Raw genomic sequence first — 72089 nt, 5'->3', positions numbered from 1 at the left:
TTATCCTGTAATATTGGCCAATGGACGTTGCTAACTTCAACTACCAATTTTGTAAAAATCTTGAACTTCATCCAAATTATGTATTATTTTCAAGGCAGCTAAATTCAAGTGCAACATATACATTGAGCTGCAAAAGTTTCTTATCATCTACATCCGATTTCACCTGGATAGATGCACGCTTGATAAAGCTAGTTAGTCTAGCGAAATATTGCGTTTATTTTCATCATTTTGTAAATATTTTAAACATTCTTATATTTACATACTAAATAGTGTGTTAAAATTACATTGTTAGGCAATCTCTCTCTATATATATATATATATATATATATATATAAATATAAAAAGTAGAAATTAAAAGTTAAATAAAGAATTGTAAAGTTTATAAACGAAAGAAAAAATGTAATTAACTTTAAAGCAATCTCACTCAGGCATGCGCCGGAAAGTAATGATAGCAATCTTCAAAATGTTGAGGATTTTCTGTACCTAAAGAAGAAGAATTCGAACTTTTATGCGTATCAGCCCAGATTATGTGTGTAAGTTTATAAGACAGCTCAACGATACACGTTCTAAACAGGTTCAATTCAATTTACAAATTTACAAATTCAGATCTACTGGCACTTAACTTCCAGTTACTTACTTGTTGTATATTGCTAACTTTGATTGTATATTGCCAATCCCTCAACATCGTCAGGTGTTGTCTATGTTTGATACGGGGTGGCGGCTTCGAAGCGGAGACAAAAATATTCAGGTAAATGAAAGTGTAGAATTTTGCATTTGAAAATTTTAAGTACTAAATTCCTATAGTTGTACTTAACTCCGTTCTACGGGTAATACGATTGTTTTTATGAAAGTTAGAATAAAGCGTCCTGAAACAATTGTGACTAGTAATTATCACATTATAAGTATTCGAATATATAATGAGTAAAGGACATAAAAACACTTAACAAGGAATAACTTCAGTATTGGTAATCTAATCTTGTAGTCTCAGTTAATAAAAATTTGTGAATTAACTATAAAATAGTTTTGAAAGCATAATTTTTCTATGTTCTCTCATAATACACAGTAAATAAATTAATTTACTGTGCGTATTGCTTTGTGTTTCTTTATTCTACATTGGCTAGAGGTATAGGGGGAGGGTTGAGATCTCACAAAACATGTTTAACCCCGCCGCATTTTTGCGCTTGTCCCAAGTCAGGGAACTCTGGCCTTTGTTAGTCTTGTATTTTTTTTAATTTTAGTTCATTTATATGTTTTGGAGTTTAGTGTGATGTCCATTTTCACTGAACTAGTACACAATTTTAGTTAGGGGCCAGCTGAGGATTACCTCCGGGTGCGGGATATTTCTCGCTGCGTTGAAGACCCATTGGTGGCCTTCGGCTGTTGTCTGTTCTTTGGTCGAGTTGTTGTCTCTTTGACATATTCCCCATTTCCATTCTCAATTTTAATGTCACAAAAAGTAAATATATGATTTAATCAGTAAATTGTATTACATTTAGTATCAGCAGACCAAAATAGTGTAAACTGCCCGAGGTAAAAAATCATAAAAATTCTAAACTTCCCATGTCAAAAATCTTAAAAACTGTAAACTTCCCATGTAAAAAGTCATAAAATTGTAAACTTCCCATGTAAAAAGTCAGAAAAACTTAAAAAGTTCCTAATGTAAAATAGGAGTTTTCTCCCCCCTTATATTTAAAATAACGCATATGGTGATATAACTCATTAACCATATATAATTAAGACGTAGGGTCTTTTGATTTGTGGTCCTTGGTTTATGACCTTGAAATTGAGCTCAAGGTCATTGGTAAATTTGACGTTCTAGATTTTGACCTTTTCTTTTACCTCATAAGTATACCTGATAAAGTCATGGGACTTTTTGCATTATCATTTGACGTTGGAAAGCCAACCGGAAATGACCTTGTGTGAACCGGAAGAAGCTTTTTTTTGTACATATTTAATGTTAAAGTATATCGAACGATATATTTTTGGAATCAGTGTCAATTGAACTATCAAATTATACCGGAAGTATCATTTTTTAAACCGGAAGTCTCAAACTATCTTCCTTATTTATTTTTTTCTATATAGAAACAATATATTTTGGGAATAAGTGTACAATAAGCCATCATTTGACGCTTGAAATGACATTTTAAACCGAATTTTAATATTTTTATTTCAAAATAATCTTTACTGGTGGAAAGACCTTCAATTGTTCTCTTAACAATTGGTTTTTAATTATTAGGTCTTTTCACTTTTCTGTGGAAAGACCTATTGGTTTTCTTCTGATTATTAGGTCTTTCCACTTTTCTGTGGAAAGACCTATTGGTTTTCTTCTGATTATTATTAGGTCTTTCCACTTTTCTGTGGAAAGACCTATTGGTTTTCCTCTGATTATTATTATTATTATTATTTTTTTTTCTTCTTCCGCCACTTTTTTCTGACGGTGCTTTTTTGTTTCGCAAGATGACGCTTAGATTTTTTGCATATGATATCGAACAGTTATTACGATTTTGAAACTGACCCTGTTAAGCCGAACACTTTTTATTGTAAGAGTTATCTCCCCAAACACTGTTTTTCTTGTGTACAAATCTCCTTCGCAACCGTTAAAGATTACGACAAATATATTTCACCAATTTGCTTGTTATATCTTCAGGATCTTAAAAATAATTTTGACCGAAGCGGTCCGGAGACTACATATGGGAGTTATTTCCCCTTTTGTATTTTTAATAAGAAAAATGTAGTTGTAGCTTGTAAACCATAAGTGATAGGGACCTAGGGTTTTTTGATTTGAGATCCTTGGTCCAAAAAAACGAAAATAGGGTCAAGGTCAAAGGTCAAGGTCATTTCTAAATTTGGATTTTGGCTTATTTTCACCACTTTTCAAACACGATATAAGATATCGACAAAATATTTTTACTTAATTGCAAGTTGCGACATGTGGTAACACATACATATTAGTTTAAAGGGTGCGCTTACATCAAATAAGAGTTTTCTCCCCTCTTTATTTAAAAATATGCATATGGTGATATAACTCATGAACCAAATATAATTAAGATCTAGGGTCTTTTGATTTGAGGTCCTTGGTTGATGACCTTGAAATTGAGCTCAAGGTCATAGATTAAATTGACGTTCTAGATTTTGACCTTTGCTTTTACCTCATTTGTATACATGATAAAGCCATGGGATTTTTGCATTTAGTTGCAAGCCATATGACCTTCAAAAACGAACCGGAAGTGAACCTGTGTAAACCGGAAGTAGCTATTTTTTTGTACTTTTTGAATGTTAAAGTATATAGAACCATCTATTTTTGGAATCAGTGTCAATTAAACAGTGAAACAATACCGGAAGTAACCTTTTTCAAACCGGAAGTAACAAATTATTTCCCTTATTTAAAAAATGTTGTATAGAAACCATATATTTTTGGAATCAGCGTACTATTAGCTATCATTTGACGCTGGAAATGACATTTTAAACCGAATTTTTACTATTTTCATATCAAAATTCTTGTTTTTTTATGGAAAGACCTTCAATTGTTCTCTGAACAACTGGTTTTTAATTATTATTATTATTATTTTTTTTTTCTTCTTCCGCCACTTTTTTCTGACGGTGCTTTTTTGTTTCGCAAGATGTCGCTTAGATTTTTTGCATATGATATCGAACAGTTATTACGATTTTGAAACTGACCCTGTTAAGCCGAACACTTTTTATTGTAAGAGTTATCTCCCCAAACACTGTTTTTCTTGTGTACAAATCTCCTTCGCAACCGTTAAAGATTACGACAAAATTATTTCACCAATTTGCTTGTTATATCTTCAGGATCTTAAAAATAATTTTGACCGAAGCGGTCCGGAGACTACATATGGGAGTTATTTCCCCTTTTATATTTTTAATAAGAAAAATGTAGTTGTAGCTTGTAAACCATAAGTGATAAAGACCTAGCGTCTTTTGATTTGAGATCCTTGGTCCAAAAAAACGAAAATAGGGTCAAGGTCAAAGGTCAAGGTCATTTCTAAATTTGAATTTTGGCTTATTTTCACCACTTTTCAAACACGATATAAGATATCGACAAAATATTTTTACTTAATTGCAAGTTGCGACATGTCGTAACACATACATATTGGTTTAAAGGGTGCGCTTACATCAAATAAGAGTTTTCTCCCCTCTTTATTTAAAAATATGCATATGGTGATATAACTCATGAACCAAATATAATTAAGATCTAGGGTCTTTTGATTTGAGGTCCTTGGTTGATGACCTTGAAATTGAGCTCAAGGTCATAGATTAAATTGACGTTCTAGATTTTGACCTTTGCTTTTACCTCATTTGTATACATGATAAAGCCATGGGATTTTTGCATTTAGTTGCAAGCCATATGACCTTCAAAAACGAACCGGAAGTGAACCTGTGTAAACCGGAAGTAGCTATTTTTTTGTACTTTTTGAATGTTAAAGTATATAGAACCATCTATTTTTGGAATCAGTGTCAATTAAACAGTGAAACAATACCGGAAGTAACCTTTTTCAAACCGGAAGTAACAAATTATTTCCCTTATTTAAAAAATGTTGTATAGAAACCATATATTTTTGGAATCAGCGTACTATTAGCTATCATTTGACGCTGGAAATGACATTTTAAACCGAATTTTTACTATTTTCATATCAAAATTCTTGTTTTTTTATGGAAAGACCTTCAATTGTTCTCTGAACAACTGGTTTTTAATTATTATTATTATTATTATTTTTTTCTTCTTCCGCCACTTTTTTCTGACGGTGCTTTTTTGTTTCGCAAGATGTCGCTTAGATTTTTTGCATATGATATCGAACAGTTATTACGATTTTGAAACTGACCCTGTTAAGCCGAACACTTTTTATTGTAAGAGTTATCTCCCCAAACACTGTTTTTCTTGTGTACAAATCTCCTTCGCAACCGTTAAAGATTACGACAAAATTATTTCACCAATTTGCTTGTTATATCTTCAGGATCTTAAAAATAATTTTGACCGAAGCGGTCCGGAGACTACATATGGGAGTTATTTCCCCTTTTATATTTTTAATAAGAAAAATGTAGTTGTAGCTTGTAAACCATAAGTGATAAAGACCTAGCGTCTTTTGATTTGAGATCCTTGGTCCAAAAAAACGAAAATAGGGTCAAGGTCAAAGGTCAAGGTCATTTCTAAATTTGAATTTTGGCTTATTTTCACCACTTTTCAAACACGATATAAGATATCGACAAAATATTTTTACTTAATTGCAAGTTGCGACATGTCGTAACACATACATATTGGTTTAAAGGGTGCGCTTACATCAAATAAGAGTTTTCTCCCCTCTTTATTTAAAAATATGCATATGGTGATATAACTCATGAACCAAATATAATTAAGATCTAGGGTCTTTTGATTTGATGTCCCTGGTTGATGACCTTGAAATTGAGCCCAAGGTCATAGATTAAATTGACGTTCTAGATTTTGACCTTTGCTTTTACCTCATTTGTATACATGATAAAGCCATGGGACTTTTTGCATTTAGTTGCAAGCCATATGACCTTCAAAAACAAACTGGAAGTGAACCTGTGTAAACCGGAAGTAGCTATTTTTTTTGTACTTTTTGAATGTTAAAGTATATAAAACCATATATTTTTGGAATCAGTGTCAATTAAACAGTGAAACAATACTGGAAGTAACCTTTTTCAAACCGGAAGTAACAAATTATTTCCCTTATTTAAAAAATGTATAGAAACCATATATTTTTGGAATCAGCGTACTATTAGCTATCATTTGACGCTCGAAATGACATTTTAAACCGAATTTTTACTATTTTCATATCAAAATTCTTGTTTTTTTGTGGAAAGACCTTCAATTGTTCTCTGAACAATTGGTTTTTAATTATTATTACTTTTTTCTTCTTCCGCCACTTTTTCTGACGGTGCTTTTTTGTTTCGCAAGATGTCGCTTAGATTTTTTGCATATGATATCGAACAGTTATTACGATTTTGAAACTGACCCTGTTAAGCCGAACACTTTTTATTGTAAGAGTTATCTCCCCAAACACTGTTTTTCTTGTGTACAAATCTCCTTCGCAACCGTTAAAGATTACAACAAAATTATTTCACCAATTTGCTTGTTATATCTTCAGGATCTTAAAAATAATTTTGACAGAAGCGGTCCGGAGACTACATATGGGAGTTATTTCCCCTTTTGTATTTTTAATAAGAAAAATGTAGTTGTAGCTTGTAAACCATAAGTGATAAAGACCTAGCGTCTTTTGATTTGAGATCCTTGGTCCAAAAAAAAACGAAAATAGGGTCAAGGTCAAAGGTCAAGGTCATTTCTAAATTTGGATTTTCGCTTATTTTCACCACTGTTCAAACACGATATAAGATATCGACAAAATATTTTTACTTAATTGCAAGTTGCGACATGTCGTAACACATACATATTAGTTTAAAGGGTGCGCTTACATCAAATAAGAGTTTTCTCCCCTCTTTATTTAAAAATATGCTTATGGTGATATAACTCATGAACCAAATATAATTAAGATCTAGGGTCTTTTGATTTGAGGTCCTTGGTTGATGACCTTGAAATTGAGCCCAAGGTCATAGATTAGATTGACGTTCTAGTTTTTGACCTTTGCTTTTACCTCGTTTGTATACATGATAAAGCCATGGGACTTTTTGCATTTAGTTGCAAGCCATATGACCTTCAAAAAAGAACCGAAAGTGAACCTGTGTAAACCGGAAGTAGCAATTTTTTTTTTACTTTTTGAATGTAAAAGTATATAGAACCATATATTTTTGGAATCAGTGTCAATTAAACAGTTAAACAATACCGGAAGTAACCTTTTTTAAACCGGAAGTAACAAATTATTTCCCTTATTTAAAAAATATTGTATAGAAACCATATATTTTTGGAATCAGCGTACTATAAGCTATCATTTGAAGCTTGAAATGACATTTTAAACCGAATTTTTACTATTTTCATATCAAAATTCTTGTTTTTTTGTGGAAAGACTATCAATTGTTCTCTGAACAATTGGTTTTTAATTATTATTATTTTTTTTTTTCTTCTTCCGCCACTTTTTTCTGATGGTGCTTTTTTGTTTCGCAAGATGTCGCTTAGATTTTTTGCATGTGATATCGAACAGTTATTACGATTTTGAAACTGACCCTGTTAAGCCGAACACTTATTATTGTAAGAGTTATCTCCCCAAACACTGTTTTTCTTGTGTACAAATCTCCTTCGCAACTGTTAAAGATTACGAAAAAATTATTTCACCAATGTGCTTATTATATCTTCAGGATCTTAAAAATAATTTTGACCGAAGAGGTCCGGAGACTACATACGGGAGTTATTTCCCCTTTTGTATTTTTGATAAGAAAAATGTAGTTGTAGCTTGTAAACCATAAGTGATAAAGACCTAGCGTCTTTTGATTTGATATCCTCGGTCCAAAAAGAGAAAATAGGGTCAAGGTCAAAAGTCAAGGTCATTTCTAAATTTGAATTTTGGCTTATTTTCACCACTTTTCAAACACGATATCAGATATCGACAACATATTTTTACTTAATTGCAAGTTGCGACATGTCGTAACACATACATATTGGTTTAAAAGGTGCGCTTACATCAAATTAGAGTTTTCTCCCCTCTTTATTTAAAAATATGCATATGGTGATATAACTCATGAACCACATATAATTAAGATCTAGGGTCTTTTGATTTGAGGTCCTTGGTTGATGACCTTGAAATTGAGCCCAAGGTCATAGATTAAATTGACGTTCTAGATTTTGACCTTTGCTTTTACCTCATTTGTATACATGATAAAGCCATGGGACGTTTTGCATTTAGTTGCAAGCCGTATGACCTTGAAAAAGGAACCGGACGTGACCCTGTGTAAACTGGAAGTAGCTATTTCTTTGTAATTTTTGAATGTAAAAGTATATAGAACCATATATTTTGGGAATCAGTGTCAATTCAACAGTTAAATAAAACCGGAAGTAACAAATTATTTCCCTTATTTAAAAAATATTGTATAGAAACCATATATTTTTGGAATCAGCGAACTATAAGCTATCATTTGACGCTGTTAATGACATTTTAAACCGAATTTTTACTATTTTCATATCAAAATACTTGTTTTTTTGTGGAAAGACCTTCAATTGTTCTCTGAACAATTGATTTTTAATTTTCATTATTTTTTCGGTGATGGAACTGTTCGACATACGAAAGTATGGTTACCCTATAAAGGGTGTAAAGATCCGGAGAACAAGAAGAAGAAGGTAAACGGACAGAAAGTCGCAGTACAAAAGTTTAAATAAATTATTTCACAACTGTTTAAATATATGCATGAGAGAAAGTTGTTGAGGTATTTATCGTTATTAGATAAATGTATTTTAGTTTAGGAAATGATTAATTCGCCTTCATATTATTTTTTAACAATTACTTATAAAAAAGGAGACATTTTTGACACCATGAAGCCAGTAAATTACCAAACCGGTTTATTCCCGATTGTCCCACTTTTTAAAATTTAAGAGTTCTGATTGTCCCACATGAAAAGTTCTGATTGTCTAACATTTTTTTCTGAAATAAAATGTTCTTAGATAAACAGGGTAACTGTTGTTTGTTTTGATAAATAAAAAAGAATTTTTAATTGCATGCTCAAACTATTATTTAATATAAATTGAATAAAAAGTAAAAAATTTTTTTTTAAATCATTGGATTAATTTACTTATGAAATATATCTACAAAAAAATGTCAATACCGTAATTTTACTTAACTTTTCCCTAAAGTTTTTAAATAAGTTTAGAATAATGCATGCATTTAAAAAAAAGTATAAAATTATTTACACTCTACGCTCTACACGCACATGTTGATGGAGAGATGTTGCCACTAGTCTTTGTAATTTTACTAGGAAAGTCAAAGGACATTAAATCAACATTCTCTACACTTCTGAAGTCTGCTTACACCCAACGTCAGATTCACCAGAACCGAACAACTTTCTTTATTGATAACGAAGCTGCTGTTCAGAATTCTGTCAGATCAGCCATTCCAAGAATTTAAGGCTGTTTTTCCAATAAACCCAGTGTGTTTGCCGTTAAGTGCAGTCAACAGGACTCGTCACCAACTATAAAGAGCAACAGACTTCCACCAACGTATACGCAGGGCAGCAGTTCTTCCACTGTTACAAGACGTCTCGGGGGGGGGGGGGGGGAGGGGGTACGACCAACAAAGAACAAAGAGGAGACAATACACACAAATCAAATAACGCCTACAAGAACTCAAAGATCGTCTGCAGAATGATGAAGCTTGTGCTTTTTGTGCTCTTAGTCTCCTACCAACGTAGAGCTTGAAGATATTGATTTGATATTTGGTGTATTGTTTTATCATGACAAGTTAGAGATCAAGTTCGTATTATGCTTGATATGTGTTATTTTATGACATCATATTATATTCTATTTTTGATAATACTTCAATTGCTACTATCAGAGCTGTTGCAGAACTCACGTATCGAGGACGTATCCGTATATGACGGAACGTATATGAAGTATTTGTGAATATGCTAAAATGAGTATTACATGTATTCGCAATATACACGAGTTTGCATTCCCTTGTCCTTACATGAATAAGTGGAGTTATGTAAAAATAAGACGTGCCATTCGATAAGAGTAGTAAGTATTTCGTTGACCTTTTTCACGAATAAAGCGAAGTTTGAAACATTCCCGAATAGGCCGTTTAAATTCTATATCTTCTATAATGAATTCTCAAAAATCCGATTTTTAAACTACATTGCTTATTTATTTTTTTGCTGTTTATATCTATCTATGTTGTGTACGAACTCTATCAATTTAATTAATCTCAGAATGTTTGCTTGAGTCTAAGTATTTTCTGTATTCCGTCGAAGTAAAGTTACTATTAAGGGATAAGTACTGAGCAAATCAAAAATACTCACACAATGTTTAACGAAAATAAAGATGTATCGTAGAGCATTGCACAATATGAAATGCTCCAAACGGCCTGCATGCATTATAAATAGCCAAATATAATAATTTTATACATTTCGCCAGGATCTTTTTTTGTAAATGCATTACTGACCTTGTTCTCCAAAATCCTATGTATCAATAAATAAAGAAAACGGAAGATATTTTATCTACACTAGTTTTGAGTCATTCTTTAGTAGTTAGAGAGCACTCGAAAGTAGTAAGGTGCACTCGAATTTTGAAGTTGCATTTTGTTCTGATGTATATCTCATAATATCATTCTTCAGTACCTCATTTTGTTGTATATAAATAAAGCATATAGTAGTAATCTAGTACACATGATTAAATACCACTTTTTGATTTAATCAATACATTTATTGATTCATCGGTTCAGAGAAAAAAAAATGCCCATTTTAACTTGATCGCAAGTATATGAATACTTCGATACATATACGTATCCAAATACTATGGCATGGTATTGGTTGCAACAATTTGATATTTTTCATTTAAATGCAATATTTTTAATTTAATTGGTATATTTCTTCATTAAAATGCAATATTTTTTTATTTGAATGGTATATTTTTTTCATTTAAATGCAATATTTCTTATTCAAATGGTATAATTTGTCATTCAAATGCAATATTTTTTATTTGAATGGTATATTTTTTTCATTTAAATGCAATATTTTTTATTCAAATGGTATAATTTGTCATTCAAATGCAATATTTTTTATTCTATTGGTATAGTAGTTTTTTATTTATATGCAATATTTGCATTATGGGAAATTCTTTGACGTCATAAAGTCAAATCTGCAACAACGTTTGTGATTGGTCGGTAATTGTTTGGATTTCTCCCCTTTCTTTCTAAACATGAGTGACCAAGAATTGAAAAAACGCGTCAGAATATCGCCCCTCTAACTAAATCTGGCGTTCGTGCGAGTTCTGCACTGGCTGTTAAAATCTTCTGGTCCTAACTATTATTTCTATTGCAAACTTTCGATGGTCAAAACGTTCTGACCCGGCACAACTTTTCAAAAACTTTCATTATTTATGGATCTATATGCAAGTATAACGTTTTTTTGGAATAGATTAGACACCATTGGTTTTCCCGTTTGAATTGTTTTACACTAGTAATTTTTTGGGGCCCTTTATATCTTGTTGTTCGGTGTGAGCAAAGACTACGTGTTGAAAAACGTACTTTGACCTATATAATGGTTTACATTTCCAAATTATGACTTGGATGGAGATTTGTCTCATTGGCACTCATACCACATCTTCTTATATCTGTATACAACGTAAACCGCACGTTTCTTAGATTGTTTTCTTTTTTTAATCAATCCTTTGCCGCGCGTTGTGTACTGATTGATACTTCAGTCTGGGAGAACAAGATTTATTTCAGCTAGTTGTAATTAGCTTTGATCAAACTTCCAGTAATTGCAAATACTCTTATGTCGGTGTTTTGTGTCTATTGTCTTAATGTTAGTTTTTTTGTGTGTCTCGTACCGATCTTTTGAGTTAATTTAATTGCAACTGATAAGTGCAGGTTGTTCTTTTATTAGACTGTTACACCACTGTCCAAGCTTCGGGATGGGTTGAGTGCTCACAAACATGTTGTTGTACTGTTACACCACTGTCCCAGGTTAGGGGGAGGATTGGCATCCCGCTAACATGTTTAACCCCGCTACATTCTGTATGTATGTGCTTGTCCCAAGTCAGGAGCCTGTAATTCAGTGGTTGCCGTTTGTTGCTGTGTTATACATATTTGTGTTTCGTTCATTTTATTACAGTTACATTAATTCGACCGTTAGTTTTCTCGTTTGAATTGTTTTACATTTGTGAGTTCGGGCCTTTTATAGCTGACTATGCGGTGTAGGCTTTGCTTATTGTCGAAGGCTGTACGGTGACTTATAGTTGTTGATTTCTGTGTAATTTGGAGAGTTGTCTCATTTGCAATCATACCACATCTTTTTTTTTTATATTAACCCTGCCATCTTCTTTATTTGCCTGTCCCAGGTCAGGAGCCTGTAGTTTAGTGGTTGTCGTTGGTTCATGTCTCGACTCATATTTGATATTTTGTAAATTGTTTTGTTATGTATAATTAGGCCGTTAGTTTTTCGTTTGAATTGTTCACACTTTTCATGTCGGGCCTTTTATAGACGACTTTACAGTAATAGGTTTTTGTCATTGTTGAAGGCCTTACGATTGTCTATAATTGCTTACATCCACTTCATATTTGCAATCCGGTGGATAGTTACCTTATTAGCAATCATATCCAATCTCTTCGTTTTTATATTATATACATGACTTCTAAACTCGTGTTTTCCTAAACAGGCATGAAATATTTGTCACTGGGCGTTAAAAACTAACAATCAAACAATTTAAACTTGTGTTAAATAAGAGGAAAACCATTTGATATTTATTTATTTGTTGGGGTGGGGGACAGAAGGATTTAATATAAGAATATGGTTGCCTGGTAAAAGAACTGAAAATAGGCATGATTAGCGACAGATTAAAATGAATAATAATGCCCTCTCTTCATTTCCCCATCCTTCATCTATCAATTAAACTGACAACCACGGAATAGCCCAATAGTGTTGAAAGTAGTGTTAAACACCAACCAATCAAAATCCCTTCCCTAGAATATCAAATAATCGTCCCTTAACTGTTATTGTTCGTCTAGTTCTTATATTTATCCAGCTTGTCGTCCTATAGGGATATCCTACTAAGGCTGGCATACCATTAAAACACAGCTCACATTCTAATATATCAGCATTCATAAATTTATTAACGTCATTTAGACTAAACGCCATGTTTGTTATGTGCCTCTGCCGTCTAAACAACCTATCAAAAAAGAAGAGGTGGAAGGGAGCCAAAACATCTTCCCAATGCAAATCAAAGTACTGAAATACTGAACATCGGATGACTGCAAGTTCTTGCGGATGGTCAAAAGCACTTATCACAGAAAAAGATCACATCTCTATACCTGAAACTGAGGTAAATGTACAGAGATATATTTTTTTCTGAGACAAGTTCGTGCGTGGATGATGAATAAATGACATGAAATTCAACCGCACAGTAATAACTATTATATTGTGATGATACAAATCAGTATACACTGGTTTGTTGTTATATATTATATTAATATAACAGTTACGTGTATATATAATGTTCATCCATTTGTATATCATTCTATTCAACTATTCTAATAAAAGTGCAGTGCAAGTGCATGGTGGACACTCTTCTGTAAAAATTCGATTTTTCTAAAAGATTGGATATGAGTAGGCATTCAAATTTTCCCGTAAAAACAATTACTGAGTTACCGGTCCTTGTCGGGATTGTCGCAAAAACGTTCTTGAGATATTCTTCCGCATGCTTAAACACAAATTTTAGGTACGTGTGCATAGTTATTATTAATGATTTTTTACTTATATAAAATATATATATATATATATATATATCTACTATGTATTTTTTTTTTACTTCAATGTGTAGACTGTAAGGGAGTTTCTTCATTTTTCATTGGATGCATTTTTGCCATGCACGCAAGCATCTGTTTCTATCCATGAACAGGTTGTGTGTCAATTTAATTATTATTACTTGTCAAATTAATTATTGTTACTTGCCACTCGCATTTTTTGCTCGACCTGGCCATTATTGGCATTAACAGCACGAACGCCAAATTTAGTTAGAGGGGCGATATTCCGACGCGTTTTTTTTTAATTCTTGGTCACTCATGTTTAGAAAGAAAGGGGAGAAATCCAAACAATTACCGACCAATCACAAACGTTGTTGCAAATTTGACCTTGTGACTTAAAAAAATTACCCATAATGCAAATATTGCATATAAATAAAAAATCTACTATACCAATTGAATACAAAAATATTGCATTTGAATGACAAATTATACCATTTGAATAAAAAATATTGCATTTAAATGAAAAAATATACCATTCAAATAAAAAAGTATTGCCATTTAATGACAAATTATACCATTTGAACAAAAAGATTGCATCTAAATGAAAAAAATATACCATTCAAATAAAAAATTATTGCATTTAAATGAAGAAATATACCAATCAAATTAAAAATATTGCATATAAATGAAAAATATCAAATTTTTGCAACCAATACCATGCCATAAAATACTTCAGTTCTGCAACATCTCTATTACGTGCAAAATAAAATATGTAAATATTATTATTTGTTCATGTTTATTTTTATATTTTAATAGTTACCTGGAAATAACTGCTACATACTACAAAAACAAATTATTAACTATCAAAACAATTCCCGATTGTCCCACATTAAACTTTTCAATTGTCCCACAAACATATTCCCGATTGTCCCACAAAATTTTATATTTGTTTTTACCTGTAATATCAAAAAGGTGGGACAATCGGGAAGACGCCACCAAACCACTTTGGCGGATTGTTTTCTTAACAATCATGTTCAATATAAATATTCAAGAATAAATTTTGTAATTACAAATCCGTTTCCTTTTAAAAACGTTTAAAAAAATAATGAAACGTTTTTAAAAATAAGTCTTTTTCTTTCCATAGAAAACAATATCCAAAAACTGAATCGTGATTTTTTACTTGTTACTTTTTGTTGAACGTTTCAAGTGTCAATCCTAGCAAACACATATTTGTAATATAAACGATTAACTGGTCTTTTGTAAAGAAAACGTCACAATGTAATTTTAAAAAGGGGGGAGGGGGTAAAATGAACTATTCATAACTATACACTCACAAACTTAATTCGGTAGAAAAGAATGATTTTATTTTCTCACTGGATTTTTCATTTAATCAGTATCCATTTTCTATTTTGGGATTGGAAAAGGATATCTTAAAACAAATTGCGGTTTTGATAGATATAAGAAGATGTGGTATCAGTGCCAATGAGGCAACTCTCCATCTAAGTCACAATTTGTAAAAGTAAACCATTATAGGTCAAAGTACTGTCTTCAACACGAAGCCCAGGCTCACACCGAACAGCAATCTCTTCTTTCTGCGCAGAGCTCTTCTGAGTTTACAATTGATTACATGTTCAATAAGGATTTGTATTATAGTAATCCTTGTTGATACAAATGGTACATTTCCATTTAAAGACATATATTTGAAGCTGTTCATAATTTGGTACATTATAGGTAAACATGTATTAGACTGGAAGACTTTTTCAATGGACTTATCGAGGAGCCTGCAATTCAGTGGTTGTCTTGTGTTGCTATTTATCACATTTTTTTTTCGTTCATCGTTTTGTACATAAACTAGGCTGTTAGTTTTCTGGTTTGAATTGTTTTACATTTGTCATTTCGGTAGCCTTTTATACCAGCCTATTGGTATGAGTTTTGTTCATTGTTGAAGGTCTTACGATGTCCCATAATTGTTAACTTTTATGTCATTTGGTCTCTGGTGGAGAGTTGTCTCATTGAAAAACATACCACATCTTCTTATTTTTATATGATAAAGAAACTTATCTCATTTATATCACATGCTTGTTTTATTTTTGTTGCTTTGTCATATTGCCATGTTCAATTATATACAGAAGAGACCAGGAAGATACCTAAGGGATATTCAAATTTATAAGTCGAAAACTTACTGACCATGCCATGGCAAAAAGAAAAGGAAAGGATTACGATAAAAATAACAAATTACAAAACACAACATGAAAACAGACTGAGCAACACGAACTCCATCAAAAACCAAGGGGCATGGGGTTGATCTCAGGTGCTTTTTACTTTTATTTGAAATCAAAATATCAGTCTAATTAACAGTTGTGTACAATAACGCATATCATTATTGATCCCCATAAGTTCCAAATATCAAATTCATCAGATACGCTCACAATCTACCTTTTGTAGTCTAAATACCAAAACGTTTGTATGGAAATCAACAGAAAAAAGAAAAGAAAACGCGCTATAAGGTCTAGCATACAGAGTTCTTGGAACACATTTAAACCTGTTTATGGCGCCATATTCAAAACATTATACTTACCATTAGTGTTCTGGTTTGCAACTGTAAACGTGATATACTGCGAAAAACTAACAACTGGATGCTGGGAATATATTAATGGCATTATAAGGTTTCAATGTAAATGGAACCCATTTCTATCCTCTAAGTGTTTTATTTGGTTCTTTTTTACGTCGTGAAAATATTTAGAAGTTTACTTTTATTCGAAAAAATACCCTAATTAATTCTGATTAACAGTTTTGTTCAATAATTCATATCATGATTGATCCCTATAAACCCCAAACACCAACTCATCAAATACGCTCAAAATATGCTAAATACCTAGTAAATTGTTTGTATAGGAATCAACAGAAATAAGAAAAGAAAAAGCATCATAAGGTCTATGTAACAAAGTTCTAGGAACAGTTAAATTCACTCATGGTTTTTGCGGCAAATTGATAAAATTATACTTACTATTAGTGTTTGCAATTGTAGATGTGATATACTGTGAAAAATTTACAACTAGATGTTGGGAATCTGTTAATGGAATTACAAAGTGTATATGTAAAAGAAAAGGTAACAATAAAAAAAATATTGTTGCATAATTATATATATTTGTAAAAACAATACATTGTTGTAAATATGTATATGTAAATTAAAAGCTCAAATTATTTACTTTAATAATAAAACAAATAAATCGTTGTTTCTACTATTATGATTAAAACTCCATTCAAACACGCATTATGTTAGAACACTTAGTAAGTGGAGTCTTAGATGGCATTTTACAATTTAATCTTATTAAAAAAAGATAAACATGAGTACAATTGATATGATCTAAAGTGGGCATGCAATGAAACAAATGTTCAAAAGACGACGAGATAACAACGCTTCTTATAGTACACAGAAAACTAACAATTGAGCAACGCAATTCCAAACAATGACAAGATAGCCAGGTGGACGTGAAGGGTTAGTCGTAATTTTCTCTGTAAAATCCTTTGACGAGTCATAGCTGGTTACAAGGCATCATAAAAACGAGTCGCAAAATTATGAAATGAATTATCAAGATTATCTAATGCTTTTCCAACAACTTACCACATTTTATAATTCCTTTTTATTGTATTTTTTTGTAAATGCATTCGTTTAAAAAGAGAGGACAGGCGAAAGATACCAAAGGGATATTTAAACTCACAATACCATAGCAAAAAACGAAGAACGACGAAAAACCAAACAACAGTACACGACACACAACAAAGAAAACCAAACACTGAGCAAAACGAACCCCAACAAAAACTGGGAGTGATTTAAGTTTTGTTTCCTAGAATAAAAAGAAACATATTTAAGCATCAATTTGATATAGCATAAGCCAATCACTTAATATTCTTTTTTATAAGATTTTCCACGACCTATTAGTTCAACTCCACTAACACATGCACAAAAACGATTTCTTAATTCAATTCATTATCAAATAAAACAAATTCTTACCTGTTTCGCAGAAAAAATATGATAATCTTGTTTTACAGTCCCCATAATATGTATCTTTTATAATCTGCAACCCATCTGAATAACGTACTTTAACTGTGGCACATTTTAGGGGAATTCTACTGCTGAGTAAATCTGAAAGCAAGTTGTTAATTACGAATATAAGGTGATGATGAGTATATCATAATGACAACTATTTCATGTACAAATCTAGATATAATAAATTTAGTTTTAACAAGAGTAAAACAATACTAAGACTTTGTTTTTAAAACAAAAAGGATTAACAAAAATAACGAACTCAAAGATAAGTTAAAAAGGGGGAATTCCATGAAAACTGACAAAATCGAACGTTGGAACAAAACGAAAGCAACAGTCATACTCCTGATTTTGTACATGTGTTTTCCGAAGAAAATGGTGGGTTGAAATTGGATTTATAGCTAGTTAAAACTCCTACTTGTTTGACAGTTTGTTTTTAGTTCCGTCATGTTGTCAAAATAGGGTGATTAACCCAAGCAGACAGGTGTATGTGGCTACAATTGGAATCTGGCAGCTAAACACTTGTAATCATCCAATGATTGAACTGATCCTATGATGGAAAGGACAGTTTCTGATATGATTCATTTTTCACATAAAATTGATTGATAATCGTATCAAACAGTTCGGAAGTTGTATTTTCACAAAATGTATATACAATGTTTGGCAATTTTACACTTTCTGGACATATTGATTAAAAAAAAATTATGAACGTGTAGTTGCAAATGATATCAGTAGTAACCTTTATCAGATCTCTGGATGAATCGAAATGTGCTTACTGTGTTACAGAAACTGACAACTTTATAAAAACGTTTACTACGTGGACACAATTCGACCTTCAGAAGTAATTGTTCAAGTTGTTTGCTATTACATTTCAATATAAATTTCATTAAATTCAGTGTTCTTGATTAAGGTGGCATAGTAGTATTTACTTGGCCATAGGGAACATGATAGCGTTTTAGAATGTTTAGCACCTTCTAATACTGTCCAAGAACCTACATACACAGTTAACGGAAATAAATTTGAATATGTATGATAACCGTTTACTTGTTCTACTATCTTTATAAACCTAACCACTAGTGCTTTTAGGTCTTTTATCATGAAGTGAAAACAAAATAATTTTTTTTCTCAAAAGTTCAGTTTAAAGTGTATTTAAATTATTTTATATTTTTCTACACCTGTTTTATTCCTCATCTTTGGAAAGTATGACTTAAGTTTTTTTGTGTTCAGTAGATACTGTATGTTTAGTCCAATCACAGTGTTCAGATACATTGACTTAAGTAGGGTACACAAAAGAGAAACATAAATTCCGGAATGTAAATGCTACTGTTCTACCTTTAAAGTGAATATTTTGTTAATGTTTATTTCCATTTGATCCAGAGATGCATAAATGAAGTTTTTGCGCACCTGTTTTGTAAGTGTATGACGTAGAAATCAGAAATGTGGAAGGTACTCGAAGTTGATTTCCGGATTTATCCAATCTCGAAATAAATTTTTGAATTATAAAGTCTTCGACGAGTCTTGAACTTTTATATTCGATAATTTAACTATCTCGATTGGATAAATCCGATAATCTACTAGTTTCAATGTAATAATATATATGTATATATATTAAAATAGTCAAAATTTCATCACAGATATACGCTTATTACGGATATTTAATATCACTTGTAGTAAATATTGTATTTCGCATTCAGCGTTTTAAGAAAATGTAGTTATAGTTTGAAACAATCCTTAAGTGTTGTTTATGTTTTTATGCATTGAAATTCGGAACATATGAAAAGAAGATGTGGTATGATTGCAAATGAGACAACTCTTCACAAGAGGTCTGTACATTTTGTTTTTGTGACTTTTTACCGTTTTAAGAGGTAAGGGCTTTCTTGGAACTAATCTGAATCGTATTTTCATTTAACTTTTGTCAGACCGTTGATCAAGATTAAATGAAAACGGCTGTCAGTAAAAATTGTAAAAAAGATCGATCTTTTATACAATGTCGAGAAGAAAAATACTGGTTGATACTGCTTTTCGTCTACTCCACTTTTATTGTAAGTCCATATTTTTTTGGTTTTATAAAATGTCAACCAATGCACAGTCTATGAAACAATCAGTTCTTTACCCACAACAATGTACCATTACCTATACTTTCAAGCACTATTTGAAGAAAAAAAAACAAACCGCAATTATTACTTACATGGAGGAATATATGCCTTACTTTTCGTGCTCGTTAACTAATATTGCTAATGAGTAACTCAAACAAATCTACTACCATAACACGTTTTTTTAGAAAGAGACTGATCTCATCATTTGACAGATTGCATCATGAAACAAATATACACACCTTTCGATTTAACTTCACAACGCATACAACAATACATGTATATTACTAAATCAAGAATATAACCTTACCGTTATGTGAACGTATATTGTAGTAAAAGGAATGATTATGTCTAAAAATGTTTGTCCAGCTAGGGGTTCCAACAAAAGCACAAACATGTCGAAAATCATCTGGAAAGTAGGTTCCGTGGTCTTCAATACAGTCTTTCAAACTTTTATTCCATCCTATGTTATCATCTTCTACATGCTCACCAAGTGCTGTTGTATTAAAACATACAAATTGTCTATCAGTATATATTGACGCAAATAAAACAAGTCAACGAGAAACTGGCAAATAACGAAAAGTGACAAAAAGACAAAGAACAGTATACAAAACAAAAAATAAAAAATATTATTACACCTCAGTATGTTTTTTCAAATGAAAAAGTTGTGCTATTTCATTCTACAGACTATTTGCCAGTCATGAGTTTCAAAGACTATTACCCCGGTTAACAGTTTTATAATCATAGTTCCCGTACTTTTTCATACTTATTTTTCATTGAACAATAATGACGTCTTTAACTATTCTGCTTGTATTTGTGCGCTCGTCAACGTCAAACTCAGATATAGTAAACGGTGAAATCTGTTTATGACTGTTGTAATTTCAAATAAATATATCACTTACCAGAAGCAATTAAAAAAGAAAAAGAAAATCTTCAAGACGCATTTTTAAAAGATCTAAAGTATAGAAAATTGTATAATATTGGTCTGTCGTCGTCTTCATAAACCGTGCTTACTTTGGTGTGCAGTATTTTAGCTATAATTCATTAAATGCACTGGAATTTTTACACAAGTATTCCTAGTCTTGATTACAGTAAATAAAATATCAACAAATACAACACGTACTATAAAAACAAACTTATAGTTCATTTTGTGTTGCATGTTTATATGACATTTTCTTTTCTTTCAGATGATGTATGTATACTGAGTTTAAAGAAGTTGGTTTGTTCGGTATAATAAAACACTTAATGACTGGTTATGAGGGTAATAGCAAGTTTGTTGTCCCTTTGAAACTAACTATTGCCCTCGTCTTCTCCTCAAGCAATAGCTAGTATCTCAGGAACAACAAACTTGCTATTACCTCATAACCAGTCAATAGATGTGTATATTGCTAAATATTACCACTACACAACCGACAATCAATCATTTCAAAATCGTGTTTCTTGTCGGGTCGGCCTGATAATGTCAGTTTCCCTTGATTTACCGATTGATTGCCCGCTAAAATCTTCTACTTTTTATGCAAGAATAACTGATTAATCTTATTATATATCATTCATTGGATATATAGGTATAATGTATAGGTCATAGAGAAACTACAAAAAATAATTATAGCAGAAACTTTTGTCATTTCAAATTGAATTCGGAAGACACTTTTTATACCATGATAACTTGTAATGTTATCCGTCCTTTAATATAAAAATAAGAAGATGTGGTAGAATTGCCAATAAGACAACTATAAACCATAGTTCAAATAAAGTTGATGAACACAATTCTAGGCAACCGTACTGACTTCAGCGATGAGAAAAAAACCATACCGTTTAGTCGGCTATAAAAAACCCTGTTACAAAAAATGTAAAACAATTCAAACGTGAAAATTAACGGCCTAATTTACAACAAAACAAGATACAAAAAACAGACGTGAACCAACTACAGGCTCTTGGCTTACGACACTAACTTAAAGAATGTCTATTAATTTAATATCAATTAAGAAATGGCTTGAACTTAACGAATCTCTTCTATATTGTTTGTAATGATTAAACTTACCGCAGACTCCGCGTACACTACTAGATGTACAGTCTGTCACATAAGGACCATCTATTTGCATTGATGAGGTAGTACACGAACTATACATACAATTACCTATTTCATTTTCATAGAACATCGACCGCAAATATCCTACAATACAGTAATGAGGCTTATTCATTTCTCAACCAATGACTTATTGCGTGAAGTATCGATCAACGTTATCAAAAGTCACATTTCATGTACATAAAGGTTTCACACTAGAACACATATTCCAATGATCTTAAGGTAGATTCATGGTATACCGCCATCTTGGATTGTACAATCGCAGTACAAAATCGGTCTAGTTATTTGCTCAAATCTTCAAATTTGAAGACAGATTTGCAATTAATTGGTTAGACTGTCTATTAATATAAAAAAAACTTGGTGATTTATTGTATTATTCAAAATATTTAAACAAATATCAAATTTTGTGTTTTTAGAATCAATTATTTCAAATAAGCCATTTAAGGGGAGATAACTCTTTTAGTAAAAAATATATACTGTACTGATAGGGAAGCTTTTAATTTTTACTTGTAGCAAGAAAAACCAGTTCGGTGACACCATTTTTTCTCTTTGTTTTCTTAAAACATATTATAAAACCTATCTTCTCACAATTTATTTCAAAATTCTATCTCGTAGATTTCTTTTTATGCACACAAATGTGTTTTTTTCATGAACAATCTAACCAAATTTAGGTAATTTTCAACGACTCATAGCTTGGAAAATAGCACTGTGACCCATACTTTTTATCTTATTTTTGAAAAACGCATAATAAAATCTACATTTTAACAAAGTATAAGACAATTATGTCTCAATTTATATATACTTATGATCTACCCTAAGTTTTTCAAGCAAAACATGTTTCTTGATGACCTTAATTTTAGAAAAATAATACATATTACTCACATTCCGATGCCCTTAAGTTTCTAAGCAGAACACATATATCGATGACCATTATAAGAGAAAATCATTACGTAAGTAAGGACCAGATATCAATAAGTGATTTGAAATTTTTATTTTTATGAATTGGAAAAACCCATACCGCATTGTTAGTTATTTAGTTAGCAATTCATTCATGCAGTACTACCACTCTCTCAAAAGACATAACATTTTTTTTATCATAGTTATGTCATTATTGCTAATTTAAGGTTTATAGTCTTTGTTTATCTAAAATTCAACTGCGCATCTCGGAGGACGTCATCTTGGACTTGTACGTCGTATTTATGTGTGATTGTTCAATTTTAATGATTAGGAAAATAAACTAAACTTTTAATCATTGTGTCAAATAAAAATATTTCATATATTTTTAAATAGAGATATATTGAAACAGATAGAATAAAATCACAGATTTTTTGAGAAATGAAGATATTAGTGAAATTTTTCATTGGAGAAAACGTTTGCTAATTATCCAACTAAACATCCTCAACACTGATTTAATATAATTGACTTTACACACAAAAAGGGAGACAGATCTGAGCATAAGATGACATTAGCATACATTGGAAATGAACAAAAAAAGGCTACACTGAGTAGATTTGTATTACATTACTTACTGCTATACACAGATGTTTACACTGTCACAGGAATGTGCATTTGATAGCTTTGGTGGTAATTGTGGCATACATAGACATACTGGCTCAATTTGTGCCTGTCAACATGTTTGTAATAGTAGATGATTGAATCTTTATAATTTATACTAAAATGTATTGATAATTCAATTATATGTAAAGCATATGCATTATTTGATTTATAAATAATAAAAGTACATGTAAAAAAAAATTGAACTTAATATACTTGTAGCATTGTTAACGTCTGTATATACTTATATTATTAATTCGTATATTTTAACTAATTTGATTCGTTCAGGGATAGTGACATGTTAAACTATATTTTATAGGTAGATAGAAAACGGCGGATAGCAAAAACCATATTGCACTGTTATTCTTAGAATATCTAAAAACCGTTATACTTTGTGACGTCATGTAATGAATTTCATGATATTGTTTAAAGCTTTAAAAAAGTATATTTATGATCGATTATTTGTAGAACATAATCTTCAAATACATAAGATGTACAGAAAAACATAAAAAAATACAGAAATAATAATTAATATGTTGTTAATGTCTAGACAATATGATATCTATAAAATTACAACAAAATCAAATGATCGAATATATATAACTGACGATTTTGACACAAATATGGTCGAAAATTTATATTATAGGATATATCGACCCAAAGAAGTATATCGACCTTGGCCTTCGTCCTCAGTCAATATACTTTTTTCAGGTCAATATATACTTGTATCGACCTCATACAAAGGCTATAATTGTATAATATTATACTCCTGACTTTTGTTTACAATATAAAAGATAAAAAAATGCACAATTTAAGCCAACATATCCCAAAGCTGTATACACTGTTTAAAAAATACCTCAAGAACGTAACATTATAGTTTTCTAGACTAGTACACATAAAAATACAAACTTTAAATGCAAAATATTTATAACCACTGCACTGCATCTCACAATCGGCTATTGTTGGTACTTGAAATAGATTGCCTCTTGTATTATCAAAGATATAACAACCTATAAGATAATGAAAGAATTGTTTCCCAATCGAATTCTAACCATAAAGAATAAACATACGATTTATATTTATTAGGTCTATATATCTCATCTTTAACCATTCCTTTTCATAAAGAAAAGTGTGATAGTATGCTGTTTATCAGTAAATGTCACACGGTTGGCAAAGACAAATATCAAAGTCTAACTTAAATGTTATCAAACTGTAAACGATAAGTGTAATTTGTGAACACAACATTTTTGTTTTGTGTGGTAATGACACAACAAACATATTTTGTTCTTCTTTTCTTACAATTGCGAACAAGGCACGTATCTTGGTGGACGTGTCGTCCCCGAGGGTATCACCAGCCAAGTTGTCAGCACTTCGGTGTTGACATGAATATCAATTATATGGTCATTTTCATAAATTTCCTGTTACAAAACTTTGAATTTTTCGAAAAACAAAGGATTTTCTTATCCCAGGAGTAGATTACCTTATCCGTATTTGGCACAACTTTTTGGAATTATGGGTCCTCAATGCTCTTCAACTTTGTACTTGTTTGGCTTTATAACTATTTTGATCTGATGTCTTATGTAGACGAAACGCACGTCTGGCGTAATAAATTATAATCCTGGTACCTTGATAACTAATTAAAACCTACGTTTATTTCCAAAAAAATTCAAAGAACCCAAAAGATTCAGTGTTAAAACGACTATACGGAAAAATGACTAAAATTTTTGTAATTCAATATCAGAGATTTTTGGATTAGTGAGTGGTTATTATTTTATTTGATTCTGTTTTAAAACAATTTGATCAGGAAGCCGTTAGTAAGTCAAAAAAGAAAAAGAAAGATATCTAATTTAGATTTGCACGTCATAGGTATTCATATGGATTACAATGTTTGACTCAACATCAAAACTAAAGACAAATAGGAAATTAGTCATAGTTTTCAACTTTTAAAAAATTTACGTGACTGCGAATACCTTACAATGATACATACTACAGATTTTTATGTTTTCAAGTACCTTACCCATTATTTGTAGCCATTTTGACATCAGCTCAACTTTTCCAATCCATGCCGAAGAAGATTTAGGTGATTTAACAGTAGAATCGTAGCTTATCACTGATGCTAGATATCCGTTATTGGCTTTACAGTTGTCATAAGCCTCCATCCAGGTAAACGATCCTCGTGGAGACAGCAAAACTTATTTGGTCAACATAAAGAATGAAGTGAAACATAATATTTTGATGTAGCTATCTTATAATGAACAAAACTAGGGTAAACGTGTAAACCTTGTAAATGAATATTATATTAATTAAAAGTGATGTTTGGTCAAGCCGGCTCTAAGTTAAAAAGTATTTCTAGATATTCAAAATTAAAAATTTGGCAGATTGAAACTTTCTATTTTCGTTTTATGTAATATATATTACACCAACTAAAGTCAGCTGTTTGAATCAGCTATTTAATCACTTTGCAAATAATGATAATGCGTCTCAAGGAGACAAAAGTGTTCTCTAATAAAAGAATAGATTTTTTTAATTAAAGAGAAATGTCAGCTTATCAAAGCTTAATTGAAGCTGTAAACAAATTTATTTTGTTCGTTTTTTTTTGTCATCTTTCGTTGCTCATTGGCACTATAATTTTTTCTTCTATACATGAGTTTAAATGTACCCTCGGTATCCTTTCTTCTTTTTTTTAGTTAACAATTCGGTAAAAGAGGGTCAAAAGAGGTATCATCAAAGCGTACTTTGTAAATTCATTGCATGTTTTAGAATGTTTTTATTACAACACATACAAGTTAGAAGTTTGGCTAGATATAAACCATGCTTAATTTTTTTTTTTTTTCATAAGGAATACCTGTACCAAGTAAGAAAAATGACAGTTGTTTTCCATTCGTTTGAGATGATTAGCTTTTGATTTTGCTATTTGATAAAGGACACTCCGTTTTGAATTCTCTTTGGAGTTGTCAACATTTTTGCGCTATTTGTGTTTCAATGGACCATCAGCATTAGTCCTGTGTATGCTGTGTTTAAAATATATAGTTATGTCTTTGAAATGAATCGAATCAAAGTTTTGTACCTTTAGGGAACGGTAATGCAAATTGTGTTTGTCATATTCTGAATAGGTCGTGAATTTACTAGAATGTAATGGGATTCAACTGTAAATATTGCATACGTTTTAATATGTTTATTATCTAGCTTGCTTTTTTCACTTACCATGACTATTAGCAAAATTCCATTGAGAAAAAGCATTTCAAACACAATTAATAGACATTATTCATCTGTGTGTATCATTGACAGTTAGTTTATCGGATTAGAACAACTTGAGTGCGAGGCTATGTGCAAAATAGAGATAAAATAGAAAATTTGACATAAGTCAAGTGTGCTGATTTATGACATTATTTGTTGACATAAATAGCTTTGTCAAAAATGTATTCTCCGTGCAATTTTCCCAATTCTAAAGGAGGCTCCGTAAATCCTGCAAGTATTGAGATGAGAGAGTGCGAAATATATTTGTTTTTTTTGATAACTCAAAATGATAAACAATAAGTTAGTGTTAGAATATAAATATGACACATTATCCGTGATTTAAAGTTTCATTTGAATGGCTCCTTTTGTTTTGATATTTAGTGATCCTTTAAAGCTTAACATACCCGTTAGGTTTTACTCGTCATTGGAATTTGTATGGTAATCTCAAGATTTTTATATAGCTTTTATTTAGTGTTTAAATATTAGGTGTATCATTAGTTGTATCATTAGTTGCATATTAGTGTTTTTACTAATATGTCAAATGGCAAATATCACATACATATTCAGTAAAGGAATACGTACACACAAAAAGTTATTTCGCAATGACTTCAGGCCTTTCTATAAGTTATAAAAGGGAAAGTCTATGTGCAGAAAGAGAAAGAAAGAGACTTATTGTCTCATCTGCAATAATATCTTGTTTTTTATTCGTATAATTATACCCCAATTGTGCAAGGAGTGGTGTAAACACAAAATGATGAGTAAACATCAATGAAGCTAGAACTTAACCATGTAAATCTTCTGTCTGAAAATTATCACCCGTTCTCCCGTTCAATCGCTATTACGATAAGTTACACTATTAGGTGTTTTCATTTGGATATATTATATATCAAAATAATTTGTAATGATATAAGATGTAGAGGATTCTCAAAAGGTCTATTTAAAAGATTAAATGATTATTCTTTTAAGGATTGTTAACCACCAATTTCATCGTTTTAATTCGTGTTAATTCATAAAAAGAATATCCTTGTCAATTAATAATTTCAGTCGTTGTTTCTCATTTCCAGATTTATTTTATTGTAAATCTTTGTGGCATAACATGAAAATTAATATCAATGTCTTGTTCTATAATTTGAAATTTGCTTATGCTTATCATTTTCTAGATAAATATAGGATAGCGAAAAATGACCGGTCCATTGAGGAAATACGTAAATAAGTACTCAGTTATAATATGTACGCGATAAATCAGAGGTAAAATGTCTTGGTTCAGCTACTGTGTCTATATGTTTACGGGCGCTCGTCATATTGTATCTTGTAGAAGTGTTTTGTGATCACCTTGTGGTGTTTCATTTTTCGCTCAGATTTCCTTATTTTCATATTAAACAAGTCACCATTTACTTCCATACCAATTTTCTACATATTAAAAAAGAACTAAACTTAAATGGGAAAGACAATACAAACATGACACCAATGACATTTCTGGATCAAATGCATTGTTTAAAAATTTGAACCCGGAAGAGCTATCTATATACATAAATACATTTTTCCTTTTGTAAATATATGTACAATTATCTAATAAGGTCGTCTTAAGTGACATGGATAGTGATCATTGTACATACAACTAATCATTTACTACATAATCATTTATCAATGAACAATACTGTGATATTTGCTATCCCAATGTGTAATCAAAGTTGTCAAGAATTCAATTTCTCAGAAACAACAGATGCAAAGAGCATATAAAAAGACTTTAAAAGAATTTTACTCTCTTTTTTTTTTTGAAAAATCTAGAATATATTCATAAGCTGTCTTCTGATCATACAGTAAATCCCAAGTGTTATTTCGCTATTTAAGAGTTAACAAGTTAATCAATCTATTTTCTAAGGGTCAATCGTCTTTGTTCTTCACTGTACCATAAAAACAAACATAAATTACATTAGAAAAAAGCGATAACTGTCGTAGCCTTTTGCTTCAATATCAGTGCTAAATAAGCAGTTGTATATTTTTATTTTCGGGTTTGTAACAATAAATTCTAACAAAACTTTCACTGGCATGTTGTTCCAAATGGTGAAGTTGAAATGATCCCTTCATAAGTTTTACGGACGCCATCACCAGTTTCACAGATGATAGCGGATATGTTCTATTGTCGTAACTACAATCCCGTCCACTTTTCACGAATGTGACTTACCGAATTAGACTTGTAACCGGGTTTATACTAACATGAACAACACAACGGGTGCCACATGTGGAGCAGGATCTGCTTATCCTTCCGGGGCACATGAGAAGATCCCCGGTGTTTGGTGGAGTTCGTGTTGTATAGTGTTTAGTTTTCTATGATGTGTTTTGTGTACTATTGCTTGTCTGTTTGTCTGTTTCATTTTTAGCCATGAAGTTGTCAGTTTAATTTCGATTTATGAATTTGAATGTCTCTCTAATATATTTTGCCCATCATTTATATTATGCCTCATTTACAATCTAATATCCTAGCTAGTACCCATTTATCTTTATTTTGCCATTTTGCATAAAAAGACAAAAAAGCAATATTTTAAAAGCATTAAATACTTTTAGTTTAAAGGGTCAGTATCTACACTTTGAATCATTTTCGTACGTTGATAGATCTTTATACTTAAAACATCATAAGCATGAATATTTATGAATAAACACAAAACGCATAAATTGGTCCTTTGCAAACGGTCCTATAGAATTATAATTCTGTTGTTTTAACCGCTCATCCACCGATTTGTGATTCTCTTGAAAGCTTCAATGTTTGCATTATTTAAATGATATATTTCCATTATAATGTAACGTTGACATGGTATGTTACCAAATTTGCAACTTCCCTTGTCAATGGCACATCAGAAGAGATGTGACAATTTTATCCATGTCCTTTTTGCTTTGAATCTACGAAACATTTATATTATTAGCACCCGAAACGTTCGGTCTTGACTGTTCCTCTTTCAATGTCAGATAACAAAAATTGTTAGACTGAATGAAGATAATTCAGAGTAGCTGCTAATACTATTTTGTTTGTACTTAAAATTATGTGTTAATTAAGATAATGTGCATACTTCATGAGATTGAGGGTTCTCTACCCCCAGGAACAGATGGCGTTAGCATTATTTCCTCATTTTTCGAACATTTGGCTTCTTAATGTTCTTGAGTATCGTATTTGATTGTGTTTTCAGACTGATTTGATTTGAGTGCGACTGATGAGTCTCAAACGTAAAATAACAAAAATACCAAACTCCAAGGAAAATTCTAAACGGAAAGTCCTTTATCAAATGGCAAAATCAAAAGCTCAAACGCATCAAACGAATAGAAAACAACTTTTGTATTCCTGACTTGGTACATACGCTTCCTTATGTAGAAAATGGTTGGCTTAAACCTGGTTTTATAGCTAACTAAACCTCTCACTTGTATGACAGTCGAATATAATTGTATTATATTGACAACAATATGTGAGCAAAATAAACAGACGTAATAAGTAAAAATGCAAAAAATTGGGGTAATCTTAATCACTATAAAACAAATAACTATTTCCACAAGAAAAAACAAAATTGCATATTGACACTCTATAGACAAAGTATATCAGCAAAAATGAAAGACGAGAATACAAAAAAGTACATAGCACAATTACACAATGGCGGGATATATAAATACCGAGTCAAAAGTGTATTACCAAAAATGGACTAAACAGTAAAGATTAATATATACAAAGACAAATAAAAAGAACACTATAACACGTATTTAAGATGATAAACAACGTCAGTACCTAGAATTAATTTATAGACGAACCGTGCGCTTATCGTAAAAGTTATAAACCTGGTATCTGTAATGAGTGTTTACTGGATTGATTACACAGCTGGTGCCAAGTTTAGTGCCTGAGTGTGTATACATGGAATAATAATAATAATATGGAAAATTTCTGTAAATTTTCTGTTAACATCACTTTAAATTAAAATTGTGCTTACATAAAATATTAATAATAAGGAAAATTTCTGTAAAATTTCTGTTTAATACGTAATTTTTAAATTAAAATTCGAAACATTAAGTTTATATTAGCCTCAGACATGTCAGACACATGGCCTTAGCCGTATGTGGTAAAACTTTTTTTTATTTTCTTTAATTTTCGTTCGATAATATCAAATTCCTTTTTTGATTATGTTTAACAAGATTATAATGAAATGACATAAATTATGTTGGTATTGAAAAAAAATTCTTCTTTTTGTGAATACGATTTAAATGTACATTAGGTAAATAATATTTACATACAAGTATACAAAACAAAATCATGTCAGTTTATTCGCATTAAACAATTCTTTTATTGATGAAATGTAAATATAGACAGTTTTATCTATTCATCAGATATCTGAAACACCGATCTGGATTATTGAATTTAATTCATCTACAAATAGCTTATGTATTGATTTGTGCTCCACGGAGAAAAAAAGAAAATAATGACTATCAAAATTTCTTTATCTGAATTGATTTAACAAAGTTATGATGACGAAGAAATATCTAAGATGACCGTGATGTGGATGTCTGATTGATAGGGGAAGCGATCATTTAAGCATGGATCAGAGATAAACACACAAAGTAAGTCATCAACTGAAATCAGAGTAACACACAAGACTATATGAATAACAGACGTAACATATGATTATTTTCGTATTCCCTAGAACTGCATTACTAATATTCTTTTCTGGAAATTAAATGTTGCTGTTAGACTACTTTATCATTTTCATTTCTATTTTCTGATCTGAGAGTTGATGAATAATCGTAGTTCCGTCTTGCGATACTGTGTCTGTATGATCATACGCATCGTTTTCAAATTGAAGTTTTCTTTCTCCAAAATTAGAACTGTCGTAATTTGGGTCATTTTCGTTACGATTCCCTGCCATTGTCGTCATATAAATTTTCTTTTGAATCTGTTCGCCGTTTCGATACACCATTTAATCAATCATAGTCTCCGTATGATGTTTCAATATACGTTTTTGATCCGAATTTTGTAATTTTGAATCCGTTTTTCTGATTTTGTTGATGCGTGCATACGTATTGCTTGAATTGATTGAAGCTAAGCCATATGATTCTTTAGATGTCGGCGTCACACTTGTTCTAACTTCTGGATTTTGTAAATGCTCATAGAACTATATTGAGGACTTCTTGCCTATCCGTATTAGACGTTTTGAAAAATCCACATGACCTAAAAAAATAACATGTAATGTTAGATCTATCTGTGAAAACAAGTAGAAGATACAAAAGGAATATTAATAGTTTTAAGTCGAACACAAACAGACAATACTGTAAATAAAAAAATAAAAAGATCGAAAAAAGAAGGAAGTCGACAATTCCATAAAATAACATACTGATAACTAGGGAGTCAGCAACAAAACGCCACATACCCTGGGAAAAATAAGAAGTTTCCAGGCACGCATTTCAGTTTACAGCGGTTTAAAAATGATACATATCCGTGTGTAATAGTGCATCAGCGTATGACTTAGTTAGTCACAAGGTATTATATTTAGGTTAGGGTGAATAACTAAGAAATTTGATATATTTACCAACAGCAAATTCAGATTTATTTTTATAACAGTAAATGTTAAGGAAAATTAAAACACTATTCTTAAATATACTAGTAGCACATATATATAATGTCACCTTATTTTACAAAAAATCATCACAAACAAAACAGCCAATAGTGTGATAGCACCTGCAATGCCACCAATAACTGGACCTAACAAGAAAAGTAAACAATTATAACACATATGTGGACATTGCATAACACTTATAACCGATCACAATACAATTATAGGTAAATCAAACTTTGTTGATATATAAAAGGACTTGAAGGTCTTATTTCTGAGAGGGATTGGTACATTTGTATTCTTCTAAAATGATGAGATAAGATGCACGAAATAATTGTGCTCATAGATGTCTATTCATTGAATTGCAAATAATACTAGATCATTAATAAGGACTATAATTAGAAGTTAATCCATCAAACGTTCTATGTTGTACACGTTAAACAAAAGAACTCAGTTATATTAAAAACAATAACTAGCTGGCAAAATCAGATGGGTAATTTAATTAAATGTAGGTACCTATATCAAAACTGGCGCTAGAATCTTTCTCCATTAACGTTGTTGTAATTACGCTTTGGTTAGAGATTGTTGATGCTTTGTCTACAAAAATGGTGAACACATTTTTTGAAAAGATTATGTAACTACAATATCTATACCGCGTTCTCCATTTTGTTTGAAACATTTAAGGTGAATATAATAAATTTGGAAAATATATTTTTGTTATTTAGACATGTGATAATTTGTTTATGGAAAGATACAAATCAATAATTACTATTATCAAATCTTTTCCTGACTTAGTGGAGTTTTTCAACAGTTTCTGTTTATACCTTGATTTGTGTCTCGTTAATCGGCTTATGAGATTTGAACATCAGTAAAATCATGTTGCTTCAAATCCAATAGCAAGATCGAAAAAATCTCTTCATTTTACCGTGACTTCTTCAATCATAAAAATTAAAAACACACACGTCTTACTTGGAGTCACGAAAAATCATACTTTGTGATTAACAGTACTGATTCCAACAACAAATGAACCTAAAACTATTTAAAATAAATGCTGGACTTATTGATCAATAACAGTTCATATCATAAAGAACTTATACCAATCATTCAAACATTAAACAATATTTCCGTGTTCTTTAATATCACGTTCAGATATAAAGAAGAAGTTTTATCATGCAAAGACCCACTTTTCAGCGCGTGCTTCTATCTCATACACCATAGTTGACTCTGACATTAAAGGAACGGACAAAAATAGATTGTTGGCTTTATGTCATGATCTTTTTCTTGGAATTGACACAAGTGGAAGATCTGTTACTCTAAAACACGTGACTATTTTAGTTTCTCGATTGGCAATATCCTAGTATGAAACTAACCTTTTGCCTCATCGTATGATGTTTAAATATATCAATGCATAAGTTACGCGTTTGAAAGTTTATTGTAAAGCAACTTCACTGACGCTTATAACGGAAAAAAATCAAAACTTCACATGTTATATGGGAATATCGCGACCGATACTACCCACTGTGTCGTTGCCACAACTCATCAGAGTCTTTTTTCTCTTTCCATTGTTACGATACTCGCTAGAATGCACCACATATCGTTTTGTTTTCATCATTTATCCAATATGCACATATGCACATAGATGTAAATATTGAACCGAGAGAAACGTTCCCTTCTAAAAAAGTATAAACCAAGCCAAAAAAAAAGCGAAACCTTTATAAAAAGTTGTGTTTGAGCCTTTCTCCGGTATTTTACGGCAATTGAGCTTTAGCTAGGGGTTGTTAAAGAAGCTGTACCTTGAAAATGGCGAAGTGCAATTGGTCCCAAAAGACATATAGCCATACATGCATATTTAGTTGTCACTAGAATTGGACTTCTGCTCTGTGAAGCAGTATGACAAAGGTCTCTTCGATCCTAGTGCGTTAAATTGTGAAAATAATGATCCCTTATCGTATTCTGAACTACATATATGTAAATTCGTCTAAGCTATGAAATTAGTTGTCATGCATGCATATATAAACGTTTATGATATAAACATAGAAATTCGAGAAAATGTGACTACTAATTCCTACTTTTTACTCAAGACTATACCTTAGGTTCAACAAGGTTCCATAATGTGTTATATATAAGGACAAATTAACTAGATAATACGTGATTTATATACCTATTCTGCACACAAACTGTAACTGGTCATTACAAGCTCGTCTGGTTATATGAAGCACTCCTTTTTCTGTTATCGTGCCTGCTAAACAATAAAGCAGTTCTTTTGTACCTGCTTCGGCTGGAAAAAAAATTAATGGTTTATCATCTGTACTTATTAAATATGCATTCATAAAGAAGTATTAATGAAGTATAGATTAAACTTACTTTATAGCTAAAATATAACAACAAAGTCCGAAACAGGTTATTACAACTTACAAAGGTCCTTTTACAACAGTATACAAATACTAGTAAACATGTGTCAACAATAATTATATATTCAGTCACTATCTATGTTAAGTAGAAAGAGTACATGATACACTATACTACAATAACTCATGTCGTGTACATTTGAATCGGTATCAGACGTTTAATTTGAGGAATGTTAAAAATTGAGTTTTAATTAAATGAATTTATTTTTCACCCAAATTTTAGTTTAGTTTCTATTGTAAACAAACTTTTGTTTCGCTATACATATTAGGTATAAATATATGGTGTGTTTTTTCACTTTGGTACCTTTGTATGTTTCAGAGCTTAGTGTGGCGTCAATTTTGCTCAGCTATTATACCTTATATACGGGTTGTTGTCTCTTTAACACATTCCCCGTTTCCATTTCCCATTCTGTACTAGTATATAAAATATCTGTAATATAATAAACAATGTGGGTTTTTATTCATTTGATAATATTGTTTTGTTAAGAATGTTTACGAAAACCTGACAAATTTCATAAGTTTTATTTTAAATAAAAATTTGAGTATCTTCATCATGTGTTGCCTTCCATTCATAGGCATATAATAGTATAGGCAAGTTTTAAAAATGTTCACAAAACAGAATTTTTCGAAAAAAACCAAGAACTTTCTTTCCCAAGAATAGATTGCCTTACGGAATTATAAATCCTCAATGGCCTTCCACTTCGTAGTGGTTTTAAAGTTTTTGATTCGAGTGTCACTGGTGAGGCTTGTGTACGCGAAACGCCAAACTGGTGTACATAATTTTAATCCTGGTAACAATGACAAGTTTATTTCATGGTGATGTCATAAAATTGTCTTTAAGTGGCTGTTATAATTTGACTAATTAACACTTTTACGAAATTGTGAAATACTTATAATACTATGCTTATGAAGACTAAACCTTAAATAATGAGTAAAACTCCTCCAAACTTTCCTTTAACTTCAAGAATAAATGAATATAAAAATTTGAAGTTCCTTGTTATATATTTTTTTTTATTTATTTATCTATATTTGCTAAAGGTAACAGTACAAAAAAAAACATAATCTAAAATATAATATTATTTATTGTTTTACCTTTTATCAGCTTAGCCTCTGTTTTGGCTCGAAAAACGTTGGTCCATGAAGGGATCCCTTCGAATGTATGATTGTTCGTTTTGCAATAAGTCTCAGGTGGAAGTAAAAGCTGAAATCTTTCCAGGCACAATTGTTTGCTTGTTAAATACGGTTTACCCCATCCAACTTTGTATCGATCATCTTAGAGGAAATATAAGTAAAATGATAAAAATTTGTGCTTAACGTTATATTTGAATACAGGATTTGATGGGCATGATGTAAAGTCAGGCTGTGCATAATGATTTCATCGAAGGTTTCTGGTAGGAAATTTGGTAAACTTTAACTTTTAACAGATTTTTAGTAAAATGAATTTAAAGAATTAAGTGCAATAATTGAAATAAATTTGAAATACATACTCCGGACTGAAGCCAAAAGGTGAATTGCAATCACATTTTGCACAGTTGTATAAATATCTTTTGCCAATGTAAGTGTATAAAATGATATTGATAATAACGTAAAGCTTTTAAATCAAATAATCTCTTTGCCAGGATATTCATAAGTAGCCTATTTTCGACAGCAGAAGTCATTAGAAAAATATATAGATACAATGTTTGAATTCCACGTTTGATACGACTTCAGCTATTTTAGAAACTGGAGGTCAAATAAGAGCCAAGGGTAAACTGCCGCTTCTGTTGATATCATTTGAAGAAGAATATATCTATAGACACCTTCGCATTACTTTAGTGTTGTCTCGTTTGTGTGCGTGTAAAAACTTTAAAACCACAAGCATTAAAATTGAAATGTTAAAGTACATTGAATAAGAAGTCTTTCATAGAAGTTTAAGAAAAATCCTTCGTCGAACATTTAAACACCACATATCATAGAAATAGAAAGTTGCAGAAAAATATTAACAACTCAAACTTACTGTATTAAAATAGCAGTTCACCATTTAAAAAAAGGAGCAGATCCAGGTTAGGAACATGTCGTTAAGTTTAAATTCATGCCGATTTTGTTTCTCATAAGTTGTAGGTGTCATTTAAAGCTCATTTAAATTTCTTATGCATATAATATATAGTGTTTGCAAAAATCTATTTTTACAAATAATAAAGAATATTTACTACATCTACTGATTCTTGCTGTATTTGTATCATCATTACAATTAGTTGACTTCAATCCATTGCTTCCTGTCTTACAGAATAAAGTCGTACATTCCCCATCGCCATTGTTAGAAACATGCCCAGTAAATACTACATATGGTAAAATGTTAAAAAAAAATTACAATTCTAAGGCATTATAAAGATTACAAAATGAAAACAACACGTTATATAAATTTCATGCGTCCGAAGCGCTTTTCTGGATTTACCTTCATCAGGAAAGCTCAAAGCCAAATAATTGAAAGCCAAGGATTTATAAGAACCGAAACAATTGAAGAGCTATATGACCAAAAATAACCTAAAAAGAGCCAAATCCGTCTAAGATCAACTTTGCCTGAGTTAAAACAAGGCATCCACGGAGAGGAAAAATGAAAAATATATATAAATGAGTTAAGAAAAATGTACAAAATTCAAGCAGTTCAACAACTAAAGTAAATGTTAACAGGGCTGTTCTTAGATTCATTTTCTTTGAAATAAATGCTTATCATAGATTTCAAACTGTGTATGAGTTAAAGAGAGGCGAAGGAATATTCAACCTCATAAGTCGAAAATAAACTGACAGCGCCACGGCTAAATTGTCTAAACAAAGTTAAAAACAAGTATTAATTACTTTTTTTCTATCAACACCAATATGGTCAATATAACTTTATATTCCATTTAAAATTTACACGTAATACGATTATTATTTTTTTGAAATGGTGTATGTGATCATGTTAAAATTCGCATTTAACAATAAATGATACCTACCTTTATAAATGAAGTAATAGTTCGAATCATTTTCTTTTATGCAACCACTTATATTGTAGGAGTTCCGTTCATTATCATGATTATGTTGACAAAAACATTTCTTTGTTGACTCCTGTAATTAAATGAAATGTCGTACTTAAAGTTTAGGATCGCCCAGAAAAACAACCCGAGTTTAAAAATTTGAGATTGAATATTTAAATTTGAAATTGGAAACTAAAGAATAAAGATTGATATTCTGAGATAAAAAAAAAAAAGAAATAATGATAAAATTTTTACGAAATGATTAATCATAAAAAACCGTTTAAGTTTTGAGATATATTCTCAGACTGATATTTGAGATTTTTTAGATCAGTCTACCACAACAGAACTGAGAACATATTAATGTGACGAATACGAATATAAAGATTAGGCTAAGGATATGTGGTATAAGTATAATTGTCAATTAGACAATTATCCATGAAACAGTAAAAGACAAAAACTTGAACAACTTTAAGTCATCAAATACCCCTTTCAACAATGAGCAAAATACGTTCCACAAAGAAAGTTAAAAAAGGTTTCGGATTTCAGATTAGAAAAAAATCAAATAGGAAAACATAGGGATCTTTTCTGTTAAAAGAAAAAAAAACATATGTAATGTATCAAAGTTAAATTTGTTTATGATCTTTCATTTGCTGCATTCATTTCGCTTTATTTGATCAAACAAATTCAAAGATATGTAATTGCAATAAGAGTTATGAAACTGAAAGAGATAAGGTAGTGTGTTCTTTTATTATGCTTCTTACATATGAGACACTGTGTACACAGCTGTCTTTCATTTGCATGTACTTCTGTGTGCATGCATTCGTTTTATATATATTGTAATGGAATCATTTGATTTTAAACCAACTATTACTAAAATTGATTGACATTTTTTATTGATCTTTGAACTTAAAATTAGCTTTAGACTGTCGTGATGATATATCTGTATTTAATTTCAATATTTAATTTAGGTTTTTGTAGAGTGCCTTTTGTGGTCTAGAAATAAAGGCAACAGTAGTATACCGCTGTTCGAAATTCATAAATCGATTGAGAAAAAAAAACAAATCCGGGTTACAAACTAAAACTGAGGGAAACACATCAAATATAAGAGGAGAACTACGACACAACAGAAACACAACATTAAAATGTAAAACACACAGAAACGAACTATAATATAACAATGGCCATTTTCCTGACTTGGTACAAGACATTTTAAGAAAAAAATGGTGGGTTTAACCTGGTTTTGTTAGAATATTGTATACAAGAATGACCGATCGACTGTTTTCTCCGTTATAAACAAAACAATCAAATATATGTAATTGGGAATTGGTGGTGCACCTTATTTGGTATAGAAATGAGTAAGGAGATGTGGTATGATTGCCAATGAGATATATCAAACAAATTTCAAATGAAGTAGATGTAAGTAAATATAGGTAACTATATGGCCTTCAACAATGAGAAAAACCTAAACCGTATAATCGGCTATAGAAGCCACCAACATGACTAAATATGAAACAGTTTAATTGAGAAAACTAACGGCCTAGTTTATAACAAAACAATTTACGAAAAACAAATATGACATAGCTGAACCAACTACAACAACTAAACTACAGGCTACTGACTTAAGACAGAATGCGGCGGGGTTAAACATTTTTCTGAGCGCTCATCCCCCCACCCTTATCATCAAATCAACCAATACGAGATCATAAGGAAAAGTCAAACACAATTCAACAATAATTGATTTAATGTAATGCCAAAACAAAAAAAATCAGAATTTGAATGTAGAAAATTAATAAAAGAGACAAAACACTAAGTTTCAATTCAGGCTATAAAATAAAGTAACTGTGCATCATTATGACCCAACAGTGATATATACATACCACTAGAAAGGGCCAATAGAATATCACAATCGAGGAAATGAAAATTGACAATATAGGAAAAGAACACTAATCCCGTTCATAATCAATTATGGCGGCACGAATAAACTATTAGACATACGTATATGAAGGTTTAAAAGTGATTTGCAAATGAGTTTTGGTTTGTATTCTTTTAGGTATTTATAAATTTTGAATTTTTATATTTTATTGGATTTTTGTTTGTTTCATTTTTTGTTGTTTTATTCAAATGTTATTGAATTAAATATAACAATAAAATTAAGTAGCCAGGAAATTCATATTCAAAGTAAATTAATACTTACACTGTAACCAAAGAACTGATATGATTCACATTGTTTTTGGCATGATACGATTGAAGGACTGTTCTTAGTATCCTGTCTGTCTGGCACTGAATAACAACCTGTTTAAAACACACTGAACTTAACACCGTCATAATCAAACATTAGCAACATGAAACATTTCTGTGCGTGATTTATAGCAAATTATGCAATGCTTTGACGAATGAAACATAATAAAATAAATACAACTTTGGTAAAGAAATGAGAATAAAAAAGAGTACAATAGTCCTGTGATTTTTAATTTTCGCTTCTTGAACATTCAATACTATAGTTTAGCGTAATGATTTGCATGAAATCTGTTCTGTTGAAGAAGTAAGACACTTATATATTTTTAGTAGTTTACAGAGTAAGTGTAAGTGGTGTGCTGAGACATGTTTTTAAAAATACCGAGTATATCTCATATGTTTATGTATGTATGTATACTATTAAGATATGTTCCCTTTTATTTTTTCCGAGAGTATCATCTTTTGTATAGTTAATGATCTATGGAACTTAATTCCAAGTTATCAAAAAGTTGCCTATCGCATTAAAAGCAATATGAAAACAAATACATACACTGACAGGATGATAACAGATGATAAAGCAGTGGCAGATCCAGAAATGTTTGTAAGGGGGGGGGGGGAAGGGGGTGGGCCCGCTGACTGATCTAAGGGGGGGGGCCTCCAGTCACGCTTCAGTGATTCCCTATACAATCAACCAAAATTTTCCCACAAAAGGAGGGGGGGGGGGGGGGGCTGGGCCTCACAGCCCCCTGGATTCGCCTATGTAAAGGAATGACCATCATCCAAACTGCTCAGGTTTTTTGTTCATAATAAAGGGTGTTGGTTTGGTTTGGGATATACGTCAATAAGACAATCATCGAAAAACAAAACTAACTTACAATAGATGTAGATGGCATCATCATGATTGAACGCAATAATGAATACCATCCAATTCTGTCTGAATAAAGTAGTACATGATTTCAACATTCAAGTGTAAAAATGAATTCAAAGTAAAAGTTACGAAATTATTACACTAATTTGTTTTATTTAAACCAGAAATTAAAGTTCCCGTTGTCCAGAGTTGCCAGCAGAAGTAAATGTCCTTTGTACAATTACAATCAAATATGATAATGACATTCTGTTTTATTAATAGACGTAATTTTCTGAATGATTGGAAGTATGAGCTTGGATTCCCAAATGTCTTTGTAAAGCTATCAATAGTTTTACATTTTGTTAAATCATTAGGTTAAGTGAAAACAAAATGTATCTCATTGGTTTGGTATTCTGTATGTTACTACTGTTCACATTATCATTTGGATATTTAACATGATTAAGTTATTTCTGCTATCAAAATTACCCGCTTTTTCCTACCTAGAATTTCAATCCATGATGTAGTTATACGGTAAATAGCCATTCCAATCCAAAATTCTTTATCTTGCAGCATGGCAATATTCTTCAACGTCTTTTCGTCAAACTCTAATCCATTATTGCCACATCTATCAGAAGCAGCTTTCCATGTTTTACTGTCTGTGTGAAAAGCCTGATCAGATGGAAAACTATATGCTAAAATAAAAATATAAATATACTTTCTTTCTATGCTTTTATGCAATGACATTTAAAGTTTATAAAATTTTGTTGTTATAAACTTTTTTGTTTATTTTGAAATATTGATCTATTTCAATGCATACCATGGTCTACATTAGAGGCAAAAGTTAAAGATAAAAGCAGCAGGTAATTTGTTAACATTAATTTGACCAATTAGTTTGGTAGATTAAAAGCGGTATCTTAGAGTATATGTAAATTTGTGGAGATTATGTTTTGTACACGAATGAAATGCGATTAGGTTGAAAGGAGTGGGTATACACAGCAGCAAAAAAAAAAAAAAAACCTGGATTGCAGTACGCCTTGAAGACAAACGGCAACAGAGGTGAAACATTTTAAGGTCATCATTTGGTCTTCATAAATCGTCAAAAATCTATGAAATTTATGTGTTTTTAAAGATTTAAATAATTGTCTTCAATATCAGACAAAACTGTTGCCAATAAAATATGGGCATATCTCTACTCTGCAAACTAAACACCTGTTTATCAACTGTGATGTACCAATACAGAAATACATCAGGATCTAGGAGCAAAATTAACAATTACAGGAAAAGAAATAAACGTTCGATTGGCTAACTACTAAACAAGAAGATGTGGGATAATCCAGCGACACAAAATACACAAATAATTGATTAATATTCTTTTTGTAGTTGACACATATGACTAATAGTTTTCACTTGTTCAGTTTTGGAAGTAGAATAAAAAAAGATGCGATATATATTGACATTGATTTATAATTATACACATGTATGTATATATCTGTTAGTTTTTGTAAACAGGAAAATTAAACAAAGTAAAGAATTATAGTCAAATTCCCGTCTGGACAGTTTCATTCACGAGGGCATTTATATAGCATGTTTTAATAATACATGTAAAAGAATTTTTACACTATTTCACCTAAATCCTTAACAGCATAGAACAAGACAATCAGCTAATTTCTTATACAATGAGAATTTTTGACAATATCATATTGAATTAAAACTTTTTTTTTCGTTACTTACCTATCACAGATTTTATATCAAAAACACAAGCTAATAGGATAATCCACAACATGTCTTCAGCCATTGTCATTACCTCTTAAAACTAACAGTAACACAACACTGAAGTAGATGTGATACATAAAAGTTATTTAAATCCTTTAAAGTAAGTTGTTTATGAACTAATGTTTACAAATGACGACACATTAAGGAAGTTGAATAACTTTTCAGCAGTTTTACTTGTGTGTTACATATTTTGTTCACTAAAACTACTGATAATGCATATACAAGTAAAATGACAATGTATTACTTTGATATCATTCTTGTATACTGAATATCCCTATAATCATTCGTCTGTCTTGCCAAATCTAAACAAACACAATGACGCATATATAAATGCATTCCTTAGTAGTATAGCTATCCTTTAACACTGGTTCATGCGTTATTTTCTTTTATTACTCAACACATAAACGTCGTCTCAGCTGATGTTGTTAGCACAAGAGAAGCCTTTATCAATGTATTTTTGTAGCCCCTGTTTATAAGATGGCCAGCAAGGTCTTGTAATTGCTTTGTCACAGAATCATTGGTGCAAGAAATCCGCTTAATTTGCTTAATTTAAAGGACCTGACTGTTAGGAATGCTTCTTGCACAGTATATATACACATGTATATATACACATCTATATATGTGACAACTTAACGACAGACGTTCCCCATCGGATAACCAATGGTTATACAGGGCGAACACAATAATTAATGTATACTTCGTTTCAAATTTAGCCCAAAAATGTTAATCTTTATTTTTGTTCTTCTTTCATCGGGATTCGAACACCTGCCCTAGACAACTGGACCAACTAGTCTATAACACTTCTCGTTAGTCGAGTAATGCCTTTCCTCGTCGGCTTTATCTAGGGTTGTAACACAGTACATAATGTATAGTAGCAAGCAGATGGTTGACTTTGCAGATATGCTCTTTTTGTCTGTTGTAATGGGTAATAATTCAAATATATATATTTGTAACATTTGTTGCCGATGTGTTATGTTATTTCGTAAGAAAGATTTCATACAACAGTCATTTAGATAGATCGTATTAGGAAGAGACAACTTGTTGAATTTAAAGCTTGGCCTACCTAAAACGTGGGTTGTTGAATTGAGTTTACCTAGCGACACGTAGCGGAGATAGGAAAACGGATATCTGCATCAGTAAAATAATGTTTCACTTATGCCAAGCTTGAATTACAATACGATTACTTCTACTTTAATGTCAAGTTATCAAGTCATTCTATTTAAATAATTATTTCGGTGTAAAAGATTCATTAAATTAAAATTCCACAAAATGATATCGTCTTTTTTGACAACCAAACAAGGTGACATCATCTAAGTGCTTTCGAAGTCAACGTCTAACTCGAAGTCTGTACTAATTTTCGTAGATTGAGAATTATATTTTTACGAATATTTGATTTCGCGGTATGTCAAAGTCTATATAAAATTTGTACTTTCTTTACACACGAAATTCACAAAATTTGGTATCCCACGACTTGGGGATAGATACGTGACCTACCATACAGTTTATTCACTGTTGCATTAAGATTAAAGTTTTGGCACTAGTTTAATAATGAAGGTATTGGTTCATTATTGAAGGTAGAATGGTATTTGGGATTCATTTCGAACACTGACCTGTTACTATATGTTGTATTGTGACTTCTGTATGGATTGCATCTTTAACTTGTTTTGACTTTAGCGGAACAGTTTACTGGATTACTCCTTAGTTTTGTTCTATTGTATAATTAACAAAGGGAGTCAAGGATTTCTCTTGTTGCCTGGTAGGTTCCCTATTGTCGTATACACAAATTTATTACTAAGACACATAAGGCTTCACCTTATTTAGTGTATACCATTCCAACAGGGATTTCGTTTCCACAAATTAATTTAAAAAATAAAGAAGTTTGGCTATTTCATGAATAATTCTTCTCATGAACGGATTATCTTGTCAAAATCGTACGGTAATATTGTTTGTAAAGGTTAGTGGTGCTTATTCTATTAATTCTTATATTTTTAAATTAATAGATTCATTTTACTTGGTTATTGAAAACAAAATTAAATATAATTCACCATACATTGTATACAAAGCGAAAGAAAAAACACGATAATAAAACTACTGAATTTTTCGCAGTGAGTATGTCTAAAAATTTAACTGAAAGACTGATGATAACTTAATAATTTACTGTTTAGTCTTTTAAGCTGTTTACATCAAAATGATCGTTTAATGAGGGCTTCTATTTAACTTGTTTAAATTATCCATGTAAATGATTTTTGTCGCTATTTCACCTAAATCAGAAACAGCATAATTAAAGTTCATCACTGTTTTTTATACAAAAAGTAAAATCACAAAAATAATGAACTCCGAGGAAAATTCAAAAAAGAAAGTCCCTAATCAAATGGCAAAATCAAAATCTTAAACACATCAAACGAATGGATAGCAACTGTCATATTCCTGACTTGGTAAGGCATTTTCTTATGTAGAAAATGGTGGTTTGAACCTGGTTTTATAGCTAGCTAAACCTCTCACTAGTATGACAGTTGCATCAAATTCCATTATATTGACAACGATGCGTGAACAAAACAAACAGACACAATAGGTAAAAATGTCAAAAATAGGGATACAGCAGTCAACTATGTGTTATCATCTTAATCACTATAAAATCAAACAAATGTAACAAAGAAGCACACAAAGGCATACATCAAATTTAACATCCTCATTTTACTTTTTTATTTAAAGATTGTATTCATCTATGTAAAATCCACCCATAAAGGATGGAAGGTTTTAAGTACAGGCGTAGACGTCACACAGGTAGATATAAAATAATTTTGTCGTTCAAAGTATGACGGGATACATAAGTACAGAGTCACGTCAAATAGATATCACAAAAACAGACTTAACAGTAAAAGTAATATTAATAAGGACAAATAAAATAATACTATAACACGTCATTAAGATGATAAACAACGTCAGAACGCAGACTCTATACTTCCAGACTATCGTGTATTGTTTGTGAAGTTGATACGGAATATTTATCAACAAGGTCTTGGTACCTTCCGATGAACTTTTTTTTAGAAAAAGAACGAGACGTTCGTTGACATACCCTGGTTCATCAACTTTCTGCTCATACACTGGTGACGTTTTACAAAGTCTGAGTAGGAGCTGCAAGCTCTTGAATACCGAATAAATTGGGAAATGTATATCCCATATGCAGGTGAAGTTGGTATATTGTTACTAAGGTTGGGGAAATTGATAATTTAAAAATTAGAATCGTCTCGTTTGTCATAGATTCTGGTACTGAGATGACTGTGTATGTCAAATTCGAGGTATAAGTCTAAAAATGAGGCGGAGGAAGTCGTGTTGGTAATTTGTAGCCTATTTTAGACACCAGATATCCACTGTTGGCTTTACAAGTGTTATATGCTTCTATCCTGGTGAACAGTCAACGTGGGGAAAGCAAAATGAAAAGAGTAGCATCGAATAAAAATCCTCAATTGATGAATACAAAACTCGTAACATTTACCAAAAAAGCGATATGTAATTAAATGATTGAATAATTAAGCCCGTTTTGGATAAAACTATGTTGCATGAGGTTCACGGGAACTAGTCCAGGAAAAGCATCCCATTTTCTATTGGTAAAATATAAGTCGTGAAAATAACGTAACATTGTATAGTTTACCATGACAATTTTATTCGAATTATCATACCTTAAGAAAGATTCAACAAATTAGGTTTGGCAAAAAGGTTAAAAAAAAGGGTGGTAAATACATTGTAAATGTACGCCTCTCCTTGCCGACCTCTTCTTATTTCGGAGTACCATCAGACACTAGTCAAAAACAAGAAGATGAAAGAAGCCAGATCATTTAATTTCACATTCATGTATATTGATAATATTCTTTCCATTAACAAAACAAATTTTTCTGATTGGGTTCCATTAATATATTCTGCAGAACTAGAAATTAAAGAAACAACAGACACGGCTTTCTCTGCCTCATTTTAGACTTATACCTCGAATTTGACATAAGCGGTCATCTCAGTACCAGAATCTGTGACAAACGAGCCGATTTTAATTTTGAAATTATCAATTTGTTCACACATCGTTGTCAATATTCTGGAATTTGATGCAACTGTCATACACGTGAGAGGTTTAGCTAGCTATAAAACAAGGTTTTATCCACCATTTTCTACATAAGAAAATGCCTGTACCAAGTCAGGAATATGAAAGTTGTTATCCATTCGTTTGATGTGTTTGATCTTTTGACTTTGCCATTTGCTTAGCGACTTTCCGTTTAGAATGTTCCTCGGAGTTCGGTACTTTTGTTATTTCTTTTTGTACCAAGGAAACATTCAAAACCCAGACATCGATAGAAACTAACAATATTTTTGTAAAAAAAATTCGATGGAAAGACAAACAACTTTAACAAAGCATTACAGAACAGATTAAAATTCATACTCCGACAACACTGTAGTAAATGTTTCTTAATCAAGTTGTAATATCTAAACTTACCGTGACAATGAAAAGCTAGTAAAGAATGATGTCAATAGAAATTCCGTGACAACACGCATTGTCCTCTTGTAAACAAGTTTACAAGCATTTGTAATCAAGCATAAACATATGCATTAATATGTAGAAAGTTCGAGTAGTCTCAGATCTGTTCTTATTGTCACTTTTTGTTGTTTTGATGTACAGTACCCGACCACGTCCACTCTGTGTTTTTGTAAAATGTACTTAGTATTTCTGTTTGTATCCATCTAATGCGTTAAGCCTTTTTCAACTGATTTATATAGTTTTTCATATGTTGTACTGTTACATCATTGTCCCAGGTTAGGGGAGGGTTGGGCGCCCGCTAACATGTTTAGCACCACTTTATTCTGTATGTGCCTGTCCCAAGTCAGAAGCATGTAATTCAGTGGTTGTCGTTTGTTGTTGTGTTACATATTTGTTTTTCGTTCATTTTTTTGTACATAAATTAGGTCGTTAGTTTTCTCGTTTGAATTGTTTTACATTTTTCATTTCGGTGCCTTTTAAAGCTTACTATGTGGTATGGGCTTTTCACATTGTTGTAGGCCGTACGGTGACCTATAGTTGTTACTTTCTATGTCATTTGGTCAATTGTGAAGAGTTGTGTCATTGGCAATCATACATCGTTTTTTTTTATAGTACATGGTATTGTTCACACATGTTCATGATTTACAGATATATTTTATCTGATTAAGACGCCTTAAGTGAGACATGGTATACACACTAAGTGATAAAAAAGGATAGTTTGGTGCAATGTTAGTATGCTGTTTTATTATTTATTATTTACAAAATAAATGATGTATAAAACATTCTCATATCATCACTGTTTTGAGTAGTATTTATTTCTATTTGACGAAAAAAAAAAAAAAGATTGAAGCTGAAGCCATTTCAACAATATATATACTATATATGTCGCTATTAAGTCGATTGAAATAAATCCATGAGCGAATTCCTATGAATAAATGTTGAAAAAAGGGAAATTATTACAAAATCTATTTAACTACGCGTTTATTATTGTAAATGTCATAACAGCAGTTGTAGAAATTGGCATTATATAATTATGATTTTCTCAATGAATCGTTTTTGATTTTGATGTTTCCAGTTTTTTTAATGAAAGAATTTAATATTATTGGCCAGGTTTTTTTGGTCACAAAAATCTTATCATTAGTTTTAGAACTTGATATATGGCTTTGTTTTGCGTATGTATATAAGCATTCTGTAATCCTTTTGTTGATGTATGTTTTATTCTAATGCATGGAGGCTCCCTCGCTGACATTTATACAAATTTACTTTGAAATTGAGAATTGAAATGGGGAATGTGTCAAAGAGACAACATCTCGACCGAAGGACAGAAAACAGCCGAAGGCCACTTATGGGTCTTCAAAGCAGCGAGAAAATCCCGCAACCAGAGGCGGACTTCAGTTGGCCCCTAAACAAAAATTTGTACTAGTTCAGTGACAATGGACGTCACATTAAACTCCAAAACATATAAATGAACTAAAATTTAAAAAACATACAAAACTAACAAATGTCAAAGGCTCCTGACTTGGGACAGGCGCAAAAATGCGGCGGGGTTAAACATGTTTTGTGAGATCTCAACCCTCTCATATACCTGTAGCCAATATTGAATAAACAAACACACATCAATACGCAAAGGAAAACTCAATTTAAAAGAAGTCCGAGTCCGATGTCAGAATAGGTAACAAAAGAAACTAGGCAAAATGATACATAAATTAACAAAGGATTACAAAAAGTTACTGACAGGCCAGCTCCAGACCTCATTTAAACTTATTGAAAGATTATGTCTTCATCATATAAAAATCAAGCACAATTTCTCCCTTTAGGAGATTAGTATCATACCATCATAAATTATACCAGAAGAACATAACCCGTATCATGCCAGCAACTGGTTTAAGAATAGATGTGTTTATATCCGATGCAAAGACACTATGAGTGAATCAATAATAATTCCAAAATATATGCCATCTTTATTGACCTGACAACAGTATCGTAACTATATCCCTTCTGAATAAGTCTGTTTAAAGGTTTGGTTAGCTTTCGAGGTGAATGCCGACATTTTTGTGCTTTGTATAGAATATTACCATATATAAAAGATTGTATGTGAAATACCTGAACGTATAAGATATCTGCATGTTAATTTATATTTACGAATTATGTCCTTGTATCGATGATTAAATTTAGTAAATGTTTTAACTAGTTTGTGATATCGAAAACATTGGTGTAATAATTTTTCAGTAAAACAGAGATTTGTTTCGTTAAAATCCAATACGTTGTTACATACACGAGCGAATCGAAAACGTTGAGATACATAAACACCATTAAACACCATACGATGGTGACAAGGGAAAGTCACCATCTAGAAATGGATAATTAACAATAGGAAATGAAAAATTAATTCTTCTATCATAAATTTTGGTATTAAGCCTCCTGTTGAAGAAATAGATATCAAGATCCAGGAAAGTGAAGTGTTCATTGTTAATATTAGCTTTATTCAAAGTCAGTTCAGCAGGATAAATCTCTTTAGTGTACATACTGAAGTCGTCATTATTGAGAGCCAATATATCTACCAAATATCTGAAAGTGTTAAGTTTTTGTATCAGATGTTGTTTTGATGGTTTTTTGTTGATGTTAGTCATAAATTGTAACTTATAATAATACAGAAAGTGTTCCGCAATAAGTGGTGCACAGTTAGTTTCCATTGGAATTCCGATTACTTGACGATATACGGAATCCCCACCCCATAGTCAAGGAATTCAAGGAAAGTCATAGTATCGAGTCAGGACATACTTCTTTTGTTTGTTGTTACAAAAAGAATACATAAAAGAGTTTGAACATATACATTTGCATTCTGACTTTTTTAAATGCTCATTTCATTAGGTGTGTGATTTTTTTCTTAATAAGATTATGAGGCAAAGTGTTATATAGGGTTGAAAAATCAAAACTTTGAAAAGATCACCAATATAAGCTTGCAAGTTATCAAGTACGTCCAACAAATTATTGACACTCAAAAGAAATTAATTCCACAATTTTCAAAGGCCTTATTTGAACAATTTCACCAAGTTTTTGATCGTACCAAGTGTACTAGTACGTAACTATGTTTACAACGTGGTATTAATTGCTTCATACATCCTCATTTTCGAAATAATCTGTGTAATAAAGAAATCCTTTACTTTGTGGGGATGTAGAAATTGCAGTACTTACCTATCTAGAGAACGTGTAGTCAAGTTTTTAACGTCAATGCAAATTTATACGGTTTACCTAATTTATTCACATGTTTATGCATCATATAGTGAAAAAGAACTTTTCTTTAACTTTTTATCTGGCAAAATCAAGAATAAATATTGCGTTATAGAAAATGCATCTTTAAAGTTGTGTTATACGACAAGGAAAACTTACCTGACTCGTAAACCGAGAAAAAATTGCAACTAATTGCAGGATGTGTATCGTTATTTATCGATAACATTATAGTGGAATATTCTTTTTTTTTTGCGATTAGGAATAACTACACCCGAAGGAGATCACTGTCTAGTCTACACACAAATGTTCCTGTAAATGCATGAACAAGAAACAAATGAATGGTTACCGTTTATGAAAAATACAAGTCAGTATATGTTTACCTTATAATTGGATGATGCTGTGCTTTTGTCTCTTGGATAAAAAGCCAAGTTGATTTGAAAAAGTAATAAAACATTTTAAAGGTGATTATCTGAATTCTATCTTTTTTTTAACTATTAGTCAAATCCTTAAAGTTGACAGCAATAAACCAAACTACCAAACAACCTGGCATTCTCTAAGATCAATGTATAATTGAGGTAGCTTTAAAATTTGATGAAAATCCAAGTTGATTTGAAAAAGTTATAGAAAAAATTAAAGGTGACTATCTGAATATAATCAAAACAGAAAATTCTAGCTTGTGTTACCTATTAATTAAATCTTTAAATTTGACAGCAATGAACCAATCTACCAAATAACCTGGAATTTTGTAAGATCAATATATAGTTGAGTTAGATGGGCTGATTCAGATCAGTCGAGACTAAATTTAAAGGTTAAGACTGAGTCTAGACAGGTCGAGACAGGTCAAGACAAGTCCAGACTGGTCGAGACTGGCCGAGACTGGTCAAGCATTTGTCAAGACCATATCAGACTATACCAAGGTTTTCGAGTACTGAATCAGACTTATTACGTAAGGTCGAGACCAGAGTCGAGTACAGTTAAGTACTGTCGAGATTATGTCGAGTCTTGTCATGTAAAATCTGTGCTGGACTTACAGGTCGAGCACAAAATATGGTCTTTTCACACTCTGAGCAGTAAAAAACAAACAAATATGTCAAAAATGAAAAACAAAAAGCCATATAGACAAAACACATAAGCAAAAATGAAAGACAAGAATACAAAAAATTACCATAGCATAATGTCACAATGGCGGGATGTATAAGTACCGAGCCACGCCTCAATTGTCTCTAGATCAGACTTATTCGAAAGTGTACATTAATGCAGAATTAAATGCTTCCTGTTCGTTCTTTACGAAAAAGAATAATTTCTTATTCAAGTTATGTGTATATTTATTTGTTAGAATTACCGTCATAAAGTGAAAAATAGGTAATATTGTTAAATTACAGACAAATCCTAAGGATATGTGTGTTAAAACATTAGCATGCTGGAAAGTAAATCATAGAGTTGATTAAGCCTACATTTATCTGAGAATTAGCAAATAACCTCTTGGTCGTAGTTTGTATTGATCCAGACCTTAACATTTAAAAATCGGGAATGCATAAACGTTTGGAGCTACAAATGTACATGGCTTAAGTATGTTTAAATAGGATAACAAAATTTTTCAACAGGGTTATAATTATGACATTACACATATCATTATTGTATACCTCGAAACACATGTCATTGAAACTTGGTATCTTTCGGGTTATATCAAAAGAAAGTCATTTCACTCTAGGTATATATAAACAATGTTTGTCCATGTCTTTTGAAAAGTTTTATCTACAACGAAGTGTTAGTTGTGGTTTGAATGTTTTCTTATCTTATCTTATATCTTATATTAGAGCTTAATAAGCAATTGCAAGTGTGTTATTTTTTCGATATTTAGGAAAACTCCAGTGTCTTAAAATCAAACTTATTCGAAATTGTAAATTTGAAGAATTAAATGCTGACTGTTTGTTCTTCACGAAAAAGGTTGGTTTCTGTTCAAGTTCAAGTTCTGTTTATATTTATTTTTTAGTAATACTGCTATAAAGTGAAAAGTAAGTTATATAGTCAAATTACAGACAAATCTTAAGCAGTTTAGGATATGTCTATTAAAAAATAACATGATAGAAAAAATAAATTACCTTGCTCTGAGTTGTTTCAGCCTAAAGTATCTTAGAATTAACATTGTATTTAAAATAATGAAAATAATGACTATTCAATTTCTGAATCTGAATTGCTTTAAACTAGTTATGATGACGATGAAATATATAAGATGACTGTAAGGTCATGCCTGGTTAATATAAAGAGCACACTTAACCTGGATAAGATATAAATCTACTAAATCTGTCACTTCTTGAAATCAGGGTTACAAGCAAATCTATATCATTAAATATATTATTGTGTTCATATTCCTGAGTACTGCATTACCAGTATTCTTTTCTGGAAGTTAAATGTTGCCGCTAGACGGTTTTTTTAATATACATCATTTTCGTTTCTAGTTTCTGATTTGAGAGTTGACGAATAACCGTAGTCACTTACGTCCGTCGATACTGTGTCTGTATGATCATAAACATCGTTATCAAATTGAAGTTTTCTTCCTCCATGGTTGGAACTGTCGTATGTTGGGTCATTTTCATTTCGAATCCCTGCATGGCTGTCATATAAATTTTCCTTTGAATCTGTTCGCTGTTTTGATACCCCGTTTAATCGATCATATTCTCCGCATGATGTTTTAGTGTAAGTTTCGTCAGCTATTTGTAATTTTGAATCCGTTTTTCTGATTTTGTTGACGACTGCATATGTGTGGACAGAATTGATTGAAGCTAAGCCATATGATTCGTTAGATGTCGGTGTCACACTTGTTCTCACTTCTTGATTTTGTGAATGCTCATAGACTACTGTTGAAAAAGGGACTTCTTGTTTATCCATACTGGTCGTTTTGAAAAATCCACATGACCTGAAAACATCATTTAAATTTGTTTATATCTGTGCAAACAGTGAAAAGTTACCAAATAAGAAATTTAATTTCTATGTCTAAAACAAGAGATAATAGAGATAACAAGTAAAAAGTAGGAAGTTCTCTCTGGTACTCCTCGAACTGCATTATTGACTGAAAAAAATATTGAATTTTATTTTAAGGGATAAACATATTATAAAAAAAAGATGTGGTATGATTGCCAATGAGACAACTCTTCACAAGCGACCAAATGACACAGAAATTAAAAACTATAGGTCACCGTACGGCCTTCAACAATGAGCAAAGCCCATACCGCATGGTCAGCTATAAAAGGCCCCGAAATGACAAATGTAAAACAGTTCAAACGAGAAAACTAACGGCCTAATATTAAGTACAAAATGATGAACGAAAAACAAATATGTAACACAGCAACAAACGACAACCACTGAAATACAGGCTCCTGACTTCGGACAGGAATATACAGAATGCGGCCAAGTTAAAACATTGTTAGCGGGCGCCCAACCCTCCCCTTACCTGGGAAAGTGATGCAACAGTACAACATTAGACCTATAAAAATCAGTTGATAAAGGCTTATATTATTCTTCACTCCAAGTATATTAGTATGCATGGAGGGAAGAATAAAACTTGCACCATAAGTACTAGTTCCTGTCTTGTATCAATATGTTACAAATAATTAGTGGATACTTGATTCATCACCCAAAAATAATATGAGTAAACAAGGACTATATGTTCCAGATATCATAAAAGGTCAGATCTAGAAACCAAAATGATTCCATTTTATTTCTTCAAAGTCCATTTAGAATATAGCAAAGTGCTCTCGACCAATGAAATTGTAGGATTTGGTGTTTCTTAATTGTGAAGAATGAATGAAATCATGTTCTTAGTAAGGGATTGTTTAGGCCTACTTACAGTTTAAAACAAAGAGTTTCTATAAATGAGTTACAAATGCCCCGAAGCACATTTATCAGCTTGAAAGAATTTGTGAAATTTTGAAAAAAAAAAAAAAAAAAAATCAAAATTAGATGAAGTTTACTGGTGCAGTAACATTAGTTACTGGATCCGCGGTTGGTGAGAATAGTAATTTCCAATATTCTGATAAAATTCTACAAAAAAGGAATTTAGTTTAACTTTTGAATAAATTTCAAATTATTTTAAAGGTAGTATATTTGAACATTTCCCTGACATAATGAAGTAGTATTTGATGTAAAGGACTGGACTAAAATATTGGCTGTCAAATTTTGAATTTATTGATTTGAAGTGAAAATAAACAAAAAGATAATTCCTCGCTAAAATATTACATGATTTACATTCATACTCACAATCAGGAAACATTTCTTACCATTTCATTGTACTGTTGTGTCATTTAATGTATAAAACATAATTTATTATATTTTCCAAAATTATAAGAAGGTCCTTACATCACTAAAACTAATCCATAAATGAAATCATGTCTAAAAAGGAAGTCATGCATCAATTACAAACATTGCACTGACAATGAAACTAATTCTTAAAAACAACCAATCAAGAGATCATTTAAGCCTTGAGCACTTTACAATATTCTAAGTTTGTAAGAGAATGATAATCCCTTACTTCATGATAAGTACTCGCTAACGCTCGTACTTTATCATGAAGAAAGGGATTATCATTCTCTTACATATACTAAAACATAACGAAAACTTTTCGGGCAAACACTTAAAACAAAGTGGGCTTGATCACCTGATACTGTATAAACCACATGGTCTGGAAACATATGCCAAGTGAACATATTCAAGAAAACTCTTAATAAGATATATTCAATTAAGTTCAGATAGAAAGAACTCCATACCATGTACAGCTATCTGAAGCAAAATGACACTGACATTTAAAAAAAATTATCAATTAGCTACCTACCGTTATGAATTCAACCACTTGTAATAACATCTAAAGAGTGTACCTAAAAACATCAGGCAGATACTTCTGTTTTGCCATTTATTATTCTTTGTTTTTGTCAAAGCGCGGACTAGATGTTACCGAAGCTTTGACAGGTAGTAGGTAAGGAAAAAACCAAAAACATGCAATATAAAATAAGGAGATTTGGTATAATTACGAATGAGACTACGATCCACAAAAATCCAAATAATGTGGACGTACGAAAATACAGAATGTAAGCAATAATAGGTCACCGTGCGACCTTTAACTGAGCAAACTCTTACCGCACAATAATCCATAAAACACTATCTGTATAAATGTAATACAAGGACAGTAAATAGTTTCTTTACTTAGATATTTGAGACCAAAATACTATAAAAATAAAAACAAAATGATGTAAAAGTGAGTAAAGAATTTCTGTGAAGTGATAATTGAATCATTCACATGTTAACCTGTTCGTTAGTTTTTACGACGTGAGATATAAATTTTTATTATATTATTTAGTAATTGTTCTGATAATTCATGACCTTTTATACTGGCTGTACAGCAATACTTCTAAAACATATAATTGACAACACTATTTTATTCTAAAAAAGAGGTAAAAGATACCAAGAGGACAATCAAAACTCATAAGTCGAGAGAAACTGCCAGCACCTTTGGAAGAAATTCAATACAACGAAAAGGCAAACAAGGTCACAAAATACTACAAAATAAACTAACACCTGGGCAACTTAAAAAACTCACGAACCAAAGAGGTCTGGCAGCTGGTGTAATCGTCCTTTGTTGTTTGTGAGTTTATTGCCTGTACATTTGTTTTTAATAATTGTTAAGTTCTAAAGATTATATTTGAGAGGAATAACCAAGAGATATATTTATGAAATACGCTAATACGCAGTGTATAACTAACTGAATTATTGTTTTTCGTACGATGCACATCTTAATGATATTGATACATCCGTAAATAATAGGGTACATGATTTATCCTAGCTCTTTGAATGCACGTTTAAATAAATGGTTTCAGACATTGAAAACATTGACTTTTGGCATATACATTAAAATGCTTATGAATCATATACTAACTTATATATCAAATATGTACCGCTAACGAACGGTCAATGCTCCATTAATTGCAAAATACACCAAAGAGTCTTTTTACAAATGATCAAGACATTTTTGACAGTTTAAACAAGGGAAGTACTTAATTGAACTACAACACTGTCCACATGTTAAATAGAAAGTTAACACCGGTCATTTAAAGATTTTTTTATAAATGAATTCTCAACACGTACTTAGAGTTTACATTGGTTTAAAAAAAATGATACAGTTCAGTTAAAATGTGTGTACTATACCATAAAGTTAATTTCATAATAATTATAGTAGCGTTAAAATGAAAAAGTAAGTAGATACAGTTATCGATATAAAATTTCGATGTATAGTATAATAATAAATGCACACGAATATTAAAACACTTTACAAAATATAGCACAAATCACGCTTACCTTTTTTTGCAGATAATCACACCAAGCGAAACAAATATTAGTAATACTGCAGCTGCAATGCCACCAATAACTGGACCTAACGCAGACAGACAACACATATGATACGGATGTGAACACTATATATCACATACATCCGATACAAATATAGCATTTAGAAAAAAAAGGGTTCCTATAAACGTTGTGTCATTGACAATCATAGCACACCTCCTTATTGTATATAAACCTAGGAAGTCTCATTTCTGAGATGCATTGATACATTTTTGTATTTATGAAATAAAAAGTAAAGCTGAACGATAATAGATTTATATTTACAACAACCTGTTTCGGTGGGTTCGTATTGCTCAGTATTTAGTTTTCTTAGTTAGTCTTTTTGATTGGTTTTCGTATTTGCCATGGCATAGTTAGCTTGTTTTCGACTTATTTGTTTAACTATCCCTTTGGTATTTCTTGCCTCTCTGTTATACATCAAAACGAAGGTAAATGAAGGATATTTATAAGCTGGAAAAGTCAGATTTTGAAACAATGTATGTACCTATATCAAAACTAGCGCTAGAATCTTTCTTCATTTTCCTTGTGGCAATTATGATTTGGCTTGAGGTTGTAGCAGAAGCTTCACCTTAAAGAAAATAGTCAATAAATTGTTGAACAAAGCAATAATTTTCTTTAACATTTTGTATGCAACTACAGCATTTACGACGCGTGCTTTATTTTGTTTAAAACAATAAAAGTGTTCATAATACATAATTCAACTATTTTTGTTTTTAAGACTTTGTTTACGGAAAAATAAACATCATACCGATTAAGTGGTGTGTTCTATCAGTTTTTGCTGCAGTTTTGTTTGTTTTTCTACCTTGATTTTTATCGTGTTAATATGTTTATGAATTTTAAACATCGATAAACTACTATCGCTTAAAATTTATTGCTCATCTATTATCTTCAGCAAAATTCGAAATACATAAAAAGAAATTGTAAAATGCAAAAAAAAAAAAAAACAAAACAAAACAAAATTACACGACTGTTTGTGTCAAACTTATTCTGTGATTTCTTGGTGTTTGTCATATGTTATTCACTTTATTTTTTTACATAGATTTGTTTTATTGTAGATCTATATTTTTTGAGTAAAAAGATGTTAAAAAGGGGGAAAAAAAATTTAATAAAAGAAATAGATCTAAGGAACCCTGATCGCAATTTTTTTTGGAAAACAAAACATTAAACGGTCAACTCCAACCATTAGGAATTTATTTAGGATATTTAATTTATTCAAGTTCAAAATGGAAAAATCCTTATTCTCATTTGTAGTCAGTTGCATTTGTTTAATCTATATTGAAAAATACAAGGTAAGAGTTTAACTCACAAGTCATTTCATTTACATATCTTATAGACTTTAAATGATTTAGAGTTGACAAATTTACAAAAAATATTTTCATATGCAAAACCATTATTCGGGACGTTTAACAAAAGAACTTGAAATTCACAGCAAATGCAGTAAATCAACTTATGAATGTACATCATTGTCCTGATTCGAAAGGTTTGTTTTTTATTATTAAATCACAAATTTGCCTTTCTCTAATTTGGTAATAACATTCAGAAGGACGATACTCATGTGCCGAATTTATACTGGATACCAAAACTGCATAAACATCCTTACAAATAACGGTATAAGCAGACTACTAATATAGCAGTTATACGGAACATCTTCCATAAATTTTTCGAACAATTCTTTCTACTGCTACCGATAGCCTTAACAATATTGTGATGATGCATACTCAACTCGTGATTTAAATAAGAAGCAGTTTGTTATAAAGTGTAAAGATGTACTTTCAAACCATTATACAAAATCATAACGATTAACAATAATATCAAAACTTTTTATTTTCTGCACTCTTCAAGACTATTCCAATGGTTCAATTGATATATCGACTAAATCGTCTTCTTTTATTGTGTTTTTTTTTAATAAATAATGAAAACCATTGACACAAATGTCTTGCATCATGTGCATGTATTCACGAAAAATCATAATTAGTTATTAACCGCACTGATTCAATCAACAAATACACCGAAGATTTTACAGTAAATTCTGAACTTTGGATCGAAACAGTTCATATGAAAAAAGGACTAATAATACTTATAATTCAAAAATGAAACTAGCTTTCCGAGTACTTTAATGTTACGCTCAGATTTATAGATGAAAACATGCTTCCGCAGGGTTTTGGGGAAGAACGACTGAAATCAACACTTTGCATGCTATATAGTCACCCTCATTACCGTTACGAACTGTCTGTGTCTGCGTTGCAATCCACGAAATTTTTTATCTCTTTCTATCATTGAGTCACAGGCTAGATAATGATGTGTAATGCATAGGTCGCCTGGTACACTTCATTTACTCAATATAATACATGTTATACAAATAGAAAATAAATATTCGATCGAGAGAAACATTCCCGTTCTAAAAAAACAAAGACCAAGTAAAAAAAAAACACGATACTTATATGAAAATTAACTCATAATAGATACCAGGCTCAAAATTTTGTACACCAGACGTTCGTTTCGTGCTTGAAACCTTCTCTGGTATCTCTACGGCATTTAAACTTTGCTTTGAAGTTGTTGAAGAAGCTGTACCTGAAATATAGTGGAACACAATGGGTTCCAATAGAAAAAATTGCCATAATTTCATTTAAAATATGTTAATTAAATTGAACTTCTACCATGTGAACCCATTTAATTAAGTGCTCTTTGTGTTGCTTTAAATTATGGAAATAATAATTGCATATGGTTCTCCGAACAACTTTTAATGTGAAAATGCCTCACCTTTGACACAAGCTATCATACATGCAATTAACCACATTTACGATATAGACAGAGGGAATGAAGACAATTCTACTACTACTTCATAGCGGAATTAAATGCGCATATTGGCCCATATACAATGTTTTTGTTTTACAAAAACATACGTCACTTTTTGTGACGTTGATTTATTCATGTGACGCGCAGTTCATATTTCGTTTGTGATGTCCTGGTGTGCTGTCGTAAATTCATGGGAGGTGTCCGTTGATATTCTGCGGTTTACATGTTGTAATGCTCTATAATATCATTTATTTGTGTATTTCTTTATGCGGAGTGTTCTTGCGTTTGTTTGTACTGTTACATAGTGTTGTCATTTTAGCGGTATTTTTAACATTGCCATATAAGCGGGAGGCTTGGCTAGCCATAAAACCAGGTTCAATCCACCTTTTTTTTCTTAAAATGTCCTGTACTAAGTCAGGAATATGGCAGTTGTTATCAGACAGTCCGTTTCTCTGTATGTTGGTATTTGCTTTTATTGTAGTTGTTTCTGTTGTTCCGTTTTTTCCCTCTTATAGTTGATGTGTTTCCCTCGGTTTTAGTTTTGTTACCTGGAATTGTTTTTGCTTAATCGAATTATGACTATTGAACAGGGTATACTATTGTTGCCTTTATTTTTTATTCTGGTATATATGACAATGTATTGAACTAGTAAATACGTGACTTATATACCTGTTCTGCACACAAAATAATTTAACTGGTCATTGCAAAATCTTCTGGTAATATTAAGTTCTCTTTTTTCATTATTTTCTGTAAACGAGCCTGCTAAACAGTAAAGTGGTTCTTTGGTACCTGCTTCGACTGGAAATGAATTAATGGTTTGACATATATATTACTTAAAAATGTAATCTTAAAGTATTATTAATCAAGCATAAATTGAACATATGTTATTGCGCAAGTATAAATAAGGAATTAGACAAAGCGCCTTTTCCAACACTTACAAATACTGCTTTACATGGGTAAGCAATATTTACATATTCAGTTATTATCATACAAAAACTATAGAAACTGAATCTCTTATATATATTTACACGTTAATAATGAAGAAAGCAAATTTAGGGAATTATATTGTAGGTATTCCTTATGATTGTATGATTGTAAATTATTATGTTGTAGTGATTAATTTAAATAATTCACAAGTTGTTATTAAACTGTTCACGTATAAAAGCTTTCTAGCAATCAGAAATTGAAATGAACAAATGGCGTTGGCTTTGATGAGGTCGGTTGACATTACAATTATGATGATGGAGGATCAGTGAAATAATTCTGAACATATAAATATTTTCAACTGATATATCCTGTTTGCTTTAAGTAACAATTTTTTCAGAAACTGGAAAAGGTGTATACTGTTTCCTATAGTGTGTCTTCAAGTTGCTTATTTTGCTGATGCGTCCAAGATTTTGGGTCCAACAGTTACTATCTTTAAACACGGAACCTATACTTCTACCAATTATGAGTATTTATTACAATTAAATACCTTTATTTTCAAATGTAGCGCATAATACAATGAATGTGTTCCTTTGTTGCTTAGTCTGTTTTGTTTCCAAAGATAACTTTTTTATTTGTTAGTGAAAACAAACGCGTCATTTTCTGTATTCACCTGTAAAGCCTCAAGAATGATCATTCAGTCTTCAAACGTTTTGTTAACCTTTAATCCTCTGACTTTTCGTAATAAACTCGATAACATAAAATGGGATATTTCTGAACCTAAAATTCTTTGCCCCAAAGAAAGGAGAAAGATATATAGGGAAATATGAAAACCCTTACGTTGAAAATAAACTAACAACGCAATGGCAAAAAATACGACGAAAAAAAACAAACAATTCCACATAACGCCACATAGGAAATAAAAGACTTAGCAATACGAACCCCAACAAACAATTAAAGTGATCACTGGTGCTTCTGATTGGTAGGCAGATCGCAACAGATCAGAAGCGTATTTTGAATTGAAGATGTGTCGATTAACACATTTGGATGTAGTATATCACTATTATCGTTAGCTTACTGAACATAACGTAACTGTCATTGCTTGTCAGAGTCGCTATATATCAGCTATACAACTTTTTTAAACCATGCAACTACTTAAAATGGTGGAGCTAAAACCTTAACAACGTTAAAAACTTGTGAAGTTTTCCTTTGATAGTATGTTTTCCTTATCTTTATCTTAAAAAGATAAGAGAATCGAAAAAAAAGTAAAATCACAAAAATACTAATCTCCGAGGAAAATTCAAAAAGGAAAGTCCCTAATCAAATGGCAAAATCAAAAGCTCAAACACATCAAACGAATGGATAACAACTGTCATATTCCTGACTTGGACTGGCATTTTCTTATGTAGAAAATGGTGGATCGAACCTGGTTTTAAAGCTAGCAAAACCTCTCACTTGTATGACAGTCGCATCAAATTCCATTATATTGACAACGATGCGTGAGTGAACAAAACAAACATACACAATAGGTAAAAATGTCAAAAATAGGGGTACAGCAGTCAACATTGTGTTATCATCTTAATCACTATAAAAACAAACAAATGTAACAAAGAAGCACAAAAAGGCATACATCAAATTTAGCATCCTCATTTTGCTTTTTTATTATACGATTTTATTTATCTATTTATACAGGATGGAAGGTTTTACGTACTGGCGTATTTGACGTCACACAGGTAGATACAAACTAATTTTGTCGTTCAAAGTATGACGGGATACATAAGTACAGAGTCACGTCAAATGGATATCACAAAAAACAGACTTAACAGTAAAAGTAATATTAATAAAATAAAATAATTTTGTCGTTCAAAGTATGACGGGATACATAAGTACAGAGTAACTTCAAATGGATATCACAAAAAACAGACTTAACAGTAAAAGTAATATCAATAAAGACAAATAAAAGAATACTATAACACGTTATTAAGATAATAAACAACGTCAGTACGCAGAATCTATACTTCAAGACCATCGTGTATTATTTGTGAAGTTGATACGGAATATTTATCAACAAGGTCTTGGTACCTTCCGATGAACTTTTTGAGAAAACGGACGAGACGTTCTTTGAACTACCCCTGGTTCATCAACTTTCTGCTCAGACACTTAGACGCGAGCGATCTATTTTGCGACTTTCGCAGGTTGAAAAAATAACTCGAAAATAAATCGTCACAAATATGTAAAACTTGGATCTTTCCTTATAAACCTACATCAAGTTAATTTTCAAATCGTAAAAAAATCGCGAGAATAAATTGGTTTACAGAAACCGTAAACTTTGCGAGTATTTATTTATTTACCTTGTGTCAGCTTAGCTTCGGTTTCCGCTCGAAAAACATTTGTCCAGGAATGTTTTGCTTCGTTTTCATGACCATTCAATTGGCAATAAGTTTCAGGTGGCAGCAAAAGCTGATAACTTTCCAGGCACATTTGTTTGCTTGTTGAATACGGTATACCCCAACCGACTACGGACCCGTTATCTTGGAAGAGATGAAAAGAAGAGAGATGGTACATGAAAATACAATAAGAATTCTTAAATACTATATTAATGAAAAATAAATTTCTATTAAAGGGATCACTTAACACAGCTTCACAAAGTTATAAGCAATCGATTTAATTTGAGTATTTTTAGTATTGATCGACAAAATTTTATTAATTCACATAATAAATGATATTTACTACATATACTGGCCGTTCCCGTATTTTCATCATTACAGTTAGCTGCTGTAAGTCCATTGTTGCCACCAAGACAGTATAAAGTGGTACATGTACCATTGTCATTACCAGAAACATTCCCACTAAATGAATACTAAATGTGGTTAAATGTTACAAAAATCATTAAAAAATATAAATGTCAAAGCATTATACAAATAAATCTATATAATTATACAACGTAAAATAACATCTGAAGAAGGGTATCCAACGCTAACATATACGCGATTTGGTGCCAGGTGGATAGTTGTATCATTGGCAATTACATCTTCTTCGTTTATATCCGCTGTGTAGGCAAATGTAAAAAGTAAAAGAAAGCAATCAGTAGATAGAACAATGCAGGTCATCAAATCAAAGATAATGCGAGTATATGGCTGTATTTATCTATATTTATGAATTGGAATGTAATGTTTTAAATCATATATCGCAACTGCATAAAAGTACATTTGCATTTTTATAAGAAAAGTTACATTTCACTATTTTCAAAAGTATGTACTAAATAAAGATGATATGATATTTTTCCTTATGTATACTACTAAAGGAAGAGACCGATTTCATTGAGCCGAAACTCCTCTGAAACCATACAAAGTCGGAAATATTTATGATATGACGTATAAATGTAGTGTTTTGTACTTCCTAAATTTGTCTTTGAAACAATCTTTTTTCCACAGAAAACGCCAATTTTTGAAAAAATATCCAAATTCGGAGACCGTTATTGATCCGTGTCTTATACACTTTTGTGCATGCTCAGACCACATACTACCCACGAAATCCAAGTGAAAGTAAAAAGAAAGGAAAGAAAATAGGACAGTTATGCCTATAAGTATCCTGTATTGTATTGTAAGTGCATCATTTTGCTAAATTAAACGACATCCACCCTTTTTACTCAGGTGCAGAAACGTCAAAAAATAAAATGGGCGTTGAACGTGTCGAATTCATCCTTTTTATGTGTAAACACAGGCACCCTTGACACTCTTTGTTTCAACACTTGACCAATTGTACCGCGATTTCGCGGGCATCTTCTAGTAGCTTTAATTGTAACACGATTATATTTAAGATTTGTTCTTTGAAATAAGTTAAGATGAAAAAATGTGTACTTTACAATGAATTGTATCTACCTTTATAAACGAAGAAATATGTTGAATTATTTTGTTCTATACAATTCTTTATACTGTATGAGCTACTTCTATTATGTAGACAGGAACAAATTGCTGATGACTCCTATAAGGATAATGAAATACTGTATTAAAAAAATATAGGAAAGCCCAGAAATATCATTTGAGTTTAAAATCAGAGCTTTGATATTTGAATTTGAATTTCAAGATAGAAGGTTATAAGTTCAAATTCTGAAATTGAAAGTTATGATTAAAAAAAAAAATATTAGATAACTAGTCAAAAGAAAGCTGTTTAGTCTGAAACATATTCTACCAGTCGAGACAAATTAGATAAGTTTAAAACTGAACTAAGATATTTAAATGTCAAACATACAAACCGGGATGCGGTATTCAGTACGTAGGTGAAACTGGACGATATTTATCTAAACGCACTCAACAACATCTGTATCGTTTTAAAAGACCCAATAAATTCAAAAGTATCACTGAACTAGTATATATATTTGTTTAGGGGCCAGCTGAAGGACGCCTCCGGGTGCGGGAATTTCTCGCTGCATTGAAGACCTGTTGGTGACCTTCTGCTGTTGTCTGTTCTATGGGCGGGTTGTTGTCTCTTTGACACATTCCCCATTTCCATTCTCAATTTTATTTACACGAATAAGTTTGATGAGATGTTGTTGGTACATGTATTTCAATTGTCAAAGAGGCCACTTTCATTATAAGATAAAAAAAAACGAAAATGTGAACAAATACAGGTAATTATATATGTTATATGAATAAATCCAAACATAACAGTAAGCTAATAAATAACAATTTTTCAAACCGTGAAAAATTTAAATAAAGAAATTAAGAAGTCAGTAGTGTAGAATCGACACTAAGTCAAGAACCAGCAACAAAAGGTAACCACATAATCCTTATTTGAGACAGGCACATACATTTGTTTATCAGCATACATTTGATTCATTAATTTAAGTTTGTTTGTGAAAGCAAGTCAACTTGATTGACATTTTTATTTGTTTGTCTATCACAAAGCTAGGTATAGACTGTTGTGATGATATATCAGCTTATATTTTCATTATATAATTTAATTTTTGTAGAGGGCCTTCATCTCCTTGAAAATTGAACCAAATTTAGAGTGAACGATCGACAATTTATTTCCGTTTTACACCATGCTTATAGAAAATAAAGACAGGTATAGTTACGATACTGTTGTCAAGTCATTAAGGATTGCATATTTTGGTATTAATATTGATTCACTCATAGGGTCTTTGCATCTGAAATAAACACATTTATTCTAAAACCAGTTGTTGGCATGATACGGGTTATGTTCTTCTCATATATTTTATGATGGTATGATACTAAACCCCTAACGGGAGGGATTGTACTTGATATGAAGAAGACATAATCTTTCAATCAGTTAAATTGAGGTTTGGAGCTGGCATGTCAGTAACTGCTAGTAGTCCTTTTTTCATTTCTGTATCATTGTCATTTTGCTTAGTTTCTTTTGTTACCTATTCTGAAATTGGACTCGGACTCCTTTTAAACTGAGTTTTACTGTGCGTATTGCTATGTGTTTCTTTATTCTACATTGGTTAGAGATATAGGGGGAGGGTTGAGATCTCACAAAACATGTTAAACACCGCCGCGTTTTTGCGCCTGTCCCAAGTCAGGAGCCTCTGGCCTTTGTTAGTCTTGTACGTGTTTTAATTTGAGTTCATTTATATGTTTTGGAGTTTAGTGTGACATCCAATTTCACTGAACTAGTACACAATTTTATTTAGGGGCCAGCTGAGGACAACCTCCGGGTGCGGGATAGTCTCGCTGCGTTGAAGACCCATTGGTGGCCTTTGGCTGTTGTCTGCTCTTTGGTCGGGTTGTTGACTCTTTGACATATTCCCCATTTCTATTCTCAATTTTATTTTAGAATTACAAATAAGTTATTGGGAACTTGTTTTTTTGTGTAGTGTTCAAAGGAATTGATTTTCATTACGGTTGATTTTCCATCTTTTGACATTTCAAGTTATCTAATGGAGAGCTTTTGTAAATTAGACAGCAACCAAGCAAACCAAATATAGATGTCAACTGAATATGTGCAAGGGTTGAACTAGTTCCTTCAAATAGCAAACATCCCCTTTAAATCTTGAGTACGTTTACAGTAAGTACATAAAAGAAAAACACTCAGAAAAAATCATGCAGAAATTAACCCTAATAATGGCTGCTGTATTTCATTAACAAGTTTATACGGGAAATTCATAAAAAATAAACTTATAGATTAGACTTGAGTTTGCAATGCCACTGTTTGAATTTGAAAATGAAAACTCAAACATAAAATCAATACTTACACTGTAACCAAATAACTGATATGATTCACATTGTTTCTGACATAATAACAATGAATGACTTTTCTTTACTTCCTGCCCATCTGGTACTGCAAAGCAACCTGTTTATAATAGAGTAAACTTCAAAAAGGTAATTCCGTTAAATTCAGACATTAACAGCATGTACAAATCATGATTGTAGATTGTAGAAAATAATTCAATGACAGATATAATATCGCATTTATATTTTGAATGAAAAATATGAACTGAATATAATTGTGGTTAAGAAAGGAGAATTGAAAATAGGTACATCTGTGATTTTAAATTTTTAACATTCAATGCTATCGCTTGACGTTTGATTTTGATACAAGCAATTCCCTTGAAGACATAAGCAAAGTATATTTTTATATAAGGGGGAAATATTAGGTGCCTTTCAGAGACATGTTTATTAGTATATTATAGACATTTGTTGTTCTATCCCCTTACCACCACCCCCAAACATGTTACAAATAGCTTAATGAAGAAAACAAAACAAACAAACAAACTTAAGCTGATATTTGGTTTAAAACATTGTTGACCTCTGAGATTATCTCTGCTTATGTACATGTTATATAAAAAATGTCTTTGAATATTAAGTAAATAAATTATGACACTAAGTTGCTCATTATGATTAATATAATAAAATTGAGAATGGAAATGGGGAATATGTCAAAGAGACAACAACTCGACCAAATAGCAGACAAACATACATTGACAGGGTAAAAAACAGGTTAAATAATTACGATGACCGGAAAATACTTTGTTCACACCGGTTTGTTTTATTTGGAGTATATGAGACAACAACAAACCCAAAGACACATCTAATTTACAAGACATGTAGATGGAAACATACAGTATAAAAAAAAATACGATTAATGTATGACTTGATTTTAATAGAACATGTTAATCAACCTTCGCTGTCTTACTGTCAAAATAAGCAAATAATAAAAAATAATATACATATGTTTATGATATTGTTGCACTAATTTGTATTTCATGCTAGGAATTATAGTTCTCATTGTCCAGAGTTTCATTTGAAAACATAACTTTATTTTCTCCATGATTAGAAGTTTGAGCTTGGATTATTACATTTATTATAAAGCGTTAGATGCACTTAGCATTACATTAATTGAAAAAAATAACATTTTATTTGTTTGAAATTATGCACGTTACTCTGCAAGTTCATAATTTTGAAATGTAACATGCTCTAATTATTCTTCAAACAAATTTTTCCTTTCACGTACCCAAAATTTCAATCCATGGTGTAGTTACACGGTAGATAGCCAAGCCGATCCAGAATACCTTATCCAACTGCACGTCAATATTCTTCAACACGTTTTCTTCAAACTCTAATCCAGTACTGCCGCATTCATCAGAAGCAGCTTTCCAGGCTTTTTGTTCTGTATGATATGCTTGATCATATGAAAAACTATTTGCTAGAATAAAACAATGTAAAAAAGACTACTCTAAATGCTAAAACGCTAAAACAATCACTGTTTATAAGATTTTGTTATTCTTTTTTTTTCTAATTTATAATTAACTTAGAGAAATGTCGAAACAAGTTTCAATACATACATTCACTTTTCCATACGAATCGGGAGTGAATTATAAAATGCAACATGTAATGAGTGTCCTTACTTTGACTACTTATTTAGTCAAATTTTAGTCGTGGTTTTTCATAGAATCTTTAAATTGCGTGAAGAAAGGTTTAAATTTGGGGTGGGTTTGGGTTTTGGTTTGGGGTGTCTTGAGCAGACAAAATCCGGGATATTTGTTTCATCTGTATATCACATAATAATGAGAAAATCATCTCATAAAAATGGACCAAGAAAGTTTTCTGGCAAAAATTGTTTGGTCTCCTGTCAATATTTTCCTGGGCCTCAATCATGTCCAGTTATTTTCTCTTTTTTCCCTATATCAAATGTTAAACAAAATCAACGAATGGATTCAGAGAAAAATGTATACCAAAACTAAAACCCAAGGCCCCTCTTAGATATAACAAAAGTTGATCAAAACTTTTTTTACCTGGCCATGCTATGTAGTCCAGTGAACTGCATTAAGGGGTAAAAGCTTAAATTCAGTAATTGTAACATTAAAGAAAGCGGTAAAAATATGTTTAAAACATAACGCAATATTAAGCATTTGAAAAAGGGCATTCTTATAAATTTAACGTTATGTGTAATTATTATAACAGATGGCGTACGCTAAGAGTGATGATTGGTACAAATAGCGTTGACACTATCGACGCTATGCGTGAGAATAAATTCATTTAGTGTCACTATTTGTAATGAAAAGCGAATTTATAATAGGTAGCGTTTTTGTACATATAGGGTTGCAGCAGAGTTATATTCTATCAGCGAATACACATATATGTAATCCTTAGACATGATGAAATGTGAAAATTTGTATTTTTATTATTGTGATTTAGCCATACAAAAAATCATCAGCATCTAGGAACAAAGTTTAATAACAATTACAGGAAAAGCAATAAACGTTTGGTTTGTCAATTTTCAAAAAACGATGATGTGTTGTAGCCAAGCGGCACAGAATACGTCAGGAAATTATTAGTATTCTTTTTTCAGTTCATGGATATGACATAGTTATCAATTGTTAAGTTATTAATAATAGGAAGAAATATTGCCGTATATATTATCACTGATTTTTAATATACCTGGTGTTTACCTTTATTATTTGGTTGAAAAGGGCTTTAAAAATATCCTTCGCTCAGTAATAAAAAATGGACTGATATATAACCATTTTATTAGGTTTAAACATATTCCTGTATCTATCAGTTAGTTTTCGGAAACAAGATTAATAAAACCCGGAATTCATGAAATAAAGTAAATTTTCCGCCTGGATATTTTCACTCACGAAAGCAAAACTTCTATTTAACATATTTTGATAATACACGTAAAAGATGTTTCAAATATTTCACCCATATCATTAGCATTATAAATAAAGATCAGAGTATTATTTTGATATACAGGCATATGATGTTGAATTGATAGTAACACGTATTTCCTACTTACCAATCACACATTTTGTGTCTATAACAAAAACAAAAACGACAACCCACAGCATTTTTTCATTGATTTTCTTTACCCTTTTTAACAAACCTCCAGCGACAAAACAAGGAAGTAGATCTGGTAGACGAAAGTAGATCAAATCTTTTAGATGTCGGTAGTTTAGGATTTCGTGTTTATTAATTGAATAACGCCTAAAGGAAGTGAATAACGTTTCAGTGGTTTTCTCATGTATGTTACATAATTTTTCACTGAGACTACTGAAGCATAAACTAATAAAAGTGAAATTTATTACGTTGAAATCATTTTAATTTAACTCAAACGAAGTTAGCTATCAAATCAATTTTGATCTCCCAATAATTGTATACTGTTATACTGTTTGATCATTGTCAAGGCGCTTGGACGCATATATAAATGTATTTCATAGCAGTATGCTCTCCTGTTAAACAAATTATGGGCCAATTTCTTTTTTTTTAAATTAGATTTTATTTTGTATGCATTGCTTATATACTAAAACCTTTCATTTGGTCGTGTCGTAGACGGAATTTAACGATCCTAACCATCACTTAAAGTTGAGGTTCGATAAGGAGTGAAAGGGAAATCTACAGTTGGACTTTTAACAAGGTCACAGGTAAAGTTACCTCCTTGTTAAATTCGGAACCAATTAAACTTGCCAGAAGGCGGTAATCAGTTGGCTCCTGTACTTGTAGAAAAAGAAAAAAACATGCTAGACTTTCAAAATGGTGTTACTTCATTTGGCAAATGATTAGGGTAATATAATCTGGACACTTTATTGCGTAATGGTCACTTAAGGTGTCACACATTTATCAAAATTGACATATTTGACAAGAAACGGTCATCTTACAGATATATTTTTGTAATAATATATTAGCAACAGCCTTACCCGAAAATATTAACACATATTAGAACCTTTGTAATATACATTTTGTCAATATAATTGAATTCTATGGGAGTGTCATACAAGTAAAAGGATTAGCTAGTTGAGCTTTTAATTTTGCCATTTTATAAAGGACTTTCCGTTTTGAATTTCCCTTGGATTTCGGTATTTTTATTATATTACGTTTTTTTTAGTAGCGACATATCTGTGCCTATTTAGGTGTTATTGCAGTTTTGCTTTAAATTAAAGAAGTTAGAAGTCTTTATGCAAATATGTAAGGCAACATTATAAACTATAAACAATGAAATCGTTTAAGTTAATGCTTTATAAAGACCCGAAGGATGTTATTTGGTAGATTCATTATATTTTTTTAATTTTTGAAATCAAGTAGTCTTATCAAACCGTCTCCTTTGAATTTTGCCTTTAAGATATTTGAAGTTCTATTCAACCAATTTCAGCAGTGCTTCTTAGGCATTCATAATGAAAGAGAATTGAAATATTTTATGTTACTAAAACATAGAAGGGTGGAATACATTTGCAGTGATCTTTAAGAGTTTTGAGCCTTAAACTTGGTTTATGTTGTGAATTATTTACATATATTGAATATTTATGTTAAAACTATATTTATGGTTATCTAAAATAACCATAGGGGCAAAGATTATAGTTAATATACACTGTATGCGTTTATACGTATACATATCTTATTTCATTTGTTTTCAAATTTAAAACGTTATTTATTCACAAGAAAAGCAAGTTCGTATATTAACGTATTTGACCTATTGATGGAAAATTAAGTCGATTCATAAACACTTTCCTAATCGATTCTTTAGTAAAGTATAAATACATTAGATCCAAAAAATAATTAATAGTAGGCACGCATGGTTTCCATATTTTGATGAAAAGGATAGGTTTAGCTATTGTTTTTTTGAGGTGCACGTGATTAAAATAGATGATTTTGAATGAAATTATTGTCAGTAATAAGCAAGTTTCATGCAACAGGACGAGTGTCTCCTGCTATGCATGCATCGCGAACATTCGAAGATCTGCTACAGCCTTTGAAATGATCTGATAAACAAAAGGATGTGGTCCGCCTACCCATGACAATGTGTCTTTGAATCTTTTCGGAACACATGAGATAGAAAGCACTCATATGTGTGCTGTTTGCAAAACACCATGTTTCGAACATTGGAATTTTTTTATCAGCAAAACTATTGACAGAGCTAAATGTGTCATGGCCAGAGTTTAAATTAGTCCAGTGCTTGGAATTTTGAATAATACAGAAGAATTTATTCTTAATTAATTAGATTCTTAAAATGCAGGCGTTAAAATTCGATAATTACTAATTTGTTGTTCAATACTTGCAGTGGTTCAGTTTCAAATAAAATAATCTCATAAAATAATTTCACGCATTTTGTAAAATGCCTTTCAGGCTTACTTATACCAAAGTTTAAAAGGGACATATTGATTAGCCATTGTTTTTGCTATTTTTAACATTTTTGTAAAAGTTTTTCTACATTTTGATGTGGTTTGCATTTCTTCGTCTTGTTGCTTTTTTCTGTTATAAAGTATTGGAAAGAAATATGAAAAAGTAACCAGAAATTCACATTTACAGAAATACTTACACTGTTACCAAAAACTGATATGATTCACATTGGCATAATACAATCGAAGGATTCTTTTTGACTTCCTCTCCGTCTGGCACTGAAGAGCAACCTGTTTTGAAAAAAAATAACATACCAAAGATAATTCCGTCAAATAAACCATGAAAAACATGAGATATTAATGCTTGTAACAAAGCATTCAATTATATGATATCGCACTTATATTATGACATGTAT

General features: G+C 31.2%; 1 protein-coding gene and 3 long non-coding RNA genes across 4 annotated transcripts; all 4 read right to left on the bottom strand.

Annotated features, from left to right (window-relative positions):
• Nucleotides 1–30908: 30908 nt before the first annotated feature.
• Nucleotides 30909–32576, bottom strand: LOC127723513 (uncharacterized). Its single transcript, XR_007992120.1, has 3 exons — nucleotides 32493–32576; nucleotides 32050–32125; nucleotides 30909–31594 (listed from the first exon to the last, which is right to left on the bottom strand). It is a non-coding gene; the product is annotated as an uncharacterized LOC127723513 (long non-coding RNA).
• A 4781-nt stretch (nucleotides 32577–37357) lies between these two features.
• Nucleotides 37358–41147, bottom strand: LOC127723512 (uncharacterized). Its single transcript, XR_007992119.1, has 3 exons — nucleotides 40960–41147; nucleotides 39572–39669; nucleotides 37358–37468 (listed from the first exon to the last, which is right to left on the bottom strand). It is a non-coding gene; the product is annotated as an uncharacterized LOC127723512 (long non-coding RNA).
• A 10802-nt stretch (nucleotides 41148–51949) lies between these two features.
• On the bottom strand, nucleotides 51950–62971 carry LOC127723491 (uncharacterized). Its single transcript, XM_052230137.1, has 7 exons — nucleotides 62829–62971; nucleotides 62450–62629; nucleotides 59844–59972; nucleotides 58845–58949; nucleotides 56863–56946; nucleotides 56331–56406; nucleotides 51950–52902 (listed from the first exon to the last, which is right to left on the bottom strand). The coding sequence occupies exons 2-7, from the start codon at nucleotides 62577–62579 to the stop codon at nucleotides 52419–52421; spliced, it is 1008 nt and encodes a 335-aa protein (XP_052086097.1). The 5' UTR covers nucleotides 62580–62629; nucleotides 62829–62971; the 3' UTR covers nucleotides 51950–52418.
• Nucleotides 62972–63806: 835 nt separating this feature from the next.
• LOC127723507 (uncharacterized) lies at nucleotides 63807–69579 on the bottom strand. Its single transcript, XR_007992113.1, has 4 exons — nucleotides 69360–69579; nucleotides 67575–67766; nucleotides 66316–66413; nucleotides 63807–64082 (listed from the first exon to the last, which is right to left on the bottom strand). It is a non-coding gene; the product is annotated as an uncharacterized LOC127723507 (long non-coding RNA).
• Nucleotides 69580–72089: the final 2510 nt, after the last annotated feature.

Source organism: Mytilus californianus, unplaced genomic scaffold (genome assembly GCF_021869535.1).
Source record: "Mytilus californianus isolate M0D057914Y unplaced genomic scaffold, xbMytCali1.0.p SCAF_13, whole genome shotgun sequence".
NCBI lineage: Eukaryota > Metazoa > Mollusca > Bivalvia > Mytilida > Mytilidae > Mytilus > Mytilus californianus.
The sequence above is the reverse complement of the archived record's forward strand: the minus strand, read 5'-3'. Positions and strand labels throughout refer to the sequence as shown.

Excerpts from the sequence above, each read along its gene's own strand:
- LOC127723491 (XM_052230137.1), bottom strand. The coding sequence starts at position 62,579 with ATGTGCCTGGAAAGTTATCAGCTTTTGCTGCCACCTGAAACTTATTGC. Across the intron at positions 58,950-59,843 it reads TTATTTTGTGTGCAGAACAG|GTACAGCTTCTTCAACAACT; the intron begins GTATATAAGTCA and ends ACTATATTTCAG. Across the intron at positions 56,947-58,844 it reads TGTACAAAATTTTGAGCCTG|GTGAAGCTTCTGCTACAACC; the intron begins GTATCTATTATG and ends ATTTTCTTTAAG.